Source organism: Magnolia sinica, chromosome 13, assembly GCF_029962835.1.
Source record: "Magnolia sinica isolate HGM2019 chromosome 13, MsV1, whole genome shotgun sequence".
NCBI lineage: Eukaryota > Viridiplantae > Streptophyta > Magnoliopsida > Magnoliales > Magnoliaceae > Magnolia > Magnolia sinica.
In genome coordinates, this window is record NC_080585.1 from 2,202,218 (window position 1) to 2,263,165 (window position 60,948).

The 60,948-nt window shown below is 39.5% G+C and overlaps 2 protein-coding genes across 4 annotated transcripts; both read left to right on the top strand.

The window, feature by feature from the left end:
* The first annotated feature begins 36,706 nt into the window (after nt 1-36,706).
* On the top strand, nt 36,707-38,573 carry LOC131222384 (18 kDa seed maturation protein-like). The gene is made up of 2 exons (XM_058217427.1): nt 36,707-36,901; nt 38,030-38,573. The coding sequence occupies exons 1-2, from the start codon at nt 36,794-36,796 to the stop codon at nt 38,369-38,371; spliced, it is 450 nt and encodes a 149-aa protein (XP_058073410.1). The 5' UTR covers nt 36,707-36,793; the 3' UTR covers nt 38,372-38,573.
* Nucleotides 38,574-42,700: 4,127 nt separating this feature from the next.
* LOC131222385 (protein N-terminal asparagine amidohydrolase) lies at nt 42,701-60,149 on the top strand. 3 transcript variants are annotated; one of them, XM_058217429.1, is made up of 9 exons: nt 42,701-43,156; nt 45,843-46,028; nt 47,604-47,668; nt 47,767-47,866; nt 48,472-48,510; nt 48,622-48,813; nt 57,810-57,988; nt 58,506-58,625; nt 59,873-60,149. In XM_058217429.1, exons 1-9 carry the CDS (start codon nt 43,106-43,108, stop codon nt 59,874-59,876), a joined length of 936 nt encoding a protein of 311 aa, XP_058073412.1. In that variant the 5' UTR covers nt 42,701-43,105; the 3' UTR covers nt 59,877-60,149. The 3 variants fall into 3 exon arrangements, with proteins under 3 accessions (XP_058073412.1, XP_058073413.1, XP_058073411.1); XM_058217428.1 differs by having other exon boundaries at nt 42,707-43,156; nt 59,820-60,149; XM_058217430.1 differs by lacking the exon at nt 45,843-46,028 and having other exon boundaries at nt 42,704-43,156; nt 59,820-60,149.
* The last annotated feature ends 799 nt before the right edge of the window (nt 60,150-60,948 follow it).

Here is a 60,948-nt window from a genome sequence, read left to right on the forward strand (position 1 = left end):
TTAAAAACATCTTAAGGCTACAAAAGTTTTGGATCAAACTGATATTGTATTTTACCTTCATTTAAGTTCGTGTGATCTTATCAATAGATTGGATACCAAAAAAGCATTATAGTATCCTTAAGAAGTTTTAATGGTACGTGTTCAATTATTGTTTCCTATGGTGTGTTCCACCTTAGATTTGGATCTGCTTTTTTGGTTCATGATTTATTTTTATTTATTTTTTAAATGATCTGAAAAATTGGATAGATGACTTGAGTATAGAACCCAAACATAATGATAGGCTCACAATAATGAATCCACATAAGTTCTATCATCTTGTTCACATTATATGGCTGGATTTGATTGGGTCATGTGTTGTTGTCAAAGATAAACCCACTTGTATGTTTGAAAGTTGTTAGAACACAAGAATGCATCCTACCCGTTTTAATTCCGAAAATCAATCCCATCCTTGGCCCAAGGGATTAGAGGATTGGAAACATGAGTGTGTTAGCATTTCTTGTATATACAAGTTCAGATGTATTTCTGACCCATTGCTTATACGCCAGGAAGAGATTGGTCATTCTCCCCTAGCTTGATATACCGTGCAATACAAGCATGTTAAGAACTCTATAAGGTGGACTTTATTGATCAACAGTCTATATGTGATTGGGTAAACCAGTGGACCCCACTTCAGTGTGATTTACGCAGATAATTTATATATGAATGCGTAAGGGGTTAGAATGCTATAGCTCAATACGCAGGGTTGTTTGACTAGGATTAAAACAGTGTAAAGCCGTGAGGGAGAGTTGTGATGGGTTTCAAACTCTCATCTTCATATAATTTACATATATAAGATAGCTGGGTCTCAATCCTACACTACAGTAGAAGTTTAAGTCCATCTATTGTTCTACAAAAGGGTGTGAAGGAGAGGAAGATCCTAGCTTTGTTTACCTGGTGTTCTGATACTTTATACATGACGTCTCAGTTAGGTAAGCCATCCAAACCCTAGATCTCTGTCCTATACACGGTTCGATCTGGCATCTAGATAAACTAACACTTGTATCTACATGTAGATGCACGGCTCGATCTCAAAGATTTCCGCATCTAGATAAACTAACACTTGTATCTACATGTAGAGTCGCCTTGTGGGGATAGAAGAAATTAATTTCATTCGAGTACATTGGGCACACATCATTGTATTATTTATATGAGAATGGTAGTGTTCTTGAATTGTTTATTCCGTCACATTAACAGGTCATACTCGCATAGTTATCAATCAGACTCTGTGCCTTTTATGTGATCTATAATACATGCACGTATTGTCAGCCCCACTGGGAGTGGACTATAACAAGTACATAGCATGATGTGGCCCATCATTAGGAAAAGTAGTTGGGTTGGTTCAACTACACAGTGGTAGTTTACTTCCGTATGAATTTAATAGGATACTAATCTGAGTTTTTGACAAAGATCAAACGGGGCAGACAAGTGATCTAATGCATGTGCCACCACAAGTACCAGCATGACAGAAGGGTGTAATATCAAAGCCATCCATCATCACATGGGCTTTGCCCTCTGAATATGACTGCCCAAAGATAAAGATGGTCCATCTGGTAGGTTAAAGATGATCTATCCAGTAGGTGAGACACGACGTTAGATATAATTTGACAGGTCAGAAAAAATTCAGATGATTTTTCACAGCAGTCATTCAAAGCGAACTTAGTCCGTGGAAAAAAATGATGAAAAAGAAGTAGGATATGGAAGAGACAAACAGAAATGTAGGTTTAAAGTGTATTAAAGTGTACTTGTTATCTTTAAGCAATATTCGTGATGGCCTTAAGAAGTGGATCGTGGAAATCGTTGGCTTGACCTAGTTTTCATGTGTTATTTTAACCAGGGGCTTTAACAAGTATACACAATTATAGAGAGAGAAAATTAGAAAAGGAGAGAGACCAAGGAAAAGGGTGTAAAAGATAACACGCAGGCTATGTAGAGTGAGAAGGAGAGATGTCTAAGAAGTCTTCAAACATTTTAGGGCCACCAGTTTCGGTTCCAGTAACCTCACGGGCTGATCCAGAAGGAACCCCTTTAAGAAATTTAAGTTACTGATTTGAAGGATCTCATTGCCTTGATGATGTAGAGTGTTGGAAGAAATAGATGGACAAGATCCATCACATCAAAATCTGAAAGGCCTTTGATTGGTGATTGGTCGAACTAAATTTTGAATCTAGTTCTTTTTGTTCTCTTGATTCCAATTAAAGCATGGGGAGAAAGTTCTGATTGTACCAATACATTTATATCTTCCGATTTTGATCCAAGTTGTAGTTAGATTCACTTGGACGTTGATCCATTTTTTGGAATCTTCTGGAATGCTATAATACCTCTCACCGTCTCTAGAAAGATATCTTATTTTGGAAGGACTGTAAAAGACAACTTTCGAGAAAATTATTACTAGATTTGTGTTAAGAATTGTTATTTTCAGCAAGTCTCATATAGATGTGGTAGGCACATTGCCTCATTAACAGACATAGTAATTGTAGTTACTAAGCATGTCATGATTCACTCCCCTAGAAGCAAGCCTCGGTGCTCATGTTTTCACACTTCTATTAATAAAATGCATATTGTCGAAGGAAGAGTGAACGACACCTCTTAGTCGAGAGTATGTCTTACATCAGTTGCGATTACATGACGTTGACATGTGGTAGCCGGTGATTATCCCACGTGGGGGCACTAAATATAGGTGTAAACAACATATGGGCTATGCATAAAGAATATTAGTAGTAGAAGTCGACTTGCATTACAGAGAAGAAAAGCGGTATCGCAGAAGCCAAAGACAAAAATACCCTCACTCGAAGGGCTAAAACTCAATATTAATATGTCACCCACCTCTAATTGCAGCAGTAAAATTGGCCAAACGCTAACCGTGTTGTATGCATAAAGATGGCAAGGTTCTGTATTTGTGTGGTTTTTACAGGGTAAACCATAAAATTTGTGATGGACATAATAGACGGTCCAGATCAGTCAACTGGACTGTCCAATTGTCCCAATGCTGCTTCACTATAACTAGTAGTGCCACCTGAGCACTGCATCATTTCTATTTAAAATAATGTCCAATTTAATAACCCAAGTGCTTTGAACTTAGATGTGGTAGGTAACGAGAACCCCAAAAAAATCTATTCCTATACAAGTCATTGTGGACCAAACGCAATTCATACACGTAAATAAAGAATTTTGAGCCTGACAACGATAGCAGCTATTTTAAAGATAGACCATAGATTTCCTCAGCCCTTTCCTGTGATAATATCTCAGCCATTAGCAGCTATTATACAATGCTCCTGCGAGAGATTGTACAGTGCGGTAAGTGGGGCCAATTTTTAAGTCATTGAGACCGTTGTTTTTATGACCCTGATTTCTATTATTTATGCACTAAAAATCACCCAAAAAATAAAAATAAAAATCTTAAGCCTTTGCACAAATGGTCAACTAAGACATCTTTGGGAAAGAAATCACGGCTATGGTTTATAATCAATCATTAAAATCCAAGTATTCTATAGCTAGGATCTTAACAAGAGTAATTTTGGTTCACACGCCGTCCAATCCAAGGGTCCATGATACCAACGGTTTGGATCGCCAAGTAGCTAGTCCCGCTAGCACAAAATAAAAGCCTAAGCACATTGTACAATCTTCCTAGCCTAAGCATTGTATAAAATACCGGATGTTAGGGGTACACCTAAATACGTGGACTCAAACGCTATCTGTTGCTTAAAAATAATTACTATTCCTGTAATAGCCTCACGTGCTTTTGTATTTCACACGCACCTGCCTAACTGACCAATGCATGCTGACCATATTATTTTTGCATGACTTATTAGGTGGGACCCGCAATCAAGATCATTAAAAAAATAATAATAAATAAATAAACCTTAGGACATGGGCCTCGGATTTCTGTGTCGTACGTGTACGGCCAGCTGATCTGTGCTATCTATATTCAGCCATATGGTACACATCAGTAGGCCTTTTTTACCCTGAGTGAGAATAAATATATACTGAAATCCCCTCAGACATGATGTTCAAATATATATCATGATATTCCGTCTTTGGAATTTGTTTGCCATGTGGTGCACTCAAAGATGGGCCCACATAAAACATGCTTGAAGGGTACTTGGATTCCCTGCAAAAGCCTTGAGCATAATGCTTTTGTGATGGGAGCATAGGCAGGGGTTATGAGGATGTTTGTGAGAAATCCAATCCATCCATTTGTTTTGAGAGCTTATTTTAGGATAAAATTAGCTAAATCCAGGACTCAAGTGGCCGACGTAGGACAAAACAGTAGGGAAAGAAATGTCTATCATTGAAACCCCCTTAATGTTTATATGTCATCCAAACTGTTTATAAGGTCATTTACATTGCATGAACTAAAAACAAATACAAAACTTTTGTGCCCATAAGAAATGAATAAATCAAAGGTGTTAGAAAAGTTGCAAAAGTCTAAATTACATAAGGGTGTAGTCTTTGGTCTGTAGGTGTAAGCTCATATTTTAGTATTTCAGATAATGAGGTTTAATGTATCCTGAAAGCAAAACAGATTTATTGAAACTCTGTTATAAATTGATTTAAATATTGAGAATGTATGAATATTGTTTTAAAGAGAATGACACTATAATGACTTTAAACCTGTTGGGGAACAAGTCCGGAAATCTAGTTATGGAATGGACCAACTCTACTGATACAACCCGAGGATTCGAGGTAACGGGTCCGACCGAGGCAAGACAGTAAAGCTTAAAGGAGAGACTTAGCTCGGATTGCAAAAAATAAATTCCGACCGAGAGATAAAGAGTCAAGACCATAGGCCGGATTTATAAGACACATAAAGTTGTTTCGGACAACGAGCCAGCAACATCTAAAGGGGATCAACTAAGGTCCAAAGGCTAAAAGTCGCTCGATCGATCAGAAAACCAACTCATATTAAGTCAGTTGTAGTGTTGGTTATCGGAATAAGAATGAGTATCGGTTATGAGCCGACTCTGTTTCATCCGATAGAAGATAAGAAGACATGTCCTTGCAGCCAGCCAAGACTCGTCTATTACTAGAGTCGGTCAAGGCCGAACCGAGCAAGGAAGAGACGGTGTAAGCATGAATACCATCCCGAAAATCTTGTGAAAGAATTCCTAAGCCCGATAATCTTGGGATCGGAAAACATCCATAAGCAGATTGCTATCAAATCAAATCTCCTAAGATTGGGGAGAGAATCCCTGCACAGCAGGACCTTTCACTCCTATAAAAGAAGGACGTCTCTAAGATCAAAGGTACGTAGAAAAAATCTTCTAAAAACCCTTCCTACATCGTCCAGTCACTGACTTTAGCATCAGAGGGTCCCCGGTTTTAGCCAAGGTCTCATTTGTCTTCTTTTTGTGCAGGTACTCGAAGGTCTAAGGAGGGTCGACCAGATTTTTGTATCAACAGTTTAGCATCGTCTGTAGGAATATGTACAAAAAGTCATTTTTCACGCTCTACCCAGAAGTTGTGAACGCGTTATAATGGTGATAACTAGAAGAACAGTCCAAGAAGAGTTAAATGAGGCCTTTGTCACTGGACCGCTGGGTGCGAGCATAACCCAAGGAACTCAGAATCAACCCGACAACTGTCGAGATTCCGCTGCTCGTCCAGCGACCTTTACTGCGATAAGAAATACCCAGCGGAACCGAGACAATGGACGATTAGATAAAGAGGTCCAGGAACTCAGATCCGACATAAACGTCATGAAACAAATGTTGGAGCAGATACATCGGCAGCAAGTTCAGCCCTATGGTCAGACAATGAACGTCCCACAACAAGTAGCCGGCCCTGAGCCTATCGCTCCGCGATCTGTCCCTCAGCGAAGTCTGCCCCACGGTTCGTCCGATCTAGCGCACGCTCATTCCACGACTGCCATGCTGCCCCCCACTGATCTTCGACACGAGATAGATCGACGGAGGCGCAACTGGCCTCCGGTTGAGGGGATGATAGAAAGCGACGAGACCTGGAAAGCCGACCTCCAGGACTTCAGGAAAGAAGTACGGGAAGAGATTGCGGATATGAAGCAGAGTCAGGATGTACATCAAAATAAACAGGCTCAAAATAAAGGCATCCCCGTTTGTGGAGGAAGTAATGCAGGCTCGGCTACCAGAATGGTTTCGTCTTCCACAAATCACACCTTTCACCGGTAAAACCAACCCAACTGAACACATCGAATGCTTTCGAACATACATAGAATTGTGTGTCGAGCTTTTTTCTCACCTTAGTCGACGTACCTCGACTTTGGTTCAAACAGCTAAAACCAAAGTCACTTAGCTTGTTTACAGAGCTCAGTGATGCATTTCTCACCAATTTCATTGGAGGGAGAAGAAGTTGAAACCCCCTGCGCATCTGAACAACATAGTTGAGAAGGAGAGAGAGCTATTGAAAGACTACATCAAGCGTTTCAATTTTGAGTCGCTCCAGGTTTAGAAACATTCAGAGGAGACATCACTCAATTCAATCATGCAAGGCGTTAAGGACGAGCCATTTCTGGCATCCCCAGACAAGAATCTGCCTATGACTCTGGCTGAGTTCATGACTCAGTCGGATAAGTACGCGGACGCCGAGGAAACACGGAACTTGCGTGAAGCCGTCTAGAATGCAAAAACCTTGGCCTAAGAATCAGCTAAAAAGGAAGTTGACTCGGTTGGAGGGAAGAAGCGCAAGGACGATCAAACGCATGATGAACGTAAGCCGGGAAAACGACCTGACCGGAAGTTCTCGGTATACACTCAGCTCAATAAATCACAAGAGCAGGTGTTGATGGAGATCAAGGGTGAAGGATTTGTCAGTTGGCCGAATAAGCTTTAAAGTAATCCGAACCGACAGAATAAGGATAAATATTGTCACTACCATCGCGATCATGGCCACAATACGAGTGATTGTTATCACTTGAAGGAAGAGATCGAAAGGCTTATCCGAGAAGGCTGACTCAGAGAACACGTCGAAAGAACCGGGACAGCGGAAGAATGCTCGGGTGACAACCGATCCACGGAGAATATTCGGACTATTGTCGGTGGTCCCTGAGGCGGAGGCAACTTAAATAACGCTTAAAAAAAGTCACGCCTGGAGCATCAGTCGACCCGAGTTCGAGATCCTGATCATAGCTCGGCCTTAGAAAGAAAAAAAGAGAGAAAAGTATTGTATCTCGTTCACCGATGAAGATGCTCGAGGCATTCACCATTCCCATGATGATGCGTTAGTCATCACTCTTACCATCGCAAACCGTAGGGTATTCCGCATACTTGTCGACATAGGATCGTCTGCTGACGTGCTGTTCACTCAGGCATTCGATAAAATGGGTGTTGAACGATCGGCATTGCTGCCTATTTGTACCTGATTGCTTGCCTCCAAGTGCAGAGGTTCGTAAGTAGTATCATTGAATACAGGGTCGATCCCATAGGGAGATGAATTGCGAGAAGAAAAAAATCAAATGCAAAACAAACTAAGTAATAAAAACTAAACTGATTATTTGATTTTGGGATTTTTGAATGGATGTAATTCAACTAAATAAAATAACACCCAAGCTTCAAAGTTCCACATATAGGTTAATGTTCCAAAATCATGATGACTTGGATAACACAACTAGGATCTGAGCATTATGGTCAGCCTAATCGGAAAATAAAACAGTTTAAATATTTTAATAAGTGATATAAAATATTAGAAAATCATGAATTTGCACCATTGATATATATATTCTCAAGCGTCAGTGATTTGAAGTATTCAATATCTATACGATAATGAATATCAAAGAAATATAACAGGTTAAGAACCTCTCCTATCTAGGATATCTGATTGATCTAGAGTAAGTCTATCCATTAACGTGGATCTCATATGATGGAAACATATGGATCTCACAAGAAGATAAAAAACAAAACCTAAATAATAGATACCATGCATACACCATTTTTCTCATCATTAAAACAATCAATCATCATAATCTTAAAGAATTATGAAACCCATGTGCTTCCCTTCTATCTTGGGCTAGAAAGAATTTAAAAAAACATAACTAGAATAGAGGAAAAAAGAAATAAGAAAGAATAAATGCAAATAGAAAAGATCTAAAAGAAAAAAATAAATTATAAAACTTAAATAAAATTGAAAACCCATTAAAAACCCTAAATATTGCTCTTGAATGCTTTGAATAATGTTTAGGAATGCCCTAGGAAGCCTTATTTATAAGTAGAGAACTCCAATTTTCATACAAAGTTGAAAAATCCTAAAAACCGCCTCAAATATACGTATTTTTTCAAAATAGACTTCTCACTGCATGGTTCGTTTAAAACAGACTTCCTGCTGCGCAGTTTTTCAAAATAAACTTCACAGTTTTAGAATACACTTTTTCAGGACGATTTCAGAATTCTTCACTTCAAATCTTCGATTCTTTTTTTTTCTCACTTGGTTTTCTTGGATCTTTGGTATGTGAATTCTTCAATCTTGGTCTCCTAAGATCCATCTCTTGCCTTGGTAATTCTTGAACATCAAATCTATACTTTTTAGTACCATTTTTCAATCCAAGCTCTTAAATTCACCTTGCAACACATATATGAGTAAAATAAAATATTAAGATGATTTATGTTCATAAAATCAAGATATAAATGGAAAAAATTATGCAATATTTGAGTCTCAACACACCCCCCAACCAGCATTTTGCTAGTCCCGAACAAAATAAGTGAAGAAAAATAAAAATAAAAATAAAAATAAATTTTAAAAATAAAATTAAAATGAAAAAAATTCTAACTACATCACTTTCACAGGTAATCTCGATTGCATTTGGCATTTGCAACAAGCCTTTAAACCCCTAGGTTTCCCTTAGTGGACAAGTTATAGACTCGTGAGGGTTTTCAGAAATGTTACCCACAAACATTGAAAACAAGAAAAATATTTCAACACTAAAAAATTTATACAATTATGCCTTCATTCATCATATGAATTCCAAAACAAAACAATACTTAACCTAAGTCTGAAGTTAGTTAGAATCTCAATTTTCTAGTCCATTACATCCTTGAGTTCAGAGACCTAATCAAAATTTAGAATAGTTATGATCCAATATCCTTAGGTGCTCCGTGACACTAGTCTAACTTTGAGAAATATGCATGTTCCATATCCTAACTCCTTTCAATCATCTCAAAAATATGAAATCTCTAGTTATCTTATTTTCTTCATGTCATTTCTTCTTTTATCATCATATCCTCATTATTATAGACCACCCTTAAATGAAGATTCCCACCGGGTTTTCTTCACAACATAAGGTATCGTACTTGTAATGGTAACAGCAATGGATGCTTAGGTATCCTTACTCCGGATTACTGACACGATTGTTATAGTCATTGCATTCATGCTCTATAATAAAATTTTCTTTTTCCATTATTTTTTCCTTCAATCTTCTCTTTTTTAAGCATATATCAATGGTACTAGTTCATTCAACCTTGTTTGAATTAAAATTTGTTATTCTAGTTCACATATTATATTCTTCACTTAGTTAGCTAGGGTGTATTGTGAATTTAGTACATCAAATTATAACTCACTTTAAACTAGTGATTAGATAATTGAATTCAAGTTTATAATTTTTAGTTGTCAGAATTCTGACTACTATCAACCTAGAATAAATATTAACTTTGCGTTTGGAATTCGCATAATATCATGTTTACATTCTTGTATATAAACATATTATTTTGAAAATGTTGAAAAAAAATTTCCCATAAACCTTAAAAAAAACTGAAACCTAAAAAAAAATAAAAAAATAATAATAATAAAAAAAACCTTTACATGGATGACTATCTACACCCCCAACCTAAAATCTACATTATCCCCAATGTAATGATAATGTAATGCAGAGAACAATAAAAATAAAAGAAATGGTGGATAGTACCTACCATGAAAAACTTACCTGTTATGTGACACTAAAAAAATTGAATATGATACAAATCCTACACAAATGTTCCGTCAGACTAGGAGCAGCAATCTGAATATTCTGGCTCATGAAGAGGGAAAGACTCCTCTCCTAAATGAAAGTTTTCCACATAAGGGTTCAATATCTGACCATTAACCTTGTACACATTGTCATTACGTGGATTCTCAATTTCAACAGCCCCATGAGTATAAACATTCTTCACATTGAAGGGGCTTGTCCATCTTGATCTTAACTTTTCCGGAAAGAACTGAAGACGAGAATTGTACAATAAGACCTTTTGCTGAGGTTCAAAATTTTTCCTCAAGATATTTTTTTCATGAAAAACTTTGGTCATCTCGTTATAGATTTTAGAATTTTCATAGGAGTCTCTCCTCAGCTCCTCTAATTCATTAAACTCTAATTTCTTTTGTTCACTTGCTTGATCCATATCAAAGTTTAATTTCTTTATTACCCAGTAGGCTCTATGTTCTAATTCCACAAGCAAGTGGCAAGCCTTCCCATATACCAATCTATATGGAGACATTCCAATTGGGGTCTTATAAGCAGTCTTATAAGCCCATAAAGCATCGAATAGTCTGAGGGACCAATTCTTCCTATCTGACCTTATATTTTCTCTAAAATGTGTTTGATTTTCCAATTAGAGATCTCAGCTTGCCCACTCGTTTGTGGGTGGTATAGGGTGCTCACTTTATGTTTGATGTCATATTTCTTTATCAAAGTCTTAAATGTCCTATTACAAAAGTGAGACCCGCCATCACTAATGATGGCTTTTGGAGTTCCAAATCTAGAAAAAATATTTTCCTTAAGGAATCGTATAACCACTTTGTTGTCATTGGTCCTACTCAGAACTGCCCCAATCTACTTGGAAACATAGTCCACACCAACCAATATATAAAGAAATCCAAAAGATAATGGAAATTGGCCCATAAAATCAATACCCCAACAATCAAAAATCTCCAATGGTAAAATTGAGGATAAAGGCATCATGTTGCGTCGGGACACTCTTCCCAACCTTTGACATTTATCACAAGCAACACAGAAAGCATGAGTGTCTTTAAACATGGTGGGCCAGTAAAAATCACACTGTAGGATTTTTGCAGTGATTTTCTTAGCAGAAAAATGGCCACCACATGCTTCCATATGGCAAAAAGAAATAACACTCTGAACTTCATCATCTGGGACACAACGTCTAAAAATTTGATCAGTCCCATATTTATATAAATACGGGTCATCCCAGAAGAAGTTTCTAACCTCGATTTCAAAACGCTTCCTATCTTGTAACTTCCAATGATATGATATTTTTTCCATTATAAGATGGTTCACTATATCCGCATACCAAGGCAATTTGGAGATCGCAAATAATTGTTCATCAGGAAAAGTGTCCTGGATATGCATCTCCTCAGTGGAATCATCTAACACCAATCTAGAAAGGTGATCGGCCACTACGTTTTTTACTCATTTCTTATCTTTTATCTCTAAGTCAAATTCTTGGAGTAGGAGGATCCATCTCAAAAGTCTCGGCTTTGCATCCTTCTTAGATAACAAATATTTCAAAGCCGAGTGGTCCGTGAAAATAACCACTTTGGATCCCAGCAAATAGGACTTAAACTTATCCAAAGTAAAAACTACTGCAAGTAACTCTTTTTCAGTTGTTGAGTAGTTCACTTGAGCCAAGTTTAGAGTTTTACTCGCATAGTGAATAACGTAAGGCCGTTTATCTTTCCTTTAGCTCAAAACAGCCCCTATGGCATAATTACTTGCATCACACATTAGTTCAAAAGGAAGTGTATAATCTGGTGGACACATGATAGGTGCAGTGGTAAGAGATGATTTAATTTTTTTTATGTTTTCAAGGGAATTAGTCTAATCATGTCGGGCTAAAACTCTTAACTAAGGCTAAGAAGTGAAGCTTATAGCGTGATGGGAGACTTTTTGCTTATGCCTTTTGTTTAGATTGAAGTGATGTTGATTTTGGTTTAATTAAGGGAATGTTTTTAGTTTTTAATGGTATGTTGTTACTAAAATTACAATGGGTCTACGATAGCTTTGAGCATGCTCCTTTCCTTTTTATGTTTATGATGTCAGGAAGCCCTGTTGTTCACCATCGTCTCCTGGGCATGGTCAGATGACAATACCCTTCCTAACCTTCATACATTGTTGAGTGGTTGGTAATTAATTTAATTCTATTATTTACTTTATCTTTCGGCATGGTTTGGTGATGGAATCCATTCTAATTCATACACCTTTCATCTCTTGAAAACTATATCAAAAGAAGTTCAGATTTGATTTTCATGGTATATCTTCCAACTGGATGAAAATGGGACTCTAAGTCCAGTTAAGTTCTTGAAGCAGGCATAAGATCTCTCTGATCTCTACAAGTGGATCTTCTGAATCCCTAGTTTCCTTTCGCTGAATTCTTTAAGTTTTAGATAATTATTTCATCATTATTTCTCAAATTACAGTCGAGTTAGATTTCATCTTAGTTAGTTCTAGTTCTACTTAGTTTTAGATTACGTACAAGTTTCAGTCCCTTGGAATTCGACTTCAGTCTCACCGAGTTTATTATTACATCACAACCCTATACTTGGGGAGTGAACAATAACGGAATATGAAGCTTTATTGCTCGGCCTTCGACTCGCAGCCAGTTTGGGTGTTACTCATCTTAGTATTTTCAACGATTCACAATTGGTCGTCAATCAAGTTACCGATATATATCAGACACGTAAAGAGCAATTGAAAGCTTACATGGAGAAAGCCAAAGAATTAATCGGTAGATTTCAATAGTGTGTGGTTACTCGGATACGTCAGATAGAAAACGTCAAAACCGATCTACTAGCAAAGCTTGCCTCTACCGACGAGGACGACATACCCAGGTTCGTCCCGATCGAGTACGTTGTGCAACTAAGTATCAAGAAGTCAGTTTGCTCGATCATACATGCAATCAATTCGGAACCTACTTGGCTTGACCCGATCATTCTGTATCTCGGCAGTGGAGAGTTGCCCGACGATCGCGCCGAAGCCCGTCTGTTGAAGATCCGAACATCTCGTTATACCATACTCAATGGAGTATTGTATAAAAAAGGATTTTTCGCTCCTCTGCTATGATGCCTGAATCCCAATGAAGCTGATTATGTATTACGGGAGATCCACAAAGGTATTTGCGGAAATCACTCAGGAAGACGATCACTCACGCACAAGGTCTTACGTCAGGGATACTACTTGTTGACCATCCAGCACGACGCTCATAAGCTCGTCCAGAGATGCGATAAATGCCAACGGTTCACGGCCATTCCGAGGCAAACCCCAGAGGAGCTAACTCCTATGACTGGTCCCTAACCCTTTGCGCAATGGAGAATCACATCATTGGACCACTCCCTATGGGAAAAGGTCAGACCAAGTTTGTTGTTGTGGCAGTGGACTACTTCACAAAGTGAGCCGAGGCAGAGCCATTGGCGAAGATAACTGAACAAAAGATCACGAACTTTGCATGGAAAAACATTATTTGTCAGTTTGGGATACCCCGAACTATTATTACTGACAATGGGAAGCAGTTCGACAATAAGAGCTATCGAGAGATGTGCGATAATCTTGAGATTAGAAATGTATACTCATCGCCCCATCATCCTCAGACCAACGGACAGGTTAAGGCGGTCAATAAGATCATCAAGCAGCATCTCCGAACTAAGCTCGACCGAGCCAAAGGAACATGGGCTAAAGAGCTCTCGAAGATCTTGTGGGCATACCGAACCACGGCTCGAACTGCTATGGGAGAGACTCCCTTCTCCCTTGCTTATGGCTTTGAAGCCGTCACCCCAGTCGAGATCGGATTGCCTTCAGCCTAAATCAGTTTGTTTAATGAGGAGGATAATGAAGAACTCTTAGCCCTTGGACTCGATCTTGTCGAAGAATAAAAAGAAAGAGCTCAACTATGAATGGAGGCTCGACAGCAACAAGTAACTTGGTTCTACAATGCCTGAGTCAAGGTCAAGCGTTTTCGAGTCGAGGACATGATCTCCGAAAAATGTTCCTAAATACCAAGGAAGTTGGTGCAGGCACACTGGGACCCAATTGGGAAGGACCCTATGTCATTTCAACCACCATCCGACTTGGAACGTATCGGCTGGAAAACCGAAATGGACAGTTACTGCCTCATCCCTGGAATGCCGAGCATCTCAAAATCTATTACCCTTAGGTCGGCTAGTCGAGTGTTAGGAAATGTTAAAAAGAGTAAATAATAGAAAAACGTGTAAACTGAGTCAGTTGAATAAAACTAAGTATATTCATTTATCACTCCAAGTGTTTTACATTGGGTTACATCAAGCTCTACTGCAGCATTACATTGAGGAAGTAACAAAAATACAGGTAGAGACTGTCGACTTCAACATAAGAAATCTTCTCTCGTTTGTAGATGCTCTTGAGTCATCCCTGAAGATTGCTGTGCTTGAAGCGCTGGTGTGAGTGTCAAAACCAAGTGCTGGTGTGAGTGTTAAAACTAAGTACTGGTGTGAGTGCAAAAAATGGAGTTAACTCAGCAGGTGGTCGATATTCAGCTACTGCCACCACTTGGAGCAACCTCTAGAGCCACCTTGGATTTGACCTCGGTACCAGCCAAAGCATTAGCAAACCCGAAAACCTTGGCCTCCGGCCCCTCGGATCCAAATGCACCTTTATCAAATCCCAAAAGATCAAAGTCGGGAAAAGACCGCTTCATCGGGTGAATACAAGCTATATATCCACTCTGATACAAGCGATCCCTCTCTTCTTCAAACTCTTTGGACTCGAGGAAAGCCATTACGGCTTGGTCCTTGGCCTGCTAGGCCTGATCTTTGGCCTGCTCAATGGCTGCCTCAACCTGAACCTTGACCCGCTTTAGCCTATCTTCGCAAGGAGCATGAGCCATACAAAGTCGCCGACTCTCCTCCTGAGCCTCTTTCAGTAGCAAGACTACGTGGGCACACTCGGCCTTGGCATTCTCGGCAGCTTTTCTGGTAAGACCCAGGTCGCCCAACAGTATGCCGACCCAAGTCAGAGCGCCTTCGAGCTGCGTTTCCAACTCCGCAACTCATTTCTCAGCATCAGCAAACTCCGAGCTTGCCCTAAGAATGCAAGGGACAAACTGCAAAAAGAAAACTTGAGGTCAGAACTAAGTCGCCGAGACAAAAGGGAATCCACTTAAGACGATAAAGATAAGAGACCTTACCTCAAGCAGCACCTTCGAAAGAGAGTGGTACCGAAAGCCTGTACAAGTGGGGTCTATTTTTAAGTCATCGCGACTGTTGATATTAGACCTTGATTTGTATTATTTATGCACTAAAAATCACCCGAATAGGGGAAAAAAAGATTCTCAGGCCTTCCCACAGGTGGTCAACTAAGACATCCATTGCCAAGAAAGCAAGGCTATGGTTTATAATCAACCAATAAAATCCAATTATTCTATGGCTAGGATCTTCAAAACAGGAGGAATTTTGGTTCACAGGCCATCCAATCCGACGCCCATGATACCAACGGTTTGGATTATCAATCCTGGAACGTGTAGCCCACTGTGATTTATGTTTCTTACACCACCCCGTCCATCCATTTTGTCAGATCATTTTAGGGCATGATCCTAAAAGTGAAGATGATCCAAATCTAGAATGGACCACACCACAGGAAACAGTGGTGATTGAACTCCCACCATTAAAAACGTCTTAAGGCTACAAAAGTTTCGGATCAAACATATTGTATTTTACCTTCATTTAAGTCCGTGTGATCTTATCAATAGATTGGATGCCCAAAAAGCATTATAGTATCCTTAAAAAGTTTTAATGGTAAGTGTTCAATTACTGGGTCCTTACACTGGCTGTGGTGGTAGACTTTAAGGAGTTTCAACGCCTGGTCAAGAGTTCGAGTACCCATAGGTCGTGAAATTCATCTAGCGTGAGTGTGTGGGGGTGTGTGTGTAAGTAAAATAAATAAATAAATAAGTGTTCAATTATTGTTTCCTATGGTGTGTTCCACCTTAGATTTGGATCTGCTTTTTCAGTTCATGATTTTTTTTATTTTTTATTTTTAAATGATCTGAAAAATTGGATGGATGACTTAAGTATAGAACCCAAACATAATGATAGGCTCACAATAATGAATCCACCTAAGTTCTACAGTCCTGTTCACAGTATATGGCTCGATTTGATGGGGCCATGTGCTGTTGTCAAAGATAAGCCCATGCCTTGTGTGTTTGAAAGTTGTTAGAACACAGAAATGCATCCTACCCATTCTAAAACCGAAAATCAGTCCCATCCTTGGCTCAAGGGATCAGGGGACTGGAAACATGAGTGTGTGAGCATTTCCTGTATATACACAACTTCAGAGGATTGTCTAACCCATTGCTTATACCTCAGGAAGAGATTGGTCATTCTCCCTTAGCCTGATATGCCGAGCGATACAAGCATGTTATGTTGGCACTTGTACCCATATGTAGAGATGCTTGTGGGGATAGAAGAAATTAATTTCATTTGAGTGCATTTGGCACACATCATTGTATTATTTATATGAGAATGGTACTGTTCTTGAACTGTTTATCCCGTCACATCAACAGGTCATACTCATAGCATCGTTATCAATCAGACTCTGTGCCTTTTATGTGATCTATAATACATGCACGTATTGTCAGCCCCACTGGGAGCGGACCATAACAAGTACATAGCATGATGTGGCCCATAATTAGGAAAAGTAGTTTGGTTGGTTCAACTACACAGTGGTAGTTTACTTCCGTATGAATTTAATAGGATACTAATCTGAGTCTTTGACAAAGATCAAACGGGGCAGACAAGTGATCTAATGCATGTGCCACCACAAGTACCAGCATGACAGATGGGTGTAATATCAAAGCCATCCATCATCACATGGGCTTTGCCCTCTGAATATGACTGCCCAAAGATAAAGATGGTCCATCTGGTAGGTTAAAGATGATCTATCCAGTAGGTGAGACACGACGTTAGATATAATTTGACAGTTCAGAAAATTTTCATATGATTTTTCACAACAGTCATTCAAAGCCAACTTAGTCCGTGGAAAAAAATGATGAAAAAGAAGAAGCATATGGAAGAGACAGAAACAGAAATATAGGTTTAAAGTGTATTAAAGTGTACTTGTTATCTTTAAGCAATATTCGTGATGGCCCTAAGAAGTGGATCGTGAAAATCGTTGGCTTGACCTAGTTTTTCATGTCTTATTTTAACCAGGGGATTTAACAAGTATACACAATTATAGAGAGAAAATTAGAAAAGGAGAGAGAGACGAAGGAAAAGGGTGTAAACGATAACACGCAGGCTATGCAGAGTGAGAAGGAGAGATGTCTAAGAAGTCTTCAAACATTTTAGGGCCACCAGTTTAGGTTCCAGTAACCTCACGGGCTGATCCAGAAGGAACCCCTTTAAGAAATTTAAGTTACTGATTTGAAGGATCTCATTGCCTTGATGATGTAGAGTGTTGGAAGAAATAGATGGACAAGATCCATCACATCAAAATCTCAAAGGCCTTTGATTGGTGATTGGTCGAACTAAATTTTGAATCTAGTTCTTTTTATTCTCTTGATTCTAATTAAAGTATGGGGAGAAAGTTCTGACTGTACCAATACATTTATCTCTTCCGATTTTGGTCCTAGTTGTAGTTAGATTCACTTGGATATTGATCCATTTTTTGGAATCTTATGAAATGTTATAATCCTTCTAAACGACTCTAGAAAGATATCCTATTTTGAAAGGATCATAAAAGATGACTTTCAAAAAAATTATTACTAAATTTGTGATAAGATTTGTTATTTTCAGCAAGTCTTGTATAGATGTGGTAGGCACATTGCATCATTAACAGACATAGTAATCATGATTCACTCCCCCAGAAGCAAGCCTCGGTGCTCATGTTTTCACACCTCTATTAATAAAATGCGTATTGCCGAAGGAAGAGTGAACGACAACTCTTAGTCGAGAGCATGTCTTACATCAGTTGCAATTACATGACATTGACATGTGGTAGCCTGTGATTAGCCCACGTGGGGGCACTAAATATAGGTGTAAACAACATATGGGCTATGCATGAAGAATATTAGGAGCAGACGACTTGTATTACAAAGAAGAAAAGTCGTACCATAGAAGTTAAAGATGAAAATACCCTCACTCGATAGGCAGGTCCATTCTAAAACTCAATATTAATATGTCACCCACCTCTAATTGCAGCAGTAAAATTGGCCAAACGCTAACCGTGTTGTATGCATAAAGATGGCAAGGTTCTGTATTTGTGTGGTTTTTACAGGGTAAACCATAAAATTTGTGATGGACATAATAGACGGTCCTGATCAGTCAACTGGACTGTCCAATTGTCCCAATGCTGCTTCACTATAACTTGTAGTGCCACCTGAGCATTGCATCATTTTTATTTAAAATAATGTCCAATTTAATAACTTAAGTGCTTTGAACTTAGATGTGGTAGGTAACGAGAACCCAAAAAAATCAATTCCTATACAAGTCATTGCGGACCAAACGCAATTCTTATACTTAAATAAAGAATTTTGGAGCGTGACAACGATGGCAGCTATTTTAAATATAGACCATAGGTTTCCTTAGCCCTTTCCTGTGATAGTATCTCAGCCATTAGCAGCTATTATACAATGCTCCTGCGAGAGATTGTACAGTGCGGTAAGTGGGGCTAATTTTTAAGTCATTGAGACCGTTGTTTTTATGACCCTGATTTATATTATTTATGCACTAAAAATCACCCCCCCAAAAAAAAATAAAAAAAATCTTAAGCCTTCGCACAAATGGTCAACTAAGACATCTTTGGGAAAGAAATCACGGCTATGGTTTATAATCAATCATTAAAATCCAAGTATTCTATAGCTGGATCTTAACAAGAGTAATTTTGGTTCACAGGTCGTCCAATCCAAGGGCCCATGATACCAACGGTTTGGATTGCCAAGCAGCTGGTCCCACTAGTACAAAATAAAAGCCTAAGCACATTGTACAATCTTCCTAGCCTAAGCATTGCATAAAATACCGCATGTTAGGTGTGCACCTAAATTCGTGGACTCAGACGCTATCTGTTGCTTAAAAATAATGACTATTCCTGTAATAGGCTCACGTGCTTTTGTATTCCACACGCACCTGCCTAACCGACCAATTTATGCCGACCACATTATTTTCGCATGACTTATTAGGTGGGACCCGCAATCAAGATCATTAAAAAAATAATGATAAATAAATAAATAAACCTTAGGACATGGGCCTCTGATTTCTGTGTCGTACGTGTACGGCCATCTGATCTGTGCTATCTATATTCAGCCATATGGTACACATCAGTAGGCATTTTTTTCCCTGAGTGAGAGTAAATATGTACTGAAATCCCCTCAAACATGATGTTCAAATATACATTATGATTTTCCGTCTTTGGAATTTGATTGCCATGTGGTGCACTCAAAGATGGGCCCACATAAAACATGCTTGAAGGGTACTTGGATTCCCTGCAAAAGCCTTGAGCATAATGCTTTTGTGATGGGAGCATAGGCAGGGGTTATGAGGATGTTTGTGAGAAATCCAATCCATCCATTTGTTTTGAGAGCTTATTTTAATATATGCCATAAAAAATTGGCCAAATCCAAGACTCAAGTGAGCGACGCAAACCAAAACAGTAGGTAAAGAAATGTCTATAATTGAAACATTCTTAGGTTCCACCTTGATGTTTATATGCCATCCAAACTATTTATAGGGTCATTTACATTGCATGAACTGAAAACACAAAATACTTAGCTTGACATAAAACTTTTGTGCCCATGAGAAATGAATAAATCAGAGGTGTTAGAAAAGTTGCAAAAGTCTGCATCACATAAGGGTGTAGTTAGGGGTGCACATGGGTCGGTTCGATCCGGTTCTGGGGTGAAACTGGAATCGAACCGTTCCTAACGGTTTTAGAATTTTCAGAACTAGAACCGGACAGTTAGCACCCTAGAACCGAATCGGAACCGTAACGTGAAAACCGGTTCGGTTCTGAATCGGTTCCATGGTTCCGGGTTTTGTAAATCCAGCCCAAAAACTTTGTAAAATGGATATATTCATGCAAGCCCATTTAGCCTAAAGAGGCCTAAAAACCCGGTCCATTTGTTCACTCCCCAAGTATAGGGTTGCGATGTAGTAACAAACTTGGTGAGACCGAGGTCGAATCCTAAGGGACTGATACTTATACGTTATCTGAAACTAGGTAGAAATAGAACTAGCTTAAGATGAAATCTAAATCCAATATAAAGTGATGAATAATGGTGAGAGATTAATCTAAGACTTAAGAAAAATCAGAGATAGGAAACTAAGGATTCAGAAGATCCACTTGTAGAGATCAGGGAGATCTTATGCCTACATCAAGAATCATGAAAATTAAACTGAACTCACTTGAACTAGTTTTAAAGAAATAAAAGGTATATGAATTAAAATGGATTACATCACCAAACCATGCCCAGGAGACAAAGTCAACAAAAGAATTAAACTAATTACCAACCAATCAGATGATTATGAAGGTTAAGAAGGGTACCGCCATCCAACCATGCCCAGGAGACGATGGTGAACAACAAGGCTTCCTGACGTCATAATCAAAATAAGAAAAAAGAAATACTCAAAGCCATTGTAAACCCATTGTAATTTCAGTCATAACAGGCCATTAAAAACTGAAAACATTCCTTTAATAATCAAACCATAATCAAGTTCAATTCACAATTAAATAGTTAAATCAACAAATAGAGTCTCCCATCTCACTACAAGCTTCACCTCTTAGCCCTAGCTAAGAGGTTCAGCCCAACATGAATGGGGTGGATCCCTTAAACAAAACAGAGTAAAATAAAAATTAAAATAATAATATAAAATTACACTTACTTTCTCTGCTCCACGTCCCAGCTCCAATTCCTCTGCTGCTCTCCTCCTCCCCTCCCTCTCTCTTCTCTCTTGTATTTTATACATGTCTGGGGCAACTTGCGTGCGTAGCCTTTACGCACAGAAACACACGGAAGAAAAAGGAGCGGAGTTTTACGCACTGTAACAGAAAGTGCGTAATAGAGCTTACGCTGGTTATTTGGTGGGGCCATGCTTGGTGTTACTTAACAAATCCAGTCCGTTCATTGGATTGTGCACGGAAAACCAGCTGGACCTGATCGATTTTGGATCCGATTCGTGGTGGTTCACGAATAATCTTAATTCACCGTCAGTCGTCTATTTGGATGATCGAGGACTGATCTTCTGTGGTTTCCTAAATGTGTTACCTAGGTTAGGGAAATAGAGACCTTGGGCTCTTAATGGACAGTCCAGATCTAACCGATGAAGTACGGAGGTGGCCCACAAGAATCGTCCGCAAGCTCAGGTGAGAAACAGAGCCGCGTTTTATTGCTGTAATAGTCGGTGCACCCACAACTGATAACAGGTAAAAAAGACACACCGATCATTGAACTCTACTCGAAAAACTAATTGGAAATGGCTAGTTTTTTTATTAGAATCGGTGTGGCCCACGTCGTTTTCTATTCCGCCATCCATTCTGCAATTGACGGTTGGGAATATGCATACGCTTGCATTGTGGAAAAAGGAAACCTAGGCATTGGTCTTGGTCGTCTCCTACGATAATTTAACGGTTCAGATCATCTAAACGATGATGAGTGGGGCCCACAAGGATCAACCGACGGTCGGTGTGGAAGACGCTGGCTGATTTTGAATTTCCTTTTAAAGAAGTATCGGTCAGCACCTTCTGACCGATTTCTTGAGTTGTAGTGCGCGGCTGGAGTATATACGCTGTGCACGTGCAATGTACAGGTGGGTCTCATGGTGATGTATATGAGAAATTCACACCATTCATCTTGTTTCTCTTATAATTTAATGGGTTGAGACCAAAATTGAAGCATATACAAAGATCGGGTGGGCCCCACTTAAGGATTTAAGGGGCTGATATGTCCGTTGGGACACTTCCATAAGGATCCAACGGCTGAATTTCGATGTGTACGGTTAACTTGTGGTCCTCAGGCTATATACGAAGTTTCGAGCTGAACAGATGGTGGAAACCCTGTGATCTTGCATCCGGGCTGACTTTTAGGCCCGTTTGAGCTTCAGTTTCTCAATTTTCGCGGATCTCTGGCATGTAAATCTATTGATCTTGGTCCCCTGGAGTCCGTCGCTTGCCTTGGTGACTTCAGAGCATTAAATCTATGCTTTATCATCCTTTTTTCAGTCTAAGCTCCTACGTATACTCTGCATCATAAACACGATTAAATCAGCCATTAAACGGTATTATGCTTGTAGATCCAGATAATAACTGGGGTCTAATATGCAATATTTGACCCTCAACACCATTATCCATTTCTACTTGATCTCACTCTCCTTTACTAGGCCTACTTATTGTCTTTGTTTGCACTTGTACAATGGCTAAAACCTCACTCTATCAGGCTTTTAAACGAGACAAACCATAGGCCCTTCATCCAAGCCCATTTTCATAAACATAACGCCATCTCTCACATATAGGGTTTTTGTTTTGTTTTGTTTTTTTTTTTTTTTTTTTTTTTAATGTTTTAATCACAATGGTTCGGATCCACGATTTGGATCGGTTCTACAAGCTCATAAACCGGAACTGAACCGTATCCAACGGTTCTTGAATTTTTGGAACCGGAACCGGTGCAGTCTAGAACCGGACCAAACCGGACCGTTGGATCGGTTCCGGTCCGGTTCCACGGTTCTATCGGTTCATTGTGCACCCCTAGGTGTAGTCTTTGGTTTGTAGGCGTAAGCTCATATTTTAGTATTTCAGATAATGAGGTTTACTGTATCCTAAAAGCAAAGCAGATTTATTGAAACTCTGTTATAAATTGATTTAAATATTGAGAATGTATGAATATTGTTTTAAAGAAAATGACGACACTATAATGACTTTAAACCTATTTTTAATTTTATTTTAACTTGACCTATTACATATATTTCTTCTCTTTCGTTATTTTATACCGTAGCTAAATTTGCTTAAATTGAGTAAATGCTGGTTGTGAAAATTTAGCAAAAGTTTTCTATTTTGTCAAGGTATTTCTAATATCATGGCTCACCAATTGAATGAACCACCTTCATCTTTGGACAGGCGAAATCAAAGAGATCAAAGTCCATGTGATGAATGGATTCGATATTTCAACCATCTAGCATGCTAGCACAGGCTTCCATATTTCATCCATCTACCATTCATATAGGTGATGGCATATGCATTAAATCACTTAGTCTGCCCGATTTGGAGCTGAATTGCTTGAAATTGGAATTTTACATATTTTAATTCTATAATTTTTGCATATTTCTAGAAAATGACTCAAAATAATTAAATTACAGAGATATTTCCAAAAGTTGAAATTTATAAAAATAAAAGAGACTTTGAATCTCACACATAAAACCACGCAGGCCCTTTTATAGTGTTTTTCGTTAATTAAAACTACTCACCATAATTTATATGGACACTGATTGGATATTGATGTATGTGTTGTATCCACACCGTCCATACATTTGGAGAGGTCATTTTAGGGCATGGTCCAAAGAATGAGGCAGATCCAAGGCTGGGGTGGACCCCACCACAGAAAACAGTGGGGAGAGTGACACCCACTGTTGAAGCCTTCCGAAGGTCCACCATGATGTTTATTTGAAATCCAACCAACTAATGTGTTAATGCAGACACGAAAGAAGTGAAAACACAAATATCAGCTTGATTGAGAACTTTTGCAACCCCTGAAACTTCCTTACCACATGCGTCACTCTACCTACAGCTTTCTCTGGTGGGGTCCAGTACTTGAGCTTTGGATATGACTCATTCTTTGAATAGTTCCTCAACATGATCTCTCCAAATGGACGGAGGATATGGATACAAAACATGCATCATGATGGGCTTCACAAAACCTGATGACGTCATTTCAATAACAAGTCTCGCCACTCAAACTGTCATGGTTAATCCGCGTCCAATTCATATTCAAAGTTGCTCCATTTTACTAGAGTGCCCAAAATTTCAGACAATAATCACAGAGAAATACTAAGAGCTACAAGTGGATTTTTAAAAAAAAATTATTTCAGAAAAACACAACAAATAATGCGGATCCCCACCACTGCCTTTGATAACCAACATGGGTGCACCACATGTTGGTTATCAAAGGCAAATCTCAGCCATTGTATGATATAACCCACAAGTCAAGTTTGAGAACTGATTGAGGGAGTAGCATCGCTCTGTACAATTCTGATGTGGTTGTCCATTCAACCATCTGGCCCACCTGATGAAAAACTCCGGTTCGTAGAGGTTGATTAGCCGGATTTTTTTTTTTTTCTTTTTTTTTTAAACACACGCAAACACACCCCACACACTCACGCTAGTGGAATTTCACCACCTATGGGTACTCGAATCAACTCCTGAGAGTCTACCATCCGAGCAAGAGTAAGGACCCTTGATTAGCCACCAAGTTATGTGGGCTAAACTATGATGTATGTTTTGTATTCACACCATTCATCTATTTCGAGAGATCATATTAAGGCAGGATCCAAAGAATGAATCAGATCGAAGTCTCAAGTGGACCTCATCACAGAAAACAGTGGGGAGAGTGACACCCACCATTAAAAAGTTCTAAGCCCTACAAAAGTTACCAATCAAGTTGATATTTGTGTCTTCCCTCATTTGATGTCTGCTTTAACACATGAACAGGTTGGATCTCAAAAAAACATCACGGTGGACCTTTGGAAGGTTTCAACGGTGGGCGTCACTCTCTCTCCACTGTTTTCTGTGGTAGGGTCCACTCCAGACTTTGATCTGTATCATTCTTTGGTTCGTACCCTAAAATGATCTCTACAAATGTATTTGTATGAACGGTGTGGATACAAAACATACATCATGGTGAGGCCCACGTAACCTAGTCACGTCACTTCAGTAACGAGTCTCGCTACGCAACCTGTCTGTAGCTTATCCGCGTCCGTAGAGCGTCTGCCACGTGCCCACCGCCTCTGGAACAGTAACATATCCTATAGCATCAGCATGACACGTTCGCCGCAAAGACAATCGCTAGATAACTGATCACGTACAGCCGGCTTCATCCAGATCACTTGGGCAGGACATTGGAGGCATGGAAACAGTGGCCCCACCGTGCCTGAAAATCAGGTGGTCCAATCATGGACGAACCACATTGTCTAAGTCAATGGATGTCTCATCAACATATAAATGTGGCCCACCGAATGAGTACATTGGCCTGATTATCAGGACAGGTGATTTTGAATATTGGGGCCGGACCATTTCCACGGTTCAGATATCGTACACATGTGACACGTGGGCTGCTGCTAATTTAGCATGCAGCCAGCTCAACAGGAACGTCACCAGATTTTCTTTTAAGAAAAAATTGATACTTTGGGAGAGGATTATGGATTGTATACAGCCACATAAAAATTACATAGAACTTGCATACGTGGCACATCAGTAAATTGAAGCTAAACCGTCCGAATTATGTATATCAGCTTATATGTATCATGAACCATTAATTAAGTTCATTTGATTACCTGACCATCAAATTACTGGACATTTATTGGACGGTCAAAATTGAAAATGAAACATATTCATTCGACTTCTTTCTACAAATAAGCGTCAACAAATCAGATAGGATTGTTAAACCCATCAGGTAAATTTTTGTACTCAAGGTGACCCATTGAAATTTGTTTGGGTCTTAAAAGTTTCACATCAAGCTAATATTTGTATTACCCGGGTGGCAGACTCTTAGGAGTTTCAACACCGGGTCAAGGGTTCGAATACCCACCGTTGGTAAAATCCAAGGCGTGCGTGTGTGGGGTGTGTGTGCGTGTGTGTGGGGGTGTGCGTGTGTAAAAATACACAAAAAAAATAAAATTTAATATTTGTATTTTCCCTTCATCCAAGTTCATATCTCCTTGAGATGACAAAAATAAAAATAAAAATCATGTTGGCCCTGGAAAGGTTTCAACGGTGGGTATCAATGTCCTCACTGTTTCGCGTGATGTGGCCCACTTAAGCTTTGGATTTTTTTTACTAGTAAAACTGATGAACCAAGTGTATATAAAACATAAAACACGTTCATCACCGTGGCCCCACAACGCCTGCCATCAGGGAATCCGCTTCCTCTGCAGTTTAGCAGGTTTAGTTTGAGCCATTTGTCCTACGTGTATCATTTTGAAATGCTTGTGCATCAAGCGTCACATGTAGCTAGAGTATCAAAGCTTTTCCTTCGTGCGTTCGTGGAATTGACCGTGATTGGAAAGGAATTATATCACACGGAACCGGCATCTTTTGCCCACGCATTTTGGACCGGAATCCTCTCCAAAGTTCTACGCAACGCCTAAAACACGTGGGCCCCACACCAGTTGTATAAGTCCACCAGGTTCTGTCGGGACAAAATTATCACTGTATACGCTTACCTTTTATGCTTTTTTTTTTTTAAGGAAAAAACGGCCGAAACTAATGTTACAAAAGTAAATTTTTTAGGTATGAAAAAAGGGTTTTGGATAAAAATATACTAATTTTCAAGTAATTTAGGTTGGTAAGGTAGGTTTTATTATGGTCAAAAAAAGAAAGGTGAGTAGAAGTTAGCGTGTATACTAAAAAATTACCCAATCGGCAACTATAGATATCATTGATAAAAAAGGCCAATCCACAATTCAGATATTCCATACCAAGGAGAACAATGGGAATTTTGATGCCAACGGGAAATTCGCATGTGGGATCACCGTCGTGAGTATATTTCATCGAAACTCGTTAATCGGTGTAACTCACCAGGATGAAATCAGAGACCAAAAACAACCTGTTTAAAACTCAGGAAGACGACGCCGCATGAATTAACAGGTTTTGCTAGTAATTTTAACTTTTTTAATTATTAAGGCCCATAAGAAGTTTTATCAGTTTGATCTTTTTTCTGTACAGTTAAAATAAGGATCCCCACCTGTTGGACGGAGTGGATTTACATATACAACAAGGTGATATCCAAAGAACTGAGATGTTTTAGGCAGCTGCACAGGTATTGTCGACGATTCCGTTCCTGCGTTTTCAATTCTGCCAAATGGCACATGTAAATCAGACCATTTGTATTTTTAGGAGAACGTCAATATCTAATGACCTTAAATCTTTCATATTAAAATAATCTGCCGAAGAGTATTACATCTTTTTCATCGGAATGCGGACTGTTTATGTATTTGTCTTTTGACCGTACATCTGTCGCCCACCGTAAGAACACAAATCTTTAATCTTTCTTCAATATTTTCGAGGATTACGACATCTTTATAGCATTTGGCTGTTGATGCATAGGGGTCGCGGACGCTTTCATGGCCAATATGGATGGGAAAATGCCCGGTCTGTCAGAACTGAAAATGGATATATTTGGAATGAAATTTTAGGTAGGATGATCTAGTTTAGCTACCCAAGTGTGCTATGACCGACTACCCACGCCAAACTTGTGAGATTCCTTCATGTCAACAGTCATATTTCTGTTTTATTGCAAACTCATTTTTCATAATCAATTAAACCATTTCAAATTTTTAGAATTATTTTCATTTTTCTCTTCCTCATGGATATACAGTTTATTTGTGAAGAATTCGAATAGCTATCCCTTTGAGGAAGATGATGCTCCTTGTGGAAAAAGCTTTATCAACCCAAATATTATATGTGTTTTATCATAGCTGTTTATTTATTTCACAAACTCATTTTAGAATATGAGTCCAAAAATAAAACTTATTTGAATCTCCCGTAGACCACACCACTGGAAAATAGTGTTAATTGAATGCTTACTGTTAAGAACAGTTAAAAACTTACAAAAGCCAACTGTAATATTTATTTGTTGTCCAACTAACCAACCCATTAATATTAGGTTACATAAATATAATTTTTTTTTTTTAAAAAGACACAAATATCAACTTGATCAAAAAAATTTGTAGCTCTCCAAAAAGTTTTAATAATGTGCATTCAATCACCAATGCTTCCTATGGTGGGGTTGCCATCTCATAAATTATACTTTTTTAATTAGTGGAATTTGCTTATTTTTGTGAGCACATACATATCATAAAATTTGAATACTGATTGCACATTTTTATGAACACATTTTAAAATTCGAATAGAATTTTCTATTCTAATATCATGTTAAAAATCAGTACTTACTCTGAAAAGTCAAACAGTTAGAAATTGATATACCACGGTATATCAAAATTAACGAAAGTGACACGGGAATATTCTTTCCCAAGATAATGCGTCACACATTAGAGGCGGATGATACCATACAGCCAGAAAAACCCTGTATCTAAGAGAAATATTACTAAGTTACATGTGGCAAGGTCATTGATAAATCAGGATTGTCCATTTAGTGGTACCCACTGAGAATGGAAATGGATTGAAGATAACATAAAGTGATGATCCCCGGCATTTAAATTGTGGCCTTGAAATTCACCATGGGAGAGAAAAACAGTCATAGGGGCATGGATCAGCTCAAATAATATCGTGCAAATTGTAGGATCTACCGTTAATTGCTCATCATTCCAAAATCAAGTTCGTTAAATAACCTTAACCTCAAATTAAGGGTCACTTATTTACTGAATTTGGATTGTTGCCTCCTTCATCTCAACTGTCCAATAAATATATGATAGTCTACCAATGAAATAATAAAGCTAGTCTACCACCTTAATGTATGTATGATATATCACGCGTCCATGCCAAAGTTTTGTAACACACGCACCCAACACACACCGTAGTGGAATTTCACCACCTATGGGTTTTGAACCCAAGACCTCGTGTTGAAACTCCCAAGAGTCTGCCACTAAGGCAAGAACTATAAGGGCCTGTTTGGGAGCGTGGATTTGGAACCCCCTGGATTCGCAACCCCCAGGATTGGAAACCCCCTGGATTGGCAATCCTCTCGGTGTGTTTGGTACCCTTGAGTGTGAATCAACTTTAATTCAAAAATACCTATACATGGTATATTCACGGGGGTTTGAATTTAATTACTAAATCAACTTTAATATCCCTAATTAGTGAGATATATAATTTTTGACACTATGGTTGTGATAAGCCCGCTAAAATATGTGTTTTGCCTAAAAGTGATGAAATTCCAAGTCTCAGATGGACCGCAAGCACAAGATCATGTCTGAGTGACTAACCAACGATTTTTAATCGTTGATTGATATGGACAATGTTTGGACGGTGCTGGACAATATTTGGACGGTGCTGATCTACATGAACAATGTTTGGACGGTGCTGATCATCGTTAGTGGGCCATGTGCCCAGTAGAATGATAGTGTACAGTGACATACATTTATACCCGCAACTATTCAAATGATTTTAGGTGTAATCCAAGCTCTCACCTTGGATTACAAACCCCCTCAAAGAGGGGATTGGAAACCCCCTGGATTGGCAATCCCCAGTTGCTTTATGCTGCCAAACAACCATGGGGGTTTGCAACCCCCTCTAATCCTCTCCAATCCCCTCCAATCCAAGGTGCCAAACGACCCCTAACCCTTGTGACCTTATCAACAACTAAGATATAGTAAATAAACATTACAGAAATATTATGATGGTCCTAGGAAGGTTTTAATGGTTAAGCATTTTCATGACTATAAGCATTACAGAAATATTATGGTGAGCCTTAAGAAGTTTCTCATGATTGGAATTCCATCTCTATTATTTACTATTACAGGGCTCCCTTTAGATTTGGATCTTTTTAATTTTAGAGCTCATTTCATAAAATGATTTTGCAAACAAGATGGTCAAGTGGATATATAATACATTCATTAAGGTGGTCCCCACAAATAGGGGGGATCCTAAATAAAGAGGGATGTGGACCGCATACTAACTGCCTTAGTAGCAAGGTAGGTACTGACAGTGCTTTGTGAGCCCCATCATAATGTATATGTCCTATTCATGCTATTCATCCATTTTTATCGACTATTTTATGACGTGGGCCCAAAATTAATGCATATCCAAATCTCATATGGGCCACACCAAATGACAGAGTGGTGATTGAACACTCACCTTTAAAAACTTCTAGGGTGGACAAAAGCTTTGGATTAAATTGATATTTGCGTTCTCTTCATTCAGGTGCGCGTGACTTAATCAACAAGGTGGATGGCAAATAAACATAACATTGAGCCTTAAGAAGTTTTTAATCCACTATTTTCTTGTGGTGTTGTCCGCTTGAAAAATATATGAACAGCTTATATCATGTGGACCCACAGAGCATTGTGTAAAAATATATAAACAGCTTACATCATGCGGGCCCACAGAGCATTGTTACACAATCTGCGTATGATAAATTAGAATTAAGTACCCAATTTTGGTGGACCCATGCCCTTTCATCGGACTCACTGCATTAAATTGGTGCTTTCCTCTACCTAATGCCACAAGCCGATTGTCAACCTTTTTCTCCAAAACTTAATTAATTGCATTTACTCTGAGGAAAGCGCCACTCTTGGGTGGTCAATCTTAGACAGAAACATGGAGGCCTACCACCTATTAAAATTGAGGTTAGGCTTTACCTATTTTAAGTGGGACATCTTGCTTTAGCACGAAGGATAAAATGATAATTTATTTACCATCCTTTAGTTTGCACAGATTTCATGAAATTTCATAGTATTTGATGCAAGTGAAGGTGTACCCAGTGTCCAACTATGTTAAACCTATTATCCAAAAAGCTGCACCATTGGTAATTTAAGTACACCACAAGATTGGAAACAGTACGTAGATAATGCTAATCTTTCAAATTGTTTTTCTTGATGTGGTCACTTGAAACATGAATAAACTTGAGTTTTGGACCTTATGTGTATGTATTGGATATGCGTAGAGGAGATTTTATATAATGATTACGATGGTCTTTGTAATAATTAAGGATGGACGTCTCTCTTACAACTATTTCCTTTGGTGTGGTTCACTAAAATTACAGATTAACTTAAGGTTTTAATATGTGGCTTAACTTGGAATTACACATCTAATGATCAAAATAAAATTCAAATATGCATCATAGTAAACGGAAAAAACATTAAGGGCCAGCTTGATGTAATTTTTTATTTTATTTTGGAAAGTCTTTAACATGCAGGAGAGCTATGCCCACCCTTGATTTTTCATGAGGCCCACCATAAAGGGTAGGTAGAATCTACTCTGATCATTAGATGTGTTATTTTAAGTTTTTGGAAAAAGAAAAAAAATAAGAATGGCCCCTGATTCAGGTGAACCACACAAGGGAAAGAGTTTGGGAGAGAGGTTCTTGATGGTTATATAAAATCCACTCCAACCTTTGGATGCCACACAATAGCTAGGCCTGGTACTAAAAAATCAGGCCCATCAATTATTCAGTTGAGCTACATGAAGGCAAACTGTTTGTAAAGTAACTGCTACCTTGTACATTGTTTCCAATCGTGTGGTTTGCCCTGTGACTAATGTGGGATGAACCATGTGGATTTCACAGGAAAATCAAAGTGGAGCCCACCTGAGGCAGCAACCCAACTGGTTGGGCTTTCCTATAGAACGTTCTTTATTATTATTATTATTCTTCTCTCCTTCTCCATTCCTCCAAACTACTCTCTCTCTCTCTCCTCTATCCCACCAGCCTAGATGCATCCATGCCTCTATCCCGGCATATGCCCTTGCTGCCATTGATTTAGTGGTGGAAAAATCCCTCCATGGCACAGTGGTTGACAGACTCTGTTTCAACGCCGAGGCTAGGGATAGAGTGGTGTGCTTTTTTTCTACTTGCCTGTTTTAGGTATCAATTTAGAATTGGGCTTGGTCTTGGACTGGACTTTATAATGGGCCTTGCCCAAGAATCTGAGCTTTGGGTCGGGCTGAACTCTTTTAGCCCTTGACGGGCCCAGACTAGGTTTAAGCCTGCAATGAACAGTGCGTGGTTAGGATGAGGTGCATGCAGGTTGCGTGGTGATCCCAGCACCAAGTAGCTACGTGGTTTAAGGAATCCGTACAACGTAGTTTATGTTTTTTATCCATGCCGTCCGTCCGTTTTGGAAGATCATTTTAGTATGCGAATCCAAAATTAAAGCATATTCAAAGCTCAGGTGGACCACACCACAGGAAACAGTGTGGATAATGATTTCTACCGTTGAAATCTTCTCGCGGCGACGGTGATGTTTATTTGTCATCCAACCTGTTCATAAGGTCACATAGACCTGATTGGAGAAAAAGGACGGGATGGATAAAACGCATACACCACGTTGGTCCCACGGAGTCATTCCACCGCGTAGCTACGTAGTGTTGGGTTCACCACGCGGACGCGGATTGCGTTCCACCCCCGCCCGTCCCTAGCTCCGAACGGGCAGTTCTGTGGGCGGGCCCACCGTGATGTATCTGTACATCCAAGCCGTCTATCCCTTTTCTCAGATTATTTTAAGGCATCAAAACAAAAATGAAGCAGATCCAACGGTCAAATGGACCACACCACAGATGACTCTTGCATTTAATGCAACTGACATTTAATGCTTTGTGTATTTTAATGCAACCAAGCTTATTATTTGGTGTGGTCCATTTGAGCGTTGGATCTGCTTCATTTTTATGGTCATGCCTTAAAATAATCTGAGAAAAGGGATAGACGGCTTGGATGTACAGATACATCACGGTGGGCCCGCCCACAGAACTGCCCGTTCGGAGCTAGGGACGGGCCGGGGTAGCACGCAATCCACGTCCCACCATGCAATCCACTTCCGACATAGGTGGCCATGCATGTATGGCACAGCGTACGGTGGACAGGCCACCACCATTTCACACGTGCCAACAATTTCACGTGTTATAGAAAGTGGCATCTATCTTACCAAGCGTACCACCATCATGCCTTACACGAAATATCAAGCTGGTCCACTCATTAGGCGGGCCAAACTTGGACGTGAGATAGGACCATATGATGCAAATGATCAACGGTCCAAATTCAACGGAAATATGTAGCCTATTTAACGAGTAGATTGTACTGATTCGTGACTCCATAGAATGCTCTCTGTGCACCCTGCCTAACCAATCTTCCGGATCTCTGATATGTGTGACATTTCCACACGTGCCACGACGCTCGCTCCCCATCTCATGCAAAAGACAACACTTGTTTATTAAAACAAGACGCAGGAGCAGGGGTGTCGGTGCGCCCGGCATGGGCCCAAAAAATCGAAATAATTTAAAATCCGGGCCAGACCAACCCCAGCCTTGGCCCGTTGACAACCCTATTTGGGAGAGCTATGTGTATTCATTAACTCAAATTAAAAGAAAATTGTGTAAATCTTTATAATCAGATTGGTCGAACAATTAGAGTTGTACACGAGTCAAGTTAGCTCAATCAGCTCGCTCGACTCAGCTTGAAGAAGCTCCACTCACCTCAACTCCAAATTGAATTTAGACCGAGTCAAGTTGGCTTTTAGAGCTCAAAAAACTTTTGAGCCGAGTTCAAGCTTGCTCGAGCTTGACTTGACTTGGATCGAACCTCAACTCGAATTGACTCGATAACTTGGCTATTTTGATATTAATACTGCTCATCGAGTGCTTGATGAAATAACCTAATTAAGTTTTGTTTCGGGTGCATATATTCTCCGCGTGATCAGCTGGCAGTGAGGAAGGAATAGATACAAAACAAATCACTATTAAAAAAAATTATGTAGTAAAATTATCCTCATATCTTGATTTTGATGCGGCTCGCCAAGTGTTTGATGAAACACCTATAACATGTTATTATTGTTTTGCATTAAGAAATTAAAGATACACTCTTTGTATTTGAGAAAATATCGCACAGGCTTGAATTTGGCTCGAACTGACACGAGCTCTTAACCGAACTAAGCCGTGCTGGTCAATCAAGCTCAGGACTAAGCTGAGCCGAGCTCAAGATGAGGTTAGCTACTAGTTGGGTCGAGTCGTGCTGTGCCAAACTAGACTCAGTTCGACTCATGTACAACTCTACGAACAATCATAACCTCTAATTCGTGGACACTTGTTTATTAAAAATAAGACTTGATATTTTTCATTTCTAATGCTCAATAAAATGTTCAGAAATCCTGTGGTAAGATAAGTAAATAACCACACTATTGGTTTCATGATAGGCCTAAATTGGGCTTTATAAGTTTGAAGGTTTATTTAAATGAGTTACTGGTGGTATTCAATTTATAAATACTTTACTAGTGACCGTGTATAATCTATCATACTCCATCGAGTATCATTTTTTTTCTTCTCTTATGAGAATCCATCTCAAGATCCGAGAGTGGATTAAGTGAGACCCGGCTTCACCAAGACGGGTGCAGCTCTTACCGTGGATGTATGTATTATCTATCCATGCCGTACATCCGTTTTTTCATATCATTTTAATGTCATTATTCTAAAAATGAAGCAGGTACAATTATCAAGTGGATCATACAATAAGAAAAAGTGGTAATTGACCATACTATGGTTAAAAACTTCTTAGAACACAACTCAATATTTTGTGTAGTACCATCCATCTGTTAATAAAGTCACGTAAGCCCCTGTTAATAAGGTCACGTAAGATTGCATGAAGGAAAAAAATCTTGATCCAAAACTTTTGTGGCTCATTAATGGCCAATCACCACAATTTGTATTGGTATGGTTTATTTGATAATTGGATCTACATTATTTTTAGGGACCACAGATGTTTGGGATAAGCTGATATTTGTGCTTCCCCTTCATCTCGGTCTGTTTGATCGTATGAACAGCTTAGATAGCAAAAAAACATAACTGTGCACCCCAAGAATGTTTCAACGGTCGACGACGTCATTATTCCCACCTTTTCACGTGGTGTGGTACACTTGAGCTTTGGATATTATTCAATTTTTTGCTAATGCCCTAAAATTATATTAAAAATGGATGTACGGCGTGGATAAGACGGAGACGGATTGGCTACTCCCCCTTACACCATCCCGTGGCTGGTGGTGGGGGCTCTGTGGGCGCGCCATGATGTATTTGTTTCATTCATTCCGTTAATCCATTTTTACATATCATTTATGGATTGGTACAAAAATTGATAGGGATATAAATCTCAAGTGGACCACACCACGGGAAAACAATAATAATTGGATATCCACCATTAAAATCCTCCTAGGGCCCACTCTACTGTTTATTTGACATCCAATCTGTTGATTAGGTTGTAAAGACCTAGATGAAGGAAAAAAATAAACATATCTTGATCCAAAACTTTTATGGCCTCAAAAACGTTTTTAATGGTCAACGTTCATTTAACACTCCTTCCTATAATGTGGTCCACTTGAGATTTCAGTATACCTCAATTTTTATTTCATAATATAAAATGATTTATAAAAATAAATGGACAGCATAAATAAAATGCATACATCATAGTGAGGCTCACAGAGCACCGATTGGCCGGTGGCAGGGGAGTAGCCAATCCGTTTCCGGATAAGACACGGAAGCGGATTTACCGGTGTACCTCACACCAGCTATATAGCTCCTCAGCAAGTTTTGTGGGTCCTATCACGAGGTATTTGTTATATCCAAACTGCCCATTTATTTCGCCAGCTCGCCTCAAGACTTGAGACAAAACAAAATAAGTAAGACAAATCTAACTATCAAATAAACCACATTGAAAAAACTAGTGAGAGAATGAACGTCTATTATTGAAATCCTTTATATGAAATTTGTTTTTACTCTTCATCCAAGCCTATAAGCAAAGGGCATTGCAAATTATTTAACGGTGAAAATCATTATCTCCACTGTTATTCGTGGTATAGTACAAATGATCTTTGAACATGATTCATTTTTTTGGATAAGAGAGTCGGGATCCTTTGTTATCAGGTCAACAGAGAAATCCTGATACCCTAATTCTCATTGGTCCACGTCACTGCTCACTAAAAAATATAAAAAATAGCTTCGACCCCAAACCATTAGGGTAACAGGAATTCTCTGTTGACCTGATAACAGAGGATCCTTACTCTTTGAATAATACGTCTATAAAAATAGATGAACGGTATAAATATAATAAATACATCTCCGGAGCGCCCATGTAACTTTGATCTCTTGGGAACCGATCGTACTCGGAGCTCGAGGAGTGTTCCGTGTCAGTGCTCGTCTTCGCACGACACGTACCTACAGCAGCTATACACCTGGTGTGTAGTACACCAGCCAATCCGCTTCCATAGGACAAATACATCCCCGGTGGGCGGTGAGACGGTATAAAGCAAAGCGGAGGCGGTATAAACGGTGAATAGGTAGGTACATCTATCTACAGTACAGGTGGCAGAGTTACGTGTAAATCGTATCCGTCCATATACTGGGCCCTATCATGGATAGTTTATATATAAGTAATCACGTCTATTTGACAAATATATCCATCTGATCTATGACCATTAACGTGAGGTTGGAAAACAAAAAATTTTAACGGTCAAAAGATTCAGCAGACGAAGTACAGAAAAGTAATAAAGAAGTGCCTTATTGTTCATCCTTCTATCCTAATCCAGTATTTAGGTGGACCCGATCGATGCATCACTCTGCCACGTGTCCTGTGGGGGGGGACGGTCTACCGTACTCCGGTTCATCCTACTCTACCGTATCATTTCGAGGAAGGAAGAGACGCGTCAGAATGCACGTGTCGGCAATTCAGGACTCGACGCTCCACAGACCCCCACGTAGTCATTCCACAAAATGCGTGTCGAGGCACAATTCAGGACTCGACGCTCCACAGACCCCCACGTAGTCATTCCACAAAATGCGTGTCGAGGCAAGAGGCCCACTGCTGCAACTATTTAAACGGACGGTCACATCCACTTCCTCCCCATGATTTTGTAGTTCACGTCTCTGAAATCACATCCTTTCGTGCAAATTCCTCTCATAGTCGTTTTTTTAACTTTGGAAGAGAAAATGCAGGCGGGAAAGAACGCAGCGGCTTCGATGAAGGAGACGGCAGGCAACATCGCTACATCGGCCAAGGCCGGGATGGACAAGACCAAGGCAACTGTCCAAGGAAAGGTTAGTGGCCCAATCTAACGTACGCCTGGTGCGTAACCCGGGCTATGGAAACATGGGTGTGTTACACACCATGGGCCAATGAGATGCTTGTACACCTTGGCTACTGCCGTACTACTACTGTCGCTATGGGCCTGGATCTTTTTAAGATCACTTACTGCCACGTTAAAAGGTGGCAATAGCCCCAGTGGCCCGCCAAACCCAGATTTGGGCCGGGCCTGGAGTTAGTGGCCCATGGTTCGGGCTAGACCTCGCATGCTTGACTTATCAATTTTATTTTTATTTTTTGGACTTGGGCTCAAATGATTTTAGTCTGACCTGACCCAATTTTTTGTATTTTATTATTATTATTATTAGGTTTTGCATGTGTGGCCCACTTGATAAACGGAGAGGGAAGTAGAGATTTAATCAATTTCTGGGCCCAAACAAATATTTTTTGGGCGGCGCTGGGCTGCCATGTAGCCCATGCTCGGCTAGGCCTGGGGTCTTGTGTCGGCTTGGGCGAGGCCTTGCCTGACCCGGCCCATTGCCACTCCTACCTACGTGGGCACTTTTTGGGCCTGTTGGACCGAGTAGAGGCCCACGTGCTGGTCCACGGTCCAGTATAGCCATTAATGAAGTTGGTGCTCACTGTAATGTTTTCGAACTGGAATCGTCTACCACTGTTTTATGCAGCTGCGTAAAAATGTGGTACCCACCATGATTTTTGTGTAAATCCATCCTATCCATCAGATGATAAACCTAACTTTAACCGTACACACATAAGATCAGCCTGCTAGAAAACTCCAATGGGCCACGTCAATGCGAACGATGTAAAAATGAGGGTCTGTTCATGCAGGTTGGATCTTCACTCCATCCGGTGAATTACCACTAATTAACAGGTTTGATGAACGATATACACGTTGGTGGCACCGGACTCGGCTGATGCCGCGTAAATAGATACAAATATCACAGCTTCTACAATTGTAGAACCATACGGTGTGGTGGATGGTACTGGTGGTCGTCATTTATGTCATTTGGTGCTCTCTCTGATTTTTTTATTTTATTTTTTTAAATGCTTTGGTGATTATTTGGGACCTTTTTTTTTTTTTGCATGGAGCTGACCGTATTTTTGTGCTTGTGTTTGGGCAGGCAGAGAAGACGACATCCCACGACCCGTTGGAAAAGCAAATGGCGGAAGAAAGGAAGGAAGAGAAGATAACCCAAGCTGAGATCAACAAACTGCAGGCGAAAGAGCAGAACGCGGCGGCCAAAGAGTCGGCACGTGCCGGTCAGACTGGCACTGTAACCCTTCACCCAACGGCAGCACTGCCCGGGCATGGGACGGGGCAGCCCCATGGGCAGGTGACTAGCGGGGTTGTTGGGTCCCACCCTACTGCGACGAACACTGGCACCGGCACCACCACTGCCCGTAACCCTCTCGCGGGCGGCACCGACCAGACAGGGTACGGGACAGGTGGCGGTCACAGCTGAACGGGGCAAGACGTGAAAGGTGTTGTTGTTGGTAGGTCTGTTTTCGTTATGCGACTCGTGGTAATTCTGTAGTCTGTCATGTATGTTATGTGTTTTCAGGCAGCGTATGTTAGCGTCTCTACAGTGGTTTCATGGACTATTGCTACCACGTGTTTTGCAGTAGATATATTTCAATAATGTGGCGAGGGCCACTTGAAAATGATGATATTGATGTTCCTTCTAATTTATTTTTTTTATTTTGGAACTCGATTGGGGGCGTCTCGTTCATCATGACCGTTGGATCTGATGGGGTCCGAGCGGGGGCCGAGCGTTCGCCCAACAATGCCCCCCACCCCCTCTCGGGGAGAATCCCAGCCCTTGAGAGCGTAGGGAGCAGCATGATGATGGAACGGTGGTCCACAGGGCGGGCCATAAGACTGGACTGTTTCGAATCCTTCGATCAAATAACATTATTTGGGTGGGCCATTTGGAGGTATGGCCCAGCGCAAGGAGGGGGGCGGCCTAGCCATAGCCCAGTCCACGGTCGTCCCCCTAATAAGATTATTATTCGACATGTGATGTACGGTCGAGATGGAAACTACTCAACGACCCCAATTCAACAAGCAAGGTTCCACTGACCAGAGTTTACTCCCGCTCAGTCTAATTTGATCTCGTTATCTATGATGGTCCTACAATTTGGTCGGTTTAGTTTCAGCTAGACTATGCTCCGTGTACAATTTGTGGATTCCTGTGTATAAACCACCACACTCTGCAGGAGTATCAATTAAGGGAAAAACTTCGATGCTCTGGCGGAGTGTGATGGATGATACGCAGGCACTTAGAAAATGCATCCTTGGGATTCGAGTAGATCAAATTATTTTGTGTATCATGAAAAAAAAGAAAAAAGGGCCTATCTGATTATCTGACCATCAGATTAGTGGGCATGTGTTCGACGGTTTATAATTAAAAATTATCCAATGGTCCTGTTTCAAAAAAAATAGTCTCCAAAAATCAGAGTTTAGGATAGTTTCAACAAATCTGATTTTGAATTTCCGACAGTCCCCGATCCTCTGTTTGTCAAAAACACGACTTCTCTGCTGTTTTTTTCCTCGTCCACTGAATAGTGATTGGTCCATCTCAATCACCAACGCAATTATACAATCACACGGTCCAATTAGATTGTAACAATCACAATTTTACTGCTTGGGGGCACATAGCCTTCGATCATCACTTGAAAAGCTTATTTTAGGACATGATTCAGAAAATGAAGCAGATCTAACTCTCCGTGGACTATACACAAGAAAAAGTAATGGTTGACCATTAAATACTTATAGTGGACCACACGAGTCTTTTGGATGAAGCTAATATTTATGGGGTCATCTCATCTGGGTCTTTGTGACTTTATCAACAGGTTGGATGGCAAATAAACAGTCCAGTAAGCACTAAAAAGTTTCCAGCGGTGGGTATTCAATCACGAATGTTTCTATGGTGTGGTCTATTTGAGATTTGAAGCTACTTCATTTTTTGGCTTTGTACCATAAAAATGATTTTCAAAATGGCTGAACAGTGTAGATGTAAGGCACATACTTTAGGGTGAGCCCCATAGGGATCCACCAATCTTGGGGCACCTATGAAATCTAAATTACAATTATTATTAATTTTTTTAACTCACGCACACACCCCCACACACTCACGCCAGTGGGATTTCACCACCTATGGATGCTTGAACCTTTTACCGGGTCTTGAAACTCCTAAGAGTCTACCACTGGAGCAAGAGTAAAGATCCTAAATTACAATTAGGAGTAAAGATCTTAAATTACAATTACCTTGAAATCAAGGTGATTTTGAAATCTAAATTACAATTACCTTGAAATCAAGGTGATTTTGAATCTTCATTTGGTTAAAATGTATTGTGATTTAAATACTCTTTGAGAGCTTGTATTTGGAGTGCATTGGGTATAGTTAGAGGATTTAAATTAGATTGAATAAATTAGCTTTCATTTGAGTTAAATTAGATCAATTAAATTAGCTTTCATATGAGTTAAATTAGTATATATACGTGATATTTGATATAATGATATTAATAAGCTCATTAAAATATATGCTTGTCTAACGTTTGGATGTTTTGGATAATTTCGGATCATTCTATTGATGTGATGTTAGCGTTTTAATAGATAATTAAATTATTTTAGGGTATTATCGGCATACCATGTGTTTAATGAATTAGGAGCCCAAAGACAAAAAGTTTGGTTGAAATGTATTGTGATTTAAATACTCTTTTGAGAGCTTGTATTTGGAGTGCATTATAATTATTTGATATAATTAGAGGAGTTAAATTAAATGCACTAAATTAGATTTAGTAATCCAAATTAGTATGTATATATATACCTAATATTTGATAGACTGATAGTATTAAGCTCATTAAAATATATGCTTGGCCAGAAAAGAGAAAATTTTGAACCTTGGTTGGGCCACAAATGCAAGGATTACAAACAGGCAACTCATCGATGTTTTTAACTATCAGTTAAAATTTCTAACATTTGTTTCAAATCATTCCTTTGATGTGATGTTAGCATTGTAACTGATAATTAAATTATTCTAGGGTATTATCGGCATGCCATGTGTTTAATGAATTAATAGCCTAGAGGCTCAAAAAAGCAGCTATTTCATTTGAAATACACTCATTTATCATCAAATCCAAAATGTCAAACGTAGTGGTAGTATACATAGGGTTTTAGTTTGGACACGGGATGCCCATGTTGCACTAATTGAGGCCATTGATCCCTTGGACAATGCCATAAATACTTCCAAGACTCACCAATCGTGTCCATTTATCAATCTATGTGGACCGTTGTTGCATCTCTTGTGAATTGTCTACTTGCAAGTTATATAATGAGTTTGGGATCTTTCCACCTGCCATATTTTCAAAAGGGTTTATCCATGGCGGACCCAAAAGTTGAATGGCGTGGACCAGCGACTAGGGGTGTACACGAACTGAGCTAGCTCGATTAGCTCACTCGGCTCGACTTGAAAAAGTTCAATTCGACTCAGTTCGAAGCTGAGTTCGAACCGAGTCAAGTTGATTTTTTGAGCTCGAAAATGAGTTCGTGCCAGCCCCAGCTTGACTCGATTCAGATCAAATCTAGCTCAAATCAAACTCGGATCGGACCAGTTCGGTGACTCAATTACTTTGATATTGATGTTGCTCACCAACTGCTTGACGAAATGACTCAACAAAGTGTGATTGGTGGCAAGGAATGTATGTATATGAAACAAAAACCCTTTTTTTTAATGAATTTTTATGTTGCTTGGAAGGTATTTGATAAAATACCTAAAAATCCTTTACTGTTATTTTACAAACAACGATATTTTGAAAGTGCAATCTAGGTGTTTATGAAAATGCCATATAGGAAAACTCGGTTCAATCTTGGCTCGATCTCAACCTAAACTGACCCGAGTTGCTGACTAAAGTGAGCCAACCTGGCCTATAAAGCTTGAGGACCGAGCCAAGTCATGTTCGAGCCAAGGTCAGCTAGTGGCCAAGCTAAGTTGAGCTAGCTCGACTTGGTTTGGCTCGATGTACGCCCCTACCAGCTACTCATACATCCTCTGTAGGGTGGTCAATGATCCGGGCCTGGGTAGGATTTGATCCACATTGTGAACTTCTCTGGGCCAAGCCTATTCAAAAATCTAATTTTCAGGCCCAAGCCCGGCCATCGACACCCGCAATCCTCGGGCAGAGCACAAATATATCTACCTAAAGAAACCGATCACCTACAGGAAATGGTACCGCCACTTGTGGTACCGTTCCATATTTCCCAATATCATGCCACGTTTCTAGTCAATCCGAACCATTAATACGATAGGTCCCATCATAAATATCACCATAATAAAAAAATCAGGCTGATCGGCTTCCCAGGCAGACCAAACCTGTCTGCTGAGTCAGACTGTCGATGGTTTATTAATTTCAACAGCATGGCCCATCTAATGATCAGAGAGAGCTGTTTTGCGCGAGGAAATCTTCTTGGTGGGACGTATTGTTTTCTTAGCACCGATGCCCTACAAAAGTGGGATGTTCACGGACTCATTTCTCACTCGGATTCGGTAGTGACGCCTCCATAGCCGGTACTGGTCGGTGCTTATAAAGCTCTGTGGCCCACCATGATATAATATATGTATTTTATCCACGTCGTCCATTCATGCTGCGAGCCAAAGCTCAAGTGGACCACACCACAAGAAGCTGTGGGGATAGTGACGCCCACCATTAAAACCTTCCTAGGGCCACCACGAGGTATATTTGCCATCCAACCTGTTAATAAAGTCACATGGTTAACATAAAAATCAGCTTGATCCAAAACTTACGTGACCCATGAGAAGTTTTCAACGGTAGGAATTCAATCCCCACTTTTTTTTTTCCGCTGGTGTGCTCCACTTGACCTTTGGATCTGCCTCATTTTTAGGATGATGACCTGAAATGAGCTGGAAAAATGAATGGACAGCGTGGATAAAATACATACATCATGGTTGGGCCCACAAAGCTTTGACCAGTACCGAGCTCGCTACTGGAGGGTTGAGTCCCATCATCACGGATAGATTGCCGTGTACCACAAGTTGTGGTACCTTGGGTGTAAGTGATCAGCTGAGGAAAAGAACTGCGTCTGGAAGAAGAAGAGAAGAGCCTCCGCTGCTTCTAATCGGGCATCGCCTCGAAACCCTCTTATCTATCGAGAAATCTGGACAGCTGAAAAAGAAGCAATGATCTTCATTGATGGGGTCCCTTTCTCCAGCGCTTCATCTTCATCTCAGGTGACCCTTTTTTTTTTCTCTCCAACCTTGCTTGGAATTGATTCCCTTTCCCATTTTGAGCTCAGTCCAGTTTTTTATATTCATATAAATATTTATATTTCAATTATTTATAGGAAGTAAAAATAATCGGACTGTTCAGATCCAAAATCAAGCAGATTATTCTCTGAATTAAGTGAGAATTTTGATCCTGCGATTGACCGAAATAAGATCGAAACACAAGCCAGATTTCAGCTACTTGGGAACTATGGGCCGTGCATGTGTGATGAGAAGAATGGATGGTGAAGAGGAATTGACCAGTGGTCCATAGTTGACTGCTTGTGCAGCCACCTATCGGGTCCCAGTGCATAGCCTGTGATGCCCACCTGATTAATGGGAGGGGATTCGGTGAGTAGCCTCGATCAAAGCTCGCCGCATCATAGCCTCTTGGGCCCCACTTCACATAGCTCTCGCCTCATAAAAGTCCTGCCCTGATACCACTTTTGACACGGGACAACTAACCAGTTGCTCTGAAAGCTCAAACTGATAAAGCATGGCGAATCAATCCCTTTATCTCATAGCCCAAGTCAGGCACTCGACTGAACCCCCTCATGGACCCCACTTCATATGGGTCTCGCCTCACACAGATCGCCCACCCAGAGTGTGCCCCCACTTCACACAGGCCACTCCACTCGAACCCGGTGTGAAAATGCCCATGCATTAGCTTGTCAATTATCAGAGGATTGAAATCATCCATCACTGCCGCTATTGCCATGATTCATCGCAATTGCCTTTCTCACCAGGCACCACTTGTTTTATCATGATGATTTATGTTTTCATTCTGATGCTCTTGAGAGTTCAGAATCGTGCATGGGAGAGCTGTACTTGGTTTTCACAGGCAAATGGTTTCAAAAGATGCTAGTTGTCCACACACATCCAAAAAAAAAAAAAAGGGAGGCCAGATCATGTTTTGAAAAGTCATCCAATATGACTTGGTATTGTCAAGTCGTATCAGTTTTGGTCCAAAACAAAACGATTCACCACACTGATATGGGACTGTGTCAGATTGAGTCATAATGGTTTCAGACCCCAGGCCCATCACTCCGAAACCAGTACTTAAAATCCATAGCCTAGATGCACATTGATTGTTTCAAGTGGTCATCAGGACCCACGCATCTGACCATGGCATGCTTTTTCCACTCAAGCCGATGGCGTAGATGACCAATCAAAGTACGTATGCTGGCACCTTTATCTTACTGCACATGTGAGATAAGCAATCCTCTTAAATCTTGCAGCAAAATCCAGTTCCCGCTTCCAATCCTACCATTGCTCCTACCATCAACTACTTCTACCAAGATTACATTCAATTTTTGTATTTGTGCTCTTTTCTAACATAGAGCTTCTATCTTGTGGATAGATGACTACTTAATAAGTCTACTTCTTTATTCTAGTGAGATCATAAACATAGCCTTGTTGCAGCTATTTAGGATCAGGTTTACAAATCCCGTTCCGCAACCATAAAATTGAAAAAAGGAACTCATGATTGCTTGGGGGAAAATGCAATGACCAGCTACCTTCCTGACATCAACCGTCCTTTACCTATGCTGGGATCGGTGTGTGCATTGCTAACAGGAGGAGTGCATGCGAAAGATGCATTTTAGTTAAATTTATAGCACCTCCTAGAGTATCCAACTTTTTTATCCATCCAAACCTGCTCTTCCCATTCCCGCTTTGTGCAAAAGACCTGAAGCATCTAGGAATCATGACATATGAAGTGGAAGTGTCATTTGAGTAAGGGACTCGGGGTATATTGAAGTGAACAGATTATTTGTCAATGTCATACACATTCAAGATTTTCAAAGACTATACTATACCTCCCTAAAATTATTTGTCATGTCATCTAGATTTTAAACAGTTTTCCCATGCATTAGCAAAGTGCAGCATTCTCCAGCCCTTTTAACTCGTCAGTCATTGTTCTGAGTTCGTAATTCAACTGGAAGGGGGATTACCACTTGACCATATTGCAAGTTGATGAATAATACATCATTGGCCAGAACAGGTCAATGCTATAGATTTCTAGAACTTTGTATCATCTTGTAGTTATAGTGTTTGTTCTACTTCCTATTCAGATGCCTCTTATATTTATACTATCATGAGGAAGCCAGGGATGCTAGAATCTTGAATGTAGCACTTAACTTTGCATATGTTGTTGATTTGTTTATTTTTGCACAATGATTTCTCTTAGAAGAAGAATTTTAGGTTCCTGCTATCGGCAAGTTTATGTGTAGACCCATGTTTCAGCTGTGCTAACTGTTGAGCTTGTGGGACCTACAGCGGATGGGGCTGCCTCAATTCTTTCAGATTGGAAGATCCTAACCTGCCTGCAGGACCCTTAAAACAGGTAGGTCAAGGAGAAAATAAATCAATTTTCCACGTTCAACCAAAAATAATCCCACAATGAAGGGGCTGGGAGCTTTCAATCTAGGAGATTCTGAGGGCAGCCCCCATCTGCGTTGGGTACCACCTGAACATAATCACCAAACCACAGTCCCGCATTTACTAAACTTTCATGTCAGTGAATTGTCAGCTTGCTGATCAGCAGGATCCTAGGTTCTTCTCTGAATACAAATAGCTCTGTCAAACGAATTTTATTGCATTGGTATTGTGAGCATGTCTTTCATACCCTTGGGAACTTGTTATTTCTAAGCAGGGAAATGAAATCTTGGCCACTTTGTTGGAACACCCGTTAATTGTATCTGCTGCAAATATATTCAAAACTATACCAGAGAGGAAGTTCTCGGTTCCCAAAGAATTCGGTTTGGAGAATTCACCACAGGCCAAGCATGTTTATGTGTTCCAAAGAGAATATGCGACGGTTGACCCTTCACTTGTTGAGGTATGCTAGTTCTGTCAGTAGTTTCCCAAACAAGCATTTAGACGGCTATGTGGCTTCATGGAAAGAGATGCTATAGAGACACATCTGCATAGAAGCTCTATGAAATGTTGTCTCCAGCATACATGTGGCAAACATGCATGGTGGGCGGGCGGTGGATCTGGTGAGCCACCGCATTGATGGGTATTGTCCAAAAATTGTGATGGTTGAGCAAGCCTGCCTATCCGATTATTGTGAGTTTCCCCGTTGAGTGTGGACAGTTGTTTTCCATGTTGACCGTCCCTTTCAAGCCCTTATCAGATGACTGCTATAGTCTGACAGGCTTGCTTTGTATGTGTCACATCTACATGTTGGCACGCTAAATCAAGGATCCTGATCCCCATAGACAAGCATCAAGTATACAATAGAGATGTTTTGATTTACACTCCATGGAACTCAAATAAAGAGTGTGCATCATAGCATTCCTCTTCATGGGAAATGTTAGATTATAGCAGGTTGATTATCTTTGGTCTCTCTAGTTCACCTATAGTGTTACTGCTAGATATTCATGGCCTTTTAGTTAATGGTTGTTTCATTTTTTTAATTTCTTTTTTAAATCTTGCATGTCATATATGTTGGTCAGAAATTCTCCTTCTTCTAGTGAAGCAGTGGATTTAGGCATTAGCGATTGATGCGCAAATAGATGCTTGACATGGCCACCAAGCCCGACTGTTTAATCTGTCTTGTCGAAGTGTAAATGCCGCATCACCTAAACCCATTTCAGTGGCACTTTATGGAGCTTGGCCATCCATATCTGGATGGAGTTGTGTAGCACATTGGCTTTCCAAAGTTCCTCAGCTTTAATTGAGTTCTCATCTTGCCTTTGGTCATCGCGCTATGCTTTTTCTTTCTGATGCAGGGCCTGTTTTTGCCTGCTGTGGTTTATTTTGGACTGCTGTTTGACATGTTTTGGTTGAGGACCTGTTTGGGTTGGTGGAATCCAAGAGGTTGGTTTGGAAAGGAAAAAGGTCACATGCAGAAAACCATGGATTACATCATCAATGAAAAAGAATTCAAGAAAAGGTTGTTTGTTTAGTTTTGGTAATTTCCAGGGAGAAGTACCATGATCAACAGTCAAACATTGAAATTTGTTTCTCAAAAAGTATGGAAATGAGGATTAGCAAGTTCCAAGATGGAAAAGGAAAAACCTTTTTTGAGGAAAACCATGGAAATGAAAACAGTTTTGCACATGTTACTTGTATTGTCACTATCGACAGAAAACATCACATCTACGGAACCCGTTTTCTTTTCAACAGTTACTTTTTGGATTCCACTGATCCACACAGGCCTCAAACATGTTTGTTCTATATTCTGTTGGTTCTTTTAATAGAAGTTACCCCTGACTCATTTTACAAAAAAAAAAAACACTTCGACTGTAGTATGAAACTTGTCTGAGTTTTACTATAGTTGACTGTATTCACTTTTAAAAAGTGTTTTCATGTAGAACTTCACATTTATCTTACTATTGTTGCTTCTTGCACATCATTTATTTGGTTGATCTCCTGTGCTGACAAATTTTTGTGTTTCCAACTCTGAAAGTTAGTAGGCACGGATGAAGCAACTACATGCATAGGCCTTGTTATTCGCAATCAGAAGAGCGGAATGTAAGGTCAATACCTTAATGAATCTGGAAGAAATTCAACATTTGGCTGTATGATGATATTGTTATTAATGACCATTTTTCTTTGTACCATGATCACAGGACCAGTGTTGCACATATGGATTCACAAAAGACTGTGGATTTGGGCCTCATCCAAATGCTAACTTCAGTCATTGATCATGAGATGGATGATGAGTTGGATGTTCGTATTTGTTAAACAAGGTGCACCACAGTGGTACCGGTGTGGTACCATCATAAGTTTACAGTGGTACTAGGCAGATGTGGGCCCATGTGGTGTATGTGTCAGATCTAACCCATCCATCGGATGCATCCCCTTATGTTATGCCCAAGTGCTGAAAATCAGCTCAATCCAATTCTGGTGACCCATATGGCACAAGGAACAGGGTTGGAGGGGAAGCTCACCCTTGGTTCTCACCCTTGTCCTGACCCTTCATCCATGGCAGATGAAGTGTTTGAACAGCATGGATTCTGAATACACAACATGATGGGGGGGCCCATGGAAATCAGGGTGGGTGTCCCCTGTTTTGTGGCTTGCTTGAGTTTTTGTTTGGGCTGATTTTTGGGCCTTGATGGTAACACGAGTTGACGCATTTGATGGACAGGTAGGATGTTGTGAATACATCAAGTGAGCCCCACTTCGACCTGGTAGCACTGGAGCTTACTATGGTACTGGTACCACCAGAGCACACCCCTTGTTAAACATGAATAGCCCTTTTGATTGATCTTTCCGCTTTTATTTGAGTATTTTTTACATGGAACAAGTGCTCAATTTAATATAAATTGCAGGTACATCTGATTGGTGGCTTCGATGACACACCAGATGAAGTTTGGCCACGATCCTATCCACTTTCTTTGATAGTTCACAGCTTTGGCCAGTGGCCACCCTCTTAAAGAGGAAGAGTAACTAAGGTTGAATGATTAATTGATTTTGTGCAGGATGTCATTGCTACCACTGGGGCAGGGAGCGATGAGGAACAGAGTGGCCATTCTTTACCATTATGTTCCAAAATAATTGAAGCTTTGCAAAGTCGTCGGGAAAAGTTTCAAATCCAAACTCTCTTTGTCCTTGGGCATAATACTAAAAGAGATTCTGATGGAAATGCATGTCCCCTCGTCAATGGATTTCTGGTCAGTTCATGTTTCAACATCTTGATTTTTTTCCCCATATAGTTATATAGCATTTGATGAGAGTTTGCAAACTTCCATTTGCAATTAGTAGTGCCTTATTGAGAAGTCAGAATGACATTTGGTGCCTTATTTATAGGACTATGCACTTTACTCAAGCACAATTTAAGGACATGGCGACCACACATGCCATCTTTCGATAGCCACGGACCTTAGATTGTGTTGTACCACAACAATGCTCTAGACACTGCATGGCTTGTGCTAATTTTATTCATTTACTTGTTTTAAGTTCTTTTTTGTGTTAACGTATATAATGCTTCTTGTAATTTTAGTGCTCCCTCAAGACACCATAAATTGTAATTCAGTGCTCCATTAGGACACCATACATTTCATGTAAATAAGGTTTCTAAGTTGAGAGGGTTAGTCTACCTAACTATCAATTTTCCCTCTCATTCACAACATGCCATCAAAGTTAGGGTTTCATTGATGCTAGCCCCCCCCCCCCCTTCTTTTCTTTTCCCATTCCTTTCTTTCTTCTTCCTAACAACACCACTAAAATTACAAGTATTACATACACAAACATTTTGCATTTTTATTTTAATCCATGTACGAAAGATTATGCAATTGTTCTTCGTTTTTATCTCCACCCTTTCTTTCTAACAACCTTAATAATAAGTAGCTTAAACAAATGTAACCTGGGCATCATGTTAGGACCATTGTTCGAAGTATGCCCGATATTATTTGTATCTCTAGCTCGGCTACACTGATAACACTGGTAGCAATACTAATAACATTGGTAGTATCAGAAATTTCAAGTATCGGCAATGTATCACTAAGTATCGCTAATGTATTGATATCGCCAATGTATCGCCAATATTTTCGACTTTGTAAATTTCAAGTGTCACTTGTATTGCCAATCTATTGATGTCACCAATGTATCGCCAATATTTTCGACTATGTAAATTCCAAATGTCACTTGTATCGCCAATTTATCAACGATATTTCGATAATATCGCCAATGTATCGACATCGCCAAAAATCTGTTTATTAAAAAAAAAAAAAAAAATCCTTTTCAAAAATTTTTATGGACTCATGGTTGCATACAATGTTTAATTTGTCGGTGATAATATCGCGATATTATTGTTATTGTAACATGGGCGATATGAAGACCACAATCTTTCATTTCCTTTTCAGTTGTTGACAATTTCTCGGCAAAATATCAATGGATGTTTGGATGGATAGTTGGATGGTTGGATTAATTTTTTATAACAACACATGCTTTTAGGACTCCCATTAAATGGAAACTTATTATGTATGCATTCTTTTTTACAATTTTTTTTATTCCTAAATATGCAAATATGTGTATTTTAGCATCTCCTAAAATTTCACTGAAAAATTCCACCGTTTCCCCATGTTTTCCCTGCATTTTCGGTTATCAGCGATATCGACATTGTTTCTGTATCCTGGGCCAATGAAACTTGTAGCAATGCTGATACTTTGAACACTGGTCAAGACAATGCTTGGAATCCCCTAGGAAGGGGCTACTTGCAGCTCCCTCTTGTTGTTTGATTCTTATCCTATGATAGGTCTTATTTGTGGATCCTTCCTTCCCTCATCATAGAACTCCATTAATATAAAAAAGAAGCACTGAAATCTAGCCATGGTGGCTAAGAACTTCCTTCTATGCAGAAAATTATATTTTGTGGTATCTAATTGGGCACTTCTTAACAAGGATATGTTATTTTCTAAAATATTTGTGTTGGAGGATTTTCGAAACGCAACTTAATTAAAAGTTTTCAAAAATTCAGATTTTCATAACGCCCTAATCTATGGATCCCAATCTATATGTTATCAAGTATCTAATATGAAAAACTAAAACCCCATGTTAGGATTACTCTAATCAATGGCGCCAAATAGCCTATGAAGTGTTGATGTTGATCTTCCAAACTAGGTCTTTCCCTGATCTATCCCAGATAAGAGCCAACAGCCAAGCGAGAAGCCACATACATCACCCTTGCAACAAGGCCTAGGGCGTGCTCACGAGAGCTGTCCAAACTAGTGGACCCCACACGTGTGGATGATGAGGGAGGGAGATGATGATACTCTCTATCTCTCTACTTTTTGTGATGGAATCTATATAGGAGTTGTGGTATCAGAGATGCACCAGTTATGGTGTACCTCATCCCTACAGACTTTTATATGTGCTATTACATCAAAAGTATATGATCATGCCTATTCATGCACCCAAATTGACCCAATCCCTTCACCAATGTTCGAAATATCGGTATGGCGTTACGTATCGCACCCTTGGGATATAGATACGTATTGGTTATCGCATGGGATATATCGGTTGTATCGCGTAATGTATCATTATTGTTGGAAACATTAGAAATTAGTCGAATTTTTCAACGAAATTTCGGTGATTGTTAAAAAAGACATCAATACACACTTATAAATCAAAACATTACAAAAAACAGGTGCACATAATAGGTTTTCTTTGTATGGGGTCCTAATCTATGCGTTGTCTAACTGAATTGATGCAAGTATATTCAAAGTCTATTAATATAATTTATAAATGTAAGAAGACATGTGGAAACACAAGCAATACATTCAAAAGCAAAAGAATAATCACTATATTAGGTTACATACATGTTTGATTTTGATTTAATTTTTTTCCCAATTTTCCGCAATTCAGTCCTTCTCCTCCAAATCTTAAAATCGAAGTTCCCAATCCATGATTTTTCATGCCATGCAAAACATGAAAGATCATGGATTTATAAGAATTTGACACTGATTTAACACGATTTATAGAAGAAGAAAAAAAAATCGAAAAAAAAAAAATGTTCACCAGATCGAACACATGTGAGATATATCCCACTACTTGTGTGTTTCGTATCGCACAGGTGGGATACAAGATATATCGTGGGATATATCGGCCAATATCATCAATATTTAAAACATTGCCCTTCACTAACCATGGCCATCCACCATTGATCCAATACCCATAAAAATCAATTGGTGGACCACAAGATCTTAACCATCATATATCCATTAAGTGCAATTAAAACTTTTTCAATAGTTAAAAGTTAAAACAAAAGATCAACCGTTGAAAACATTTATTAAAACCATTGCATCCACCCAACTACACCCTCATAAGAGCCATTGACTTTGTGAGGAGCACAAAAGCACATTGCACTAAGAACTTGAACTCCCCACATCCTCAAGTCTAAGGATTTAGTCAAAGCTGGTACATACACAAGTCAAACTGGACTGGACATTATGTGTCTGTCTCCTGATCCAAATACTTAAAGCGATCCTCCAATGCAAGTGTCCAAGGGTCTAATAACAAGATCTCATGTCCATGAACACTCTCCTGTGTGGGGTAGATTCAAGGCATCAACTTGTTTTTTAGCCCAATGGTGAAGACTTTCCATCTCGAATTGTCATTGGTCCTCCCACACAAGATAACCACAAGTTCGTTCTAAAGCCTACAAAGTTCCCATGGACAACAAAGGAAGCCCTCTCCTTTAACCCATGAATCCATACACGGTTAAGGTAAAACCTACATATTAACTATGAGATTAATAACATGTCTACATAAGACCATTGTCGTCATGATATACGATCACGATCAGCATTTACTTTTCAGGGTAGATAACGCTAACAATTTACATGTTGGACATGCATGTCGAATGCATGTTAAAAAATTTGTAATCAATACTGTTGTCATTGCAGGCAGCAGGATTAGCCACATGATCATCATGTGGCTTATCCTGGTTGGCCAATCATTCTCAGGGCCTTATCCTCAGCAAGTGTACAAGCTGTCATATCCCTCCTCGCTACCTCGAGCTAAGTCCTTTTGGGTTGTTCCCTCCTTTCAGGCCCTTCAACTGTAATCAAAGCTCTCATCTTTAGCAAGGCCATCACAGGCTTTTGTAGTGCATGGTTGAACCATCTCAATTGCCTTTGCATCATTTTCTCTTGTTGGGGTTCCAGATGTTCAATAACGGTAAGGTAACAGTGACCGTAATGGCCGTTACGGCATTTTTTTAAATTTTTTTTTGAAAAAACATGTTTCGTGACCGTTACGGGTCCGTTACAGACAGTTTTTCCTGTAACAGCCATTTCGGCCCCATAACGATTATGGCCATTACCATTACGTAACGGCCATAACATAACTGTTTTTGTATACCTTGTTGGGGTTACTCTTACATTGCCTTTGATGTCCTCTTTCTTGATTTTATCCTTCCTAGTCTTCCCACAAATCCACCTCAACATCCTCATCTCTACAATGCAGATCCTCTACTCGTGTTGCTTCCCACTTGCCCAACAAGCTGCCCTATTTAGCATAGCTGGTAAAATTTTCTCTCGTACATGTCAACAAATTGATCAGTATTAATTCTCAATGCATCTTTAAGGTTCATGTCCCTCTTTAAGGGTCTTGTATAGGTGGCTTCCAAGATTAAGTGGCTTCAAAGAAAATTTTTTTAAATGGGAAGGGAAAGAGAAGTAAGAAAGTATCACCTTGTAAATCGGAAGGATTTGCAAAAGCTAGCTAGGGAAGGAGGCCTTGGAATAGGCAATGTAAAAGCAAAAAACTGGGCATTGTTGAGCAAGTGGTGGTGGAGATTTGGAAAAGAACCGAATGCGCTGCAGAAGAAGATAGTAGTGGGAAAATATAGCTCATCGTAGGCGGAATGTTTTCTGAGCATGGGGAATAGATCAAGGGGATCACAAATATGGAAGGATATTAGTAAATTGGGAAATAAGAATGTGGATCAAGGGAGAGACATCTCAAAGTCTGGTTGGCAGGGAATTTTTGAAAGGCATTAGATTTGTGGTAGGGTGAGGAGATAGAGTTCGGTTTTGGAAAGATGCATAGTTACGGACATCCCTTTAGAGCTATCTCATCTAGAACTATATGGACTAGCTACTGACAAGGACACTAAGGTGAAAGATTGTAATGAATTGGTAGGGGGAATACTGGTGTGGAATGTTAGAATGTCAAGAGACTTATCCAATGAGGAATATGTGATCTTCACCAATTTGTGATATAGGTTGAGTGGGATGAATGTTAACCAAACAGAGGATGACAGGAAAGTGTGGAGATGGTCGGCTAATTAGAAATTCTCATCAAAGTCTTTCTTCTCAACGTTATTGACGCATGATTTGACACACCCATCATGTGCCAAAACATGAAGCGTTGTAGTCCCCCCAAGGATCAAAGCTTTTACTTGGGCTGTTATAGCCAAGAAGATACTTACATTAGACAACTTAAAAAAGAGGAAGATGGCATTCCCAAACATGTATAATATCATGTGCAAGGAGAATGAGGAAGTGGTTGATCATCTATTCCATTAACAGATATAGGTTGTTCAATGGCCCATCTACAGCCCATCTGATATAATACTAATGGCATTATTGTAATTATTGAAAACCATAGTTGTGAACCTAATCTCTCCCTTCCTCTTCCTCCTTCCATTCTTTCCCCTCTTTCCTTCTTTTTGGTTCTCCTTTATCAATCACACCACATTGTATCAAAGTGAAATGTATTCGGGTATTGATCTCTTCCATCAACTTCCTCTTTCCCTCGCTATTCCTCCTTCAATTTACTTGAGGTGAATTTTTAAAAGTCATTGGGGGATAATTTACACAAATTCTCTTCCAACCACCAATGGTGGGTTGTGTAATCATGTATCGTGAATGCATGTGAGGCCCACTTTCTTATAACACCATTGTGATGGGCAAAAGTGGGCCATCGTGCATGCAGTCAGATTTGTGCGGATCTGAGATTGAAAGTGTCTGTAAAAGTCATGTTTGGCAAGGATTAGAGAACAAGCATGCATGTGAAGTTTTAGATTAAGCAATGCTATCAACTGATCTCGTCCGTTGATATATGTGGTTTTTTTTTTTTTTGTTGGAATACATGTGGGGTAAGTTAAAGTCATACATTCTTTCCTTGTGTATTTGATTTGGCATACATCAATGGATGTCAAGAATAAAGCAAAAACTAGTCTTTTGCATCCATATGAGTGGATGGACTTTCATATTACATCTGCTAAACTCAATGGAGCAAATTACTTGCAATGGGCCTCTTGAGTAAATGTTTTTCTCGTGGGAAAAGGGAAATTAAAGAACTTGACTTCTCCCAAACCTGAAAAAAGTTCAATAGAATACAAAAGATTGGGTGGTAGAGGATGCTCAAATTAGAGTGTTGTTGTATGGATCCTCAAATTAGTGTGAATGTTATCTTTTTTAAGATAGTAAAGAAAGTCTAGGATAATTTGAGAGAGATGTATTCAAGCGTAAAGAATGTAACTCCAATCTACGAGTTACTGCAAAATATCTTCGCTCTTCAACAGAGAGATAGGAGTGCCGAAGAGTATTATTCTCGTATGACATGGTTTATCTACTTTTAAGTACTTTGTTATTTTGTAGATGATTATTCTTGTATGAAATAGCTATATTTGATGAAAGAACTGTCATTTTTTAAAAAAAAGAATTTTCTTTGGAAGCACAAATTTATGTTCAAATAATGCTAGGGAATACTTGTCTCATGTCTTTCATCTCATGGCATCATTCACGAAACTTCGTGTGCACATAAACTACAAAAAAATGGGGTAGTTGAACGTAAAAACCATCATTTACTTGAGGTTGCTAGAGCTTTATTGTTGAATATGAAGGTTCCAAAAATATTTTGGAGTGATGCAATTTTAACTACAAGCTACCTAATAAATTGGATGCCTTTGTCGGCTTTAGATGGAAAGTCACCCTTCTCTATCTTGTGTCCTCAAATTCCTTCCTACTTATCTAAAGGCGTTTGATTATGTTTGTTTCATTCATAAGCTTGATTATGTTCATGACAATTTTGAACGAAGGGCTATCAATTGTATTTTTCTTTGGTATTCTTGTACCCAGCAGGGATACAAATGTTATAATCATGTCTCCCAGAGATGTTATGCGTCGGCTGATGTCACATTCTTTGAAAAATTCCATATTCCTTTGAGGAAGGAAAGTCTTTAAAGTTTGAAGAGAGCTCCATAACTGTTCTTCCTGTTGTACCCAATATTACTACTGGAATTTGAGAGATGCATGTGCAACTTGCAAGTCAACCTTTGCAGGTTTACTCCATACATTCTAAATGTGGAGATGGAGTACATATGGACGTGACTTTTATCAATCATCCTGATCCATTAGAAGATCATCATTCTTCTGAGTCCTTGTCTATACCTTCAGATAAAGGTAATTAACCTATTGCTCATCATTCCTCTTTTCTTCTTCTTTCTCTTTTCACACCATGTACTCCTCCATTGTCCAGTGGCTGAGGAGGTTTGGTCTTTCTTCCTCTCTTGATTTGGGATTGCTTGCTCTTTCTTTCAATAAGCCCATGGATAGGCATCCAATTAAAAAACCATAAAGAGGTACTTTGGAGGATGTGCTTTTTAGGGTCCTCTTGGGTCTGTGGAGGGAGCAGAAAGCTTTTGAGAACATGGTTAGATCATAAGATGGTTAAAAGAAGAAGAAGAAGAAGAAGAAGAAGAAGAAGAAGAAGCCTATACATGATTGTTTATCGGGCACTCTCAAGACAGGATTTACAATTATTATTGGGAAATTGGGAGAATTTGTAGTTTCTCTCCAAATCGTCGTTACCATTACGATATGGGCCATAACAGTAACAATCCTGTAATGGACGATATGGGTGGTAACAGTTACCACCCCTGTGATGGCCATTATAGCCCTCCTTTTCTTTTCTTTTCTTTTGAAAAAAAACTATATTGGTCTGTAACGGGTCATTTTTCCGGAGCGGCCTTACAACCATGTAACATGTAATGATGCCCACCATTATTGTTACATAACAACCGTTACGTAACTGTTTTTGCATACCATGCTCCTGACAGATAGCAAAGGCTTATAATGATAACTTTGTACCATTCTTGTCTTAGTTATGATCCATCCCTAAGTGCCGAAATGGTCACTGGCGTAGGGATGTATACCTTTTATGTACTTCTATTTATTATCAGTAAAATCATCAATTCTAAAATGATATTTAAAAAAAATGCATCGTTTTTCTATTTTCATGTTATTTTGTTGACTATTTGAATATCTTCAATGCAGACTTGACTATTAGGACACCTTATCATATAATATTATTGTAAGCTAACATTTACGTATATTATGTATTGTAACTTCATCAATTAATTTTATGAAACGTGTCCTATGTCTTCAATGGGATCACCTTTTTTAAGAATGATACAACAGCCATGTGTCCAAATCGCATAAGGTACATATGTCTAGCAAATAATTGTACAAATAGGGGGTGTCAACAGGCTAGTTCAGGTTGTGTCCTCTGGTACTTATACCCGGCCTACCTGAGTTCGGGCCTTTTCAGGTCCAGGCCTCATTCTTGAAGACCTGGACCCCGATCCGATCGGTAATCTAGGTTTTGATTCGGGTTTGAGACAGAAAAGAGCATTTACATAGTCAAATCCACCCAATGGATGGATTAGATTTGCATGTGCCACTTTGACACATGCATTGTATGAAAACAGGCTCTTTTACATGCATCACGCGTGTAGCTTACAAAACCTCATTTTATATGGGGGCTTTGTGCTCTCACTGTTGACCTCAAGCCCAAATAAAGAAGGGTTGCATCAGGTTGGCAGCCAGCGTGAACTTTTTACCACAACTTTTATCATGCATCCCGGCAATATGATATGTGGCGAAACAGGATTTGTGTAGCCAGCTCCAATTAGTTGGGATGAGTTTTAGATGATGATGGCAAAAAGGTGAGACCCGAACCCGACCCAGTTTTCTTAACAGTTCAAAAATGGGACTGGGACTCATTAAAATCAGGTTGGGTCCATTGAGTTCCTGTGGGTGTGGATGCCCATTGTCTGTTATGTACAAATTTGTGGATATTTGGTTCAAAATCACTTTTGCAGGAATGTGAGATTTATGTGGATGCTGAAAAGTTGGCTCCTTGCTTTTGATTTTCTTAGGTGGAAACTTCAACAGGATCACTCAGACCTGCTAGCTTTGACAAAAGTTCGAGGTGTCCAGATGAAATCGTTAGGAGACTCCGAGTCACTGTATCTTCTTTGGATCCCACATGGAATGGCAGGTTATTAGAGACATATGATACTCACCATGACAGATTCCATATTGCCCCTTGCTCTTGGTAAATTTACTATGGTAGACTTTCAGCTTGTATAATTGTGTTCACACAATAAATCTCCATTGCAGAATTCTGCCTTTTCTTTTTTTTTCTTTTTTTTTTTCCATTGATACATGGTAGTTTATGTCAATGTGCTGACTTGTCATGTGGGTGGATCACCCAACCTATGTGTCAGTTAAGGCCACTGCATAGATGACCTGGTCAAAAATCAGGCAAGTCCACTTGTATATGGGCTGCACCTGATGAGTCTAGTGGCCTAATTTTGGGCTCTCTCATCTTGTACAGTAGGGCCCACCTGATGCACATGGCGGAAGGATATTTTCCACTATCGCCTCATACATTGTTTGTGCATTATTGTTACACTGTTTAGTCTATCTAGTCTGTTCATTTTTTATTTTTTTTGAGTTTTAGTAACACATTCTTTCCACTGATATAAGTTGCCAAATTATTTGGGATAAGCTGACCCTAATTAGTTGGGATAAGGCTTTGATGATGATGATTATCTTTCCCGCTGATATAGGTCGCCGAATTGGAAATACATAGCTTCCTGGCTGCAGCAATGTTCTGATTCAGAAATCCTCCTGGAGTGTTCCACCTCGCCTTCTGCTGAGGGCCCTGATTTTGTTGACAATGAAAAAAGGTATGCACAAAATACAGGAAAATCTTCAGTTAACACCCATTAAAAAGTTGATTGCTTGTGTTTTCATGCATCTTATTTCTAGGCTTATTTACTAAAGCACCATTTGGGTGAGTTAAAAAAACAAAAACTTTTACAATTAATATTCAATGGGAAATGCTCCGGTGCTCTCATTAGTCCATTGGTCCAGACTGTTCATCAGGTCCAATGCACATTTCATGGGCTACAATACAAACATCACACCAATCTGACAAATATTTACAGTCTTTAATATTGAAGTCGAGATTGTTTATGGAAAAATAGGTCCAAACAACAATTTGATCCATCTATTTGTTAGGGCCCATTATGGATTGCTTGTGATTCTAAAGAATCACTTTTGTTAGGCAATCATAGTCATCCCATTCATGGCTTGAGTTGGGAAAGGATGGCTAGAGAAAATAAGGCCAAATCAAGGACAGATTGGATCTTACAATTAGTGTGTTTTTTGCATGGTGGTCCATGAAATTTCTTTTGGGTTAGTGTGTTTTTTTTGCATGGCAGTCCATGAAATTTCTTTTGGGTTAGTGTTTTTATTTTTTGCACAGTAGTCCATGAAATTTCTTCTGGACTCAATAGATAGTTCAAATCAATCAATTGGACCCTCCAAGTGAACTGATTTACTTAGGAGCACTAAACTTGTATTTCTCGAAGAGAACTGGAGCATTTCTTGTATTTAATATTCACATATCCAACAAGTGAGGTTTCTTATTCTGAGAGTGAACCTTTAAAACCTACGTGCTCACGCCATAGTGGGATTTCACTACCTATGGGAACTCGAACCCAAGACCTCATGTTGAAACTCCTAAGAGTCTACCACCGAGGCAAGGACATCTTGCCATTATTAAGATCGTATTAAAAGATCACCTCTTTCAATTCCTTTGCTTTTGTTTCCCACCCAAAATGGAATTGAAGGGGTGTTCTTGTTTGATATGTTCAAAGCCGCCCCTGCCCATATATTTTCTTTGACTCGGATGCTTTGATTAAGGGTCTCTACTCACCACGATCATAAATTTGAAGTCCCTTGTTATTTGTTCAATGAATTTTTGTATTGAACATGTAACTTCTTAGAATGTCTGTATTTATGCCCAAGTCCATAGCCCATTGGAATTGGATCTTCTTAGAATCATTTCCGTTTGTAAGCTTTTTAATTATTTGCAGGGTCTTTGAATATCTGATAAAACATCCCAATTGGAGGGAAACTTTTCCTCCAGGTAGAAATCGCATCTTCCAAAGGATCACTGATGGACAGTGGATAAGGTGCGAGTAATGCGACAAGGTGTCAAATGTGATTTCTGAGAGTGAAACATCCATCTTCCAGCGAACTGAATATGCATTTCGCATGCACACATTCTTCCTTTTGCGAGTCAAAGAATTACAGAAGTTCACTATTGTAGTTTGTAAAATGGAAACATACATGATTTGTTGCCACAAACCATGCCATGTGTTAATGATTTCAAGTGATCCATGATGTGTCACTTCAGCAGAAAATTCAAGCCATGAAAATGGTGGTGCACACTATGAAGGTCAATGTGCAAAATCAGGTGGTCCATTAAAATCAACGTGGTTGATGGTTCAACAAGAAGTGCCGATCTAGCTCACTTTTGCATGTTCTTGTGGGACTTCGTATCAAGCATCTAACCCCCTTTTTTAAAAATGCTTTGTAGTTGTACTCAAAAGAAAATCAAAAATGTTTTAGGAATGTAAAGGATAGGCCTGAACCACTTCACAATCGGGGCAGTGTTTTGGACATAGATCGGACCCCTTAGATCCAGATTCAGATCGACTCTGGGGTCTGAAGATCAGGCCAGTCCAGATAGCGGGCAGACTGGACTGTTGATCAATCGATCTAAACAGGCTGTGTTTTTTGCAGACATGGCCAGTCAGCTCGATTTGTGGGAGTCCCATACACGTGGACCTTCACCTTATATGAATGGCCTGGATTTGGCATGCATCAGATCATGATGGGGCTAAGGCCTTATATTCTACTCTGCCGTTCGGATGGGAGTAAATGGAGGTAAATGAGGTATTTCAAGTATGTTTGGATGGAAAGCAAATGAAATGAAATGGGAGTAAATGTGCCTGTAAATGAAATTCTCTCGAGCTCCCTGTGAGAGTCACACATGTAAACAAAGGTGCTGCTATGCACATCTATTGTACACATGTCGCGCTAATGATACTTTAAAATAATCCAAACCTCGGCTACATCACTAAAATCATACCACAAGAATGATCAAAACTCACCAAAGGATGATCATCTAAACGGACAGGTAAAAAATGTTGGCAATTT

What these genes read in the sequence shown, in the direction of transcription:
- LOC131222384 (XM_058217427.1), top strand. Translation starts at nt 36,794, where the DNA reads ATGCAGGCGGGAAAGAACGCAGCGGCTTCGATGAAGGAGACGGCAGGC. An exon ending in AGGCAACTGTCCAAGGAAAG is followed by an intron (nt 36,902 to 38,029) that starts GTTAGTGGCCCA and finishes GTGTTTGGGCAG; the next exon opens with GCAGAGAAGACGACATCCCA.
- LOC131222385 (XM_058217428.1), top strand. Translation starts at nt 43,106, where the DNA reads ATGATCTTCATTGATGGGGTCCCTTTCTCCAGCGCTTCATCTTCATCT. An exon ending in TTGACCCTTCACTTGTTGAG is followed by an intron (nt 46,029 to 47,603) that starts GTATGCTAGTTC and finishes CAACTCTGAAAG; the next exon opens with TTAGTAGGCACGGATGAAGC. An exon ending in AGATGGATGATGAGTTGGAT is followed by an intron (nt 47,867 to 48,471) that starts GTTCGTATTTGT and finishes TATAAATTGCAG; the next exon opens with GTACATCTGATTGGTGGCTT.